The 72,089-nt window shown below is 35.6% G+C and overlaps 1 protein-coding gene across 3 annotated transcripts; it reads left to right on the top strand.

Annotated features, from left to right (window-relative positions):
• Positions 1-31,988: 31,988 nt before the first annotated feature.
• LOC145065976 (putative 3,4-dihydroxy-2-butanone kinase) lies at positions 31,989-38,604 on the top strand. 3 transcript variants are annotated; one of them, XM_079013110.1, is made up of 20 exons: positions 31,989-32,180; positions 33,868-33,941; positions 34,026-34,089; positions 34,162-34,274; positions 34,375-34,422; positions 34,490-34,561; positions 34,650-34,739; positions 34,875-35,048; positions 35,134-35,217; positions 35,524-35,579; positions 35,779-35,909; positions 35,981-36,073; positions 36,273-36,337; positions 36,496-36,639; positions 36,716-36,759; positions 36,849-36,932; positions 37,007-37,086; positions 37,160-37,272; positions 37,780-37,875; positions 38,206-38,604. In XM_079013110.1, exons 1-20 carry the CDS (start codon positions 32,141-32,143, stop codon positions 38,347-38,349), a joined length of 1,809 nt encoding a protein of 602 aa, XP_078869236.1. In that variant the 5' UTR covers positions 31,989-32,140; the 3' UTR covers positions 38,350-38,604. The 3 variants fall into 3 exon arrangements, with proteins under 3 accessions (XP_078869236.1, XP_078869235.1, XP_078869237.1); XM_079013109.1 differs by lacking the exon at positions 31,989-32,180 and adding an exon at positions 32,464-32,744; XM_079013111.1 differs by lacking the exons at positions 31,989-32,180; positions 33,868-33,941; positions 34,162-34,274 and having other exon boundaries at positions 34,048-34,089.
• Positions 38,605-72,089: the final 33,485 nt, after the last annotated feature.

Genomic DNA, 72,089 nt, shown 5'->3' with positions numbered 1-72,089 from the left:
ATACTATGATCTTACGAGATCTAGCCTAAGGAATCGATATGAACAACAAACTGACGAAGCTGCTTCGGAAATTCCCTGGAAACAAACGAGGATCAATAAATACTTCAAATTAGGGGAATGGAATAAGTTTCACCACGAACCTTCGTTCGTAAAAGAAAGAACCACAAGACAGTTAAGTCAGTGCTAGTTATCTAGATAACAATGCCTAAGCGTGGTCCGACTATCATGAGGTATTATACCCCCAGACTCTACCTATCCCAGCATCGAACTTTGCCTAGCAGTGGCCTGAATACATGAGGTATTTCACCCCCAGACGCACCCTATCCAACAATATAACACCAGACATACCTATCAGTCATCTATTACCGACACACTTTATTAGGCAGTCTACGAAGTTCCCTTAATTACTTCGTGAAAGAAAACGCTGACATATGAAGCTCGGTCGATCACCTCATAAAAGAAACGCTGACTCCAAAGCTCTCTCAAAATAAAAGTATGGGGGAAATACTACTAGAGTACTCCCGTACGCTCCCGTAACCGACACACAAAATTGTCAAAAAGACTTTGTACATGATAGTACTTCTGGCACATTATAGTACTCTGGTATGCGAAAGACTCGTACCTGAGAACATAATAGTACCCTGGCACAAGCAGCACCCAAGACACAGAGCTTTGAAAAATACTTCGTAAATAAATATACTTCTGTACGTAGGACGTACTCCATCGATCATCAATCTCACCCCACACGTACTCCTGGCACAAGCAGCACCCAAGACACAGAGCTTTGAAAAATACTTCGTAAATAAATGTACTTCTGTACGTAGGACGTACTCCATCGATCATCAATCTCACCCCACACGTACTCTTAATAAGAAACTACCCAAATTCCAATCTTAATTGAACTAAACATCCCATTTAAGTCTTAACCCATCACTAGGCAAACCTACAATGTTTATAATCAATTTTTTTGATACTATCTCTGTTTAGGAAACGCTAACTAGTGTATACTTAACACAAGGTTTTAAGTAATAGTATCATATATACACATCTTAACACATATTGAACCATATCTGATTCGCACGTTGTATATTATCAAATATATCTAACACGTATTTCTGACAATGACAAATACTTCACATACATATGTATATTTCATATTATAATCAATACTCGTATTAAAATCACGTTCCTAAAAGGGACTATACCCATGATACCTTATCGAATGAACACGTAGTTCTAAAATACATAATCCGTACTCTCGGATCTTAAATTTGCCTCATTACCTAATCCATATTCCCGGATCTAAAACTAACCTCTTGATTTGATCCATACCCTTGGATCTAAAACTAACCTCCTGCTCTGATCCATACTCTCAGATTAAAACAAGTTTATCTCTTTATCATTTTATCTCATGGTCCAACCCACCTTTTATCACCTACCAACAACCTCATATACTCATGTTCTACCCAACATATTTTTAGATACAAAATACATATATAGTTTAACTCATTCAAACTTATATAATTCATCCATTCCACAATCATCTCAAATAAACAACAATATAGTATACACATAGTACGTATTTCATAGAAAATATTTAATATTTATATGTTAGAAGAAAGTGACCACACACTCACTTGATTTAGAAGATGATCGAACAACACTACGACTTATAGAAGTAGTATTCTTCGGTAGATCTGGAAGATCTTCACAAAAAAATGGCTTCTCGCGGGCAGAGCTTCGGCTCGGGAATCTCACTTCTCGGGATCTTCGGGGCTTCGGGACTTGCTTCGGGGCTTCGAGACTTGCTTCGGGGCTCGGGAATGATACCAGGGATTCGCGATATTTCTTGCACGAAAAACGAGGTAAAAACGCGAGAGGAAGGAAGAATGGAGCAATAGAACTCGGCTGCACTTGACTTCCTTTTACAGGGGGGCTGAAACCCCGAATTACGCTGGGCATAATTCTATGTTACGCTGGGCGTAATGTGGATAAGGCTGGTGACTCCCCCCCTTGGATAATATCGGATTTTATAATTAAATTAAATACTTTAATTATTTAATAAACTTCAAAAATTCATATCTTCCTCATACGAACTCCTTTTTTGACGTTCTTTATATCCACGCGTAGGTGAGACTACGCTCTACAACTTCCGTTTAGACTCCGTCGGCTAATTTTGAATTCATTTTTATTATATTATTTTAGTAGGCCGGGACAGGAAAACTCCGTTATAAATTTATAACTCCTTCATCCGACGTCCGTTTTCGCCTATCTTTTTATCGTTTCACTACAATTAATGAGATCTTCGATTCTCATTTAGATTGTTTCAGATAAAAACCGCTCGGTCTCAAATCGAGTATTCGGGCTGCATACTGCTAAGTCGAAACTTTAGAAAATCATAACTTCCTCATACGAAGTCAGATTTGGACATTCTTTTTACGCACGCTCTCGGTTTAACGAAATCTATGACTTTTGTTTAGATCACTAAGGCTAAATATTGCTACAATGTAAATTCACTTTTTACGTCATTCAACGTCGTGTCGGTTCTGTCGCGAAACTTCGACAGGTAATAACTTCTTCGTTGTAACTCGGATTTCGGCGTTCTTTATATGTACGGAATCCTTGTAACATATACTATAACTTAGTTAAGATTATTCATCCTAAATAATCTTCTATCAAAAAATCATTTTTGACGCTTATCGTCTCTAAATTGACTAGCCCGGATCTACGGGCGTTACATTTGGTTTGTTGATGTTGAACATCATTCAAGGACATGTAAATTACACTAACATTAATACAGTAGACGATGGTAGCATGACACGGCAAATAATGAAGCCTGAGAATAAGTTTCGAATCCAAAATATCTTAGCAACGACATTAGCCACCCCACGGTATTCAACCTCAACACTAGAACGTGATGTGTTATTTTGATGCTTAGAAGACCAAGATAAAAGGTTGTATCCAAGAAAGACATAGAAGCCCGAAATAGGGTGCCTAGTGACTAGATAATCGTCGTAGTCGACATCCGAGTAGGCAATGAGGTTACGTGAATGAAAGCTAAAAATTTGTAACCTATGATGACTTGTGCCATGAACATATCTCAAAATGAGTTTTAGAGCAGTAAAATTGTAACACCCAAGTTCCAAGTATAATTACCTTTATGAATGTGGATATTTAAGGCTTAAACCTAAGACTATATGGCGGCCACGATGAGGTGAAAATAGCACCACGACATGGAGGCACCCTTAGTGAAACACACATTCTTTTTGTATACCATAGTGTGGCAGTCATCTACATGCAACCCCTATTTTTTTTTGCAATAAGCCCTATTTTGGGGATGCGATAGCTAGGGTTTACACACCCTCATCCGCCATCACCTTCCTTTCGACCTAAAAGCATCGATAGCCTCCATTGTTGAGTTTTTGAAGTTTTGTGGTGATTTTTGGTGAGAATAAGAAGAAGGCATCTATAGTGAGAAGAGCCAACAAACAAGCTCCTCCTTCATATTCTAGCACATATTTTAGACCATTGTGAGTCTTCAAAATCTAATCTTTATGTGCCACATTTCTAGATCTATACTTTTATGCAATGTTCTTCATGTTTGGGTTAGTTAGTGGGGCGGATCTCATAAAGTTGGCAACTTTATGGATCCTTGAGGTCATATGTTCTAAATCTAAAATATGATTGAGTTTTGATTCCTTGCATGAGGTTTTGACCTCATTTTCTCCATTTTTGACCTAGTTGGAGTTCAATACATGCAGTAGACATGCATGTCTATAAAGCACCAATTTTTATAACTTATCGGGTGAGAGAAAACCTTCTAGAAAGTATGGATGTGTAGCTTGAGGGATTAAGAGCTTAATGAATTAAGTTGGTCAGGACAGATCCCACGATGTGGCATTGGGTGATCTGCATGATTGTTTTGTCGTGAGGTTATCACGACGTGGAAAATGCTTGGCCACGGAGAGGCAACCGACTGATGGACTTTTGACCATTGACTTTTTGCGTAACGCCCGCAGATTCGGGCTAGTCAATTTAGAGACAATAAGCGTCAAAAATGACTTTTTGATGGAAGATTATTTAGCATAAATAATCTTAACCAAGTTATAGTATATTTCACAGGGGCTCCGTACATATAAAGAACGTGAAATCCGAGTTATAACGAAGAAGTTATGACCCGTCGAAGTTTTATGGCAAAACCGGCATAGAAACGCTTAACGTAAAAAGTGAATTTTTGATAAATTACTTTTTAACCTTAGCAATCTAAACGAAAGTCATAGTATACGTTAAACCGAGAACGTGGATAAAAAGAACGCCCAAATCTGACTTCGTATGAGGATGTTATGATTTTTCTAAGATTTAGCATAGCAGTGCATAGCCCGGAAATCGAATTTTAGATCGAGCAATTTTTAGCCGAAACAACCTAAATGAGGATTGAATATCTCATTAATATGAACTCAACGATAAAAAGGACAGTCGAAAACAGAGTCCGTATGTAGCAGTTCTGAATTTTACACGATCGTTAAACAGTATAATCTTCTCATACTGTTAAATTTAAAATTGGTCAATAATTGGCTATTGAAGTCAAAATGAGAGTTGTAGAACTTGCCAATACATATGCGTGGATATAAAGAACGTCGAAAACAAAGCTCGTATACGAAAGTTATGGAGTTTAGAACTCGTAAGTGTGCTGCTGCGAAGTGGGTGACATGGCACGATTTGAGTCGTTGCTTTCTCCCCACGCCTTGCCACCAGATGGTGACATATGGCACCAAATCGATGATTTGAAATTCTAGCCTATAAATATCGTGTGATAGTGCCTTCATTTTTCACACCAAAACTCGTTCACTTCTCTCTCTAACTTCTCTCTAAGCCTCCTTAAACCCTCCCAAAGCCTTAGTAACCTCAAGGTGCTAGAGGAAAGCCCCAGAGCGCCCGAAGGCTCCGAGAAAAAGATCTTTTCGGCTCAGAATTTTTGTCCCGTAGAGCCCGGTTCCTCGGTAAACCCCCTGTAAGTTGAGTTATGCTTACCGTACTTTAAATATAACTTATGTTTAAGCTCATTATCGTTATTATGAATCTAAACAAGATTTATCAGTGATTCCAAGTCTTTATACTAATTGATTTACTTACGGGGATGATGTCTAGTTGTGATTTAGTGATGTGTTTAAAGTGAGATTCCCAAATAGTATACTTCGTATACCAAACGAACCCTACCTCCGATATGATCCTACCTGGTTGTTCATTACTTATAGATCATGAAAGTAGACTTTGATTTAATGATGAATATAGACTAATAATTACAAAATTGTGAAGATTCATGACCTAAATGTCAAACCAAGGAAATGAACAGTTATATAGGTTTTGATGTTCATCAACCAAATGCATCCGATTTTTCTTCATAAAAACACCATTTTGAACAAATCAAGTTCATGCATGATCTTCAAACCATAATGCATGCGATGAACTCAAGCTTAAATGTTTCATGTTCAAAATTCATCGCTAAAAAGATTTTAAATATGTTCATAAAAGATTTTAATCCACAAAAAAAATGTAAAAATTAGACTCTATACAAACATGATTTATCCTAGAAACCCACTTATATAATAAGATGATCTAGAAAGTTTCATGTATTTATTCATTTTTCTTGATTTATTGTAATTTTTGCAAGAAAATGAGGCCATAAATCATCTAAAATAATTATTGAGGTTAATAAAACCTATAAAAATTTGTGAATGACGCATACAATTAATAAACATCTCTCACAGAGTTTCATACATTTTTCGTACTTTTTTCTATGATTTTTAACTTTCTTTATGATTAACTCAAATAAATCATAAAACCATGTTTTGAGATATTAAAAAAGCATTTAAGAATTTTCACTTCTTCTAGGTTATGTATCCTACTTAGAAAAATATTTTGGAAAATTTTCACGGATTATTCCTAATTTTCCATGATTTTTGTGTATTTAATGGACTAAAAGCGAAAAAAATAGTTTCTCATATCCAAAATTCATGAAAATGTACAGGGACATCTTATGTTATGGTAGGATGCCAAATAAAAAGTTTAGTGACTTTTCTCTAGTGTTTGCTATTTTCTTTCTATTTTCCTAAGATTAAACATTCATAAATCCAAAAACCAGACTCCACCGCTTACAAATGACTCTTGATATTTTTACCATATTATATACAACGTAAAACAATTTTACAAAATTTCTTAGGAATTATCTTAGTTGTTTAATACTTATTCTAATTTTTTTATTAAATACATATAAATTATGAAAATCGGACTTCTATTTATGAATATCACGTTTGGTATTTTTCCAAGATTATATATGTTTAATAAAAGTGGAACACCAAGTTTGAAAATTTTTGACAAATTGTTTTCTAATTATCTTCATTTTTGTTAGAAAATTTGGTAATTTTCATTTCCAGTTTATGTACACTGTATATGAATTTTACAAAAAATTTGGTAATTTTCATTTGTTGTTTAATAATTATTAAGAAATAATACTTATTTAAGTGAATAAAACAAAGAAAAATATTTAAACTTTTTAGAAACCAACTTTTATATTTTTCTCAGCTTTTATATCTCGAATAACACTAGTAAAAAAGTTTGGGGAATTTTCTTAACTGATTGCTATTTTTCATGAATTTGTATCGATTTTGAGAATTAAATATAAGGAAAATGGCTATACATATCTAAAATGCATGAAACATTTTCTGGAAATGTTTTACTGCAGTTGGAACACAAATAAAAAGTTGTGTATTTTTTGTTACGATTTGCTATTTAATTATAATTCCTTGATGTAAAACACAACTAAATTATGAAAGTTAGGTTTTATTATTCAAAAGCAGCATTTAATATTTTTCTCAGTTTAGGGATGCTTTGAAACAGTTACACAAAAAGTCTAAGAATTTTTCATGATCATTTATTATTTTTTCATGATTTTGTGACTATTCAAGAAATTAAAAATGTGAAAAATAGTTAGACATATCAAAAATTCAAGAAAATTTATCTTAAGGTCTTTGATTTCAGTTAAAATGAAAATAAAATGTTTGGAAATTTTTGGAGCTAAATTGATTTAGTTTTTGAATAATTAATCATTGAAACACCTCTTAAAATGTTAAATTTTAACATTTCAAAAAAGGGGATTTCCACTTGAATTTGTTATACAACAAATTGATTCATATAAATCGAAATTTCAAAAAAAATATTTGTAACTTAACAATATTAAATTTTGACACAATATTGACATAATTCTATTGTAGTAGTAAGTATACTAATATTATATTTCAATTAGAGACTCATTATTGTGTAACATCATTGTAGGAATCGATAGTGGTACGAGTGAAGCGTAGTTTAAGGCACCATTTGCATTATCTCAAAGCATTGTGAGTATTCACGTCCCCCAATTTTTGGGTTTTAAATGTTTTGAGGTGGAAAAGCATGTCCTAAACTATTTATGTTTGTTGTATTTATTTTGACTCGTATCAAACTTGGTTGCTATATTTTGCATGTATGTGTATGTTACTTTAATTCATGAGGCTTGTATTGCGGTTAAGTCCCTAGAAACATTTGACACAACTCATTAACTATTTTGAGCCCATGGTCATTATGGATAACGCTATTAGGAGGTAGACAACTCCTCACTCGCACGTTTCTCTTGAGTACATTTTACCATATTTCTCCGTATGTTAGCGATAGACATAGCATTCGAGAAGGAATTCGATCTTAGGCTTGGGTTGTGAACTCATGATTTGATCACTACGCACATATAACCTTTGTTTCTCTTGTTGATAACGAACTTTACTTCTCATGATAACATCAAACATTATTTCTTTTGATAACAATGAAGTTGTTTACTTATTATAGCAACAAACTTCTATTAGTGGAAACTGTAATACTCTTTTTAGCAACGAACTTCCGTTTTTGGAAACTTTTATCAATATTATGATTTTCATGTTTAGAACTATGTTATGTTATAAATCTGTGAACTCACCAACTATTTCGGTAGTTGACAGCTAATTTTACATGCTTTTGCAGGAATCATCTAGTAAGAGGCGCCTAAAGACACGTCGCTTTTAGAAGCATTCGCATGTTTTACATTTTTTTGTGTATTGTAACTTAATCAAACGTTGTTCAAACTTATTGTAAATTATAATGCTTTTAATACTATTTTTGGTGTTGTCTTTTAACTTTTTCTATGAGACCCATTCTACTGTCGCGTCTCGTGTTTCCGCTTTAGCGGGGCGTATGCACCTGATCCCACATTGGCTTGGAAGGAGAACAAAACATTTCCTTATAAGGGGTATTGTTGGGTCAAAATATGGTTTATACTTTGCTTTTCTAGGCAAATGTATTTTTCTGTAATATTTGTGGAGTTTACGGTCATGTTTACGGTTGAGTTTACGGTCATGTTTACGGTTGAGTTTACGGCCGTAAACCCATTTACGGCCCATGTTATCCGTCCCATGTTCTCCAAGTATAAATATAGGTGTTAGGGTGAGGAGTAGAGATGGATGAACACGAAGAGAGTTTACAGCCAGAGAGAATAAGGAGCGTATGTGTGTGAATCTTTTGTATCTGGAGCTTTAATTCATATCAATACATACAAGATTCATATTTTTCTTCTTCTCATTCTCTTCTATTTGATCTGACATCATCCGTTTGATTGGGATTCCGCACCATCAAACAGATCTGATTGATACACAGACAATTTAGGTACTTACAATTGGTATCAGAGCCAAGTTGTATCAGTCAATTTTGTCAGATTTGGGGCATTATTTGATCTTATTGTCGAAATATTTTTGCGTTTTTGGATATATCTCGCAAAAATAAGGGGGGTTTGTTCTTCGTGTTTTTCATAAAAAAAGGGTTTTTGATCGAGTTTTGGAGCTTCAAAGTCGAAAAATCGGTGTTTTTGGTCGGAGTTTGCGGCCGGCGGCTAGGGTTTCGGTGTTCGCAGCCGGAGTTTACGGTCGGAAACTGTTCACTGTCGCCGGAGGTTTGCTGCCGGAGTTTGCGGCCTCGGCTCGGCTCGGATCGCGGCTAAGGAAGCCGGCTAAGCAGCAACAGGGCTTTAATAAAAAAAAAGGAGCGTCATTTTGAGGGTGTTGGGTTTTGAACCCACGACCTCAAAGTCTTCAAGCCTGCGCCTTAACCAACTCAACTAGACGATTCTAGGTTCCTTTCCTCCGAAGTTTAAAATATAACCCGTCTTTTTCGCTTCAAGTTTCGCATTTTTTACACTTTTAGTCCAAAATTCAATTCCTTTTAATTTTAAATTCTTTTTAAAAAAAAATTAAAATTAATAATAATAATAATAATAATAATAATAATAATAATAATAATAATATAATAAAAAAATAAAAAAAAATTATTTTTGACTTTTATTTTTGATTTTTTATTTTGACTTTGACTTCCAAGTTTGACCTTTGACTTTAAACTTTGACTTTTTCATTTGACTTTTAAATTTTCAAGTTTAGCTTTTCGGTTTGACTTTTAAGTTTGACTTTTTTTAAGTTTGATTTTTTCAAATTTGACTTTTTAGGTTTATAATCAAAGGGTTTGACTTTTAAGTTTGATTTTGGCTTCTAGTTGTGTTTTTTAATTGCTTTTAAGGTCAACAAGGGAAATAAAGACATGAAAGAAAGTCGTCAGGAGATGTTAAGACAAAATTTCAACATGTTCGATTATATCCCTGGAGAAACTCTGGAAGCTCAGTTGCAGCGATTTACCACACTCAAAACTGAGATGAATATAGTTGGGATCTTCTTGACCAAATCTGAGATAAACAAAAAGTTGCTGAATGCACTTCCGAAATCGTGGGATATGGACGTGGCTGACATCAAGAAGACAAAAGATCTCAATCGTCTTAGTCTGACTGATATAATTGAAGAACTTAACGCTTTGAATTTTCGAAAAACAATGAGTTCCACAAACCTCCTGGTCAATGAAGTTTCATGTTCTTAATCATGTGAAGTTTCATGTACGCTATCTAGTGAAGATACGATTAAATTTCTTCGGGAACAAATTGATTTATTAAAAAGGGAAGTTGAGGACCTGAGATATAAAGGATATCAACTCAGGAAATGACAGAAACCCCTGAAGGCTGAGTTAGAAGCAAAACCCAAGGACTTTAGGAAACTTCAGGAAGAGTATAGCAACAAATGTGAAAATTATGATTATGTTAAGAGACAACTTGCTGCTGTAACTGAAGAACTTGACGCTTTAAAAATTAAGTGTGGAAAAATTGATGTCAGTTTCAAAAATTATATTGCGTCAAGTCAGACAGTCGAGTCCTTATATGAAACCCAATTAAAATTCAAAGAAAATAAAAACAAGGGTCTAGGGTATGATAGTGTTCCTTCACCTTTCAATCATAACTACACATCCATCCCTATGACTCAGGAAGAAATTGTCAGGGAAGCACATCTTAAATATGGCAAACGAGTTGGATTTGTGTCAGGAGGAGTTATTAATATTGAAGATACTAATGTTGCCACTTCATGTGCAGGTAAAGTAACAGAGGATGAGAACAAGGAGAGTTCTTCTGAACAAACAAACGACCCCTTGAACTCTGAATCTGTTGCTTCTAATCAACCTGTCGTTGGTAAATACAAGCCACCATTTCAAGCTAAACAGAGTGCCTGTTGCAACTGTGCATGTGGGAAAAGTAAGAGACAAGGCAAGGATACGCCACCAGGGGCAGGAGGAAATAACTTCACAGTGAAGAAAAAGACTTGTTTTCACTGTGGAACACCTGGACACATTGCCAGAAATTGTCCTAATCGCGCATACGTTCCCTACTATGCTCAAGGCCGACAGAACGCGCCAAGTGGGAGATACTTCAAAAGAAATCCTTCCAGTTCACGTTCAGACAATGTTGACTGGAATGCGCAGAAGGCAAAGAATCAAACACACAAGGCCAAGAATCCGAATGCCAAGGGCAAGAAGGGAGTGTCGGCCAAGAAGCCCAATCCAAGAGATGCTCCAGTGAAACAAAGACCGGCTAAGTCAATGTCATCTCGAAGATCGGCTTCAAGTTCCAAAGCAAGTGCCGAAGCACCCATCGGATCGAACAAGAAATGGGTTAAACCCGAATACAAATGGGTTCCGAAGGCTCAATCTCCCAAATCTTCTAACGATTCTAATATTTATATATCTTCTGTTTGTGATAAACAGGACCTGTCTTGGGAGAATGTATCTTGCGTTGATGACAAAGGTCGACCCAGTTTCAAAATTGTAACGCCTGTGTTTCCGGGCTTGCCATTTTTAGCAATGTAATAGTCTAGGTTAACCTTTGTAACCCATTTTGAAATAATAAGAATGTATTATTTGAGTATTATGTGTTTTGTGCTTAATTGCTTAATTATGTGGTTTGATTAGTTAAGAATAAAAATAAGCGTCAAAAATTTAAGTGTAAAATGAACTTAATATCTTTGGTTAATGTTGTAGTAGTTGAAACGAGGTTTCCGAATATATATAGAACGCCCAAATCTGACTTCGTATGAGGAAGTTATGATTTATCGAAGTTTCGACTTAGCGGTATGCAGCCTGAAATACTCGATTTGAGATCGAGCGGTTTTTAGCCGAAGCATTCTAAACGAGGATCGAAGGTCTCGTTGTTGGTATCGAAGCGATAAAAAGTTAGGCGAGAACGGACGTCAAACGGGGAAGTTATGAATTTATAACGAATTTTTTCTGTCGCGGCCTATTAAAAATAAATAATAAAAATAAATTCGAAATTAGCCGACGGAGTCTAAACGAAAGTTGTAGAGCGTAGTCTTACCTTCGCGTGGATATAAAGAACGTCGAAAACGGAGTTCGTATGAAGAAGATATGAATTTCCGAAGTTTATTAATTATTTTGGAATTAAATTAAATCATTAATTCGGAAGCTTTATCCGAAGAGTAGTCACCGATCTGATCCGAGGTACGCGCCGCGTACTCGTGTACGCCCTGCGTACTCCGAAGGTGTCGACATCGCAGCAAGTGGCTTCGGATACGTAAGCAGTGACGTTTCTCGGACCAGTACGCCCCGCGTACTCCGAGGCTCCAGCCCCCTATAAATAGGATCCGAAGGCAGCCGAGTATTTTGCCAATTTCTTCTCTTCTCTCTCCCGTTTTGCATCATTTTGCGTGCCATAAATACCCCGAAGCCCCGGTATTATACTCGAGCCCCGAGGCAAGTCCCGAGATCCCGAAGATCCCGAGAAGTGCGGTTCCCGAGCCGAAGCTCTGCCCGCGAGAAGTTCGATTTTTGTGGAGATCTTCCAGATCTGCTGAGGATTACTACTTCTGCAAGTCGTAGTGCTGTCTGATCGTCTTCTGATCAAGTGAGTGTATACTACCTTTCATAAACACGATAATAATACAAGTATGGTTCGAGTGTATTAAGTATATTGTTGTTTATATGTGTGAGTGTGTAGTTACTTTCTTCTAACGCATGATTATGGAGTATTTTATACGAAATACGTGTTATGTGTAGAATTTGTTGTTATGTGTGTGAATGTATGTTCACCCTCTTCCATCTCATAGATCTGAGTTGCTTTCTATGAAATACGTGTTATGTGGGTATGCCTCATCTGTTATGTGGAATATATATTGAATGAAAATGATATATAGGTTTCAAACTATGTATGAAAGTATATATTTTATCTACTAATATGTTGGGTAGAACATGGGTAGATAGTTGGTGTGTAATAAACAGATGAGAGGCCTCGATGTTGTTGTTGTTGTTGATCTAGTTATTCAGCGGAGTATGGATAACGACCACGGACTCTTTCTAGACAGTCCAGTGGAACGCTAGCAGGTTCATAACCTGTAGGTGTTGTGAACGATGTGTTCACCGGTGTACTCTATCCCCCTCATGGTTGCCTTTAGGATATCTATTGTTGAGGAAACCCCTTAGCAGTGATGTCTGTCCCGATGAAAATCCTAGATTAGGTCCCTTGAGATAGATGTTATTTTAGGGACGTAAAGTGAGGATAACAGGAATGGGTAATCAGGATAGTGATTGGTTGGTGAAATTAAATATAATTTATTTATTGTGGGTTGAAAACCCTATATGCTCACCAGGCTCCCAAGCCTGACCCACTCAGTTTTATTTGTATTACAGGTAGTGGCACGAGGGCATAAGATGGTTGAATCATCAAGTTGTTTTGTTTACAAGTCTGTATATGTATATATTTGTTGAATGACTTGTAATGTTATCGTTTATGCTTTATGGTCTATATCGGAACATGACATCCCGAGTTTTGATTATATAATGAAAATGCATCTCTTGATGAAATGCTTTGATAAATATTATTTTATCATGTTTTGTTTTGGGAACAAATTCCGCAACTCTTTCAAATCAAAAGGATTTACTCTGAAGTTATTTAAAAGCATAAATGAAAATCGGTCTTTTCTGGCCGAGATTTTGGGGATGTCACAAAAATGGACTGGGTTCCAAAGACCTACTGATCCCGCTCTGTGTCGGAGCAGCTATGGAGGCATATCATCAGACTTCAGTTTGTTGGTAGTGGCTATTCCAGGCACATGATAGGAGACATCTCTCATATGTACAACACTCAGAACATTATTTGAGAGTATGTGTCCTTTGCGGGAAAGGAAGAAAGGAAGATATCTCAAATGGGGTTAGTGCTTAATGACATGAAGAATTTTTGGATCTGTTCTGAGTTTACGCATGCTGTTCTCAGACCTTCTGGATGCAAATTCAATCGGTGACTTACGGTTTGCGTTTTCTTCTCTATACTCCTGAGTTTTTCTTAAGCTGATTCGCTTTAAAGACTAATTTTTGTTTTAAGATAGTTTAAATTTGCGCATCTACTTTCATTTCTCTCCTATGCACAAATTTTGGGGGAGAAATAAAAAAAACAAAAATTTTAAAATTTTAAAATATCCAAAAACATTAGAAAATTAGAAAATCAAAAAATATGTTGGTTATGAAATGTGCTTGAGGGAGATGTACTGGGAAGTGATATTATCAAGTGATAACAGGCAACCTGAGTCTGCGTAACGTACCCGAAGTTGAAGGGTCTATGCTCTGGTTTGATGCGTCGGTAGGCACAACAATCTTTAAATGGACATGACTAGGCAGAGTTGAACTTAGGAAATTTATAGACTTGACAAATCTTGACCTAGTTAGATCCATTCAGCCTGACAATACGACGCTCGGATAGGTTGAGCAGGGAGATATATATGGTAATCTACTCGTCACATTAAATGAACCCGTACTTGGAACCGTGGTTTAACTTTTCCTCGATGTGCGGATTCTGTCCTTAATTCTGGTTGGATGGGGCGACTGGTAAATTCCGATAGATTAGATCTATCGAATATCATTTTCTTTCTTTCCATCTGTTAGACATATGTTGTCTCCTTTGCGTGACTTCCAATCCGACCTGGTACACAACATATGCAACTCTATTTCTCTGCATGCTATATATATATGTGTGAAATACTTCTTATCTGTTAGCCATATGCTGTCTCCTTTGCGTGACTTCTAATTCGCCTGGTACACAGCATATGCAACCTTCTTCTTCTCAACCTCTCTGAAGTAATAAGTAATAGAATTCTGAATCTATCCTCTCTCTGAATGACTGTCTGCTCACCCGGTGTAAGGAGTACTCTGGAAGTTCTTGATGGTTGGGGCATATCACGAAGCGGGAAACACGTTCTAGTACAATTAAAATTGAACAAATACAGATTGTCTGTAGATATCGCCGCTCAATTTAGGTGGATAACAATATCCCTGGTCGTCGTCAGATGAATAGACCTTAAGATATAGTATCTAAGGAATTAGGATCAGATATAAATTTTAGGATTTTAATTTCACCCTGTCCTGTAACAAATAGTATGTCCTAAATCTGTCATAATTTTTCGTGTTTAAGTGGACCACAATACCGACGATCGACCAGACAAAGATGTGAATATGAAAGGTACCGACAAGTGGATAAAGGCTGTCTAAAAAACTTTGATCCCAAATCACTCTTAAAGTTAGATATCATTTTTATTTTTGTTAAATTTGTCATAGTTTCTTCTAATTTAAATATTAGAGGAGAATTAGAAATTAAAAACAATGAAAATAATAAAAAAACAGAAAAATTCAAAAATCAAAGAAAAATCAGAAAAATTAAAAATCCAAAAATAGTGTTATTTCTGTTTTATTTCTTGTTCAGAAAAATCAAAAATCCAAAAATATTTTTATTTCTATTTTAATTTGTGTGCTAAGTTTTCTTTTAGTTTTGTTTTGTCTTGAAAAGTGATTTCAGGTATAGATAAGACTCATGGAGTTTGTGTTGAAGATTTTTTGAGCCAAAGCCTCGTCCGTGAGCATCGAAGAATTCGCATTCGAAGGAACAAGAAATGAAGATTATTCTTTCGACATTCAATCCTTCAACCCCAGAAGAAAGGTCAAGCTGAATTGAAGAATATGTGACAGATTGCATTGAAGCCTCCTCAATCAGTCTGCTGCTATCTTTGTACCCGCTGAAGTGATCCAGAAGATTTGTTCTCTCTGAAGATTCTCAAGCTGAAAGCGCTACCTTTCAAGAATCAGTACGTCAAGCATCCTCGCCCAACGTGCGTTCAATGCCACATTCTGAAGAAAAGCTCAACCGCTCAAGATGAAGTCACTTGTTGAAGATTCATCAAGTTAATCTTGAAGTCGTGAAGAATCCGAAGATTAAAGCTGAAGCCAAAGCTCCCAATGAAGATTATCAAGAAAGTTAGCTACATTTTAGGGAGAGCTTGTTGGGTCATTTAATAAAAGAAAAGAAAGCTATAAACCAAGGGGGAGATTGTTGGGTCAAAATATGGTTTATACTTTGCTTTTCTAAGCAAATGTATTTTTCTGTAATATTTGTGGAGTTTACGGTCATGTTTACGGTTGAGTTTACGGCCGTAAACACCTTACGACCATAAACCCATTTATGGCCCATGTTATCCGGCCCATGTTCTCCAAGTATAAATATAGGTGTTAGGGTGAGGAGTAGAGATGGATGAACACGAAGAGAGTTTACGGCCAGAGAGAATAAGGAGCGTATGTGTGTGAATCTTTTGTATCTAGAGCTTTAATTCATATCAATACATACAAGATTCATATTTTCTTCTTCTCATTCTCTTCTATTTGATCTGACATCATCCGTTTGATTGGGATTCCGCACCATCAAACGGATCTGATTGATACACACGCAAATTAGGGACTTTACAGGTATAGATACCTTCCTTGTCATAAAGCATTTTAAAGCCATGAGGGCAACATATCCCATAAGAACTCTGTAGTTAAGTGTGCTTGGGCGGGAGTAGTATCGGGATGGGTGACCCTTGTAAAACCCGATCTTAAGAATCAATCGAAGTCACTAGAATTGGTGCGGAATCCCAATTCCAATGATTTATGCAAAACATTTATATCGAATTAAGAACACAGTTAACGAATCTCCAATGCACATTATATTGATAATAGTCTAGTACATAAGATTCTGAATTGCTCTCGATTCTCTCTTTCTCTCTTTCTCTCGATCTCAGCTTCTTAGAATGACCAACCTTTTTCATGGGTACCTATTTTTCTCTAAACCTTATGGGGAGCAACACGACCATGGTAAAAGCTTGCCAACAGAAAGCATACATGATTTCAATCAATTACGAGAAGAATTCGTAGGGCACTTCGTACAACAAAGGAGTTACACGACAGACGCATAAGCTATCCTGGTGTGCAGATAGTGGGATGATGAATCTATAAGTGCTTTCATACAACAATTTAACAAAGCCACACGCAACACCCCATAGAAATCAGATAGCATGGTAATCACTGCTTTCACATACGGTTTAAGACCACGTACCTTGTTTAAAAAATTAGTAGGGAAACAACCATCTTCCAGGAAAGAAATGATGGAAAGGGTTCACCGATACATGAAGCAAGAAGACGCATCATCTGAGAAGATAAAAACCGATCATGGATAAAGAGTACCCCGAGTACCCTATACTAGAGGAAACACATATGAGAATGAGAAACAACAAACCACAAGACAAACTCACTTCCACCATTTCCTATAGTCCAATCATAATATGCCAACAAACCGACATGGTCCTCAGAACAAAGTTGTTGCAGTAATTGAAAGCAAAAAAGGATAAAACAGGTAAAAATTGGGAAAAGACATAAACCAAAGATCAAGGGTGATATTGTGAATTCCACAAATCTACAGGGCATGACACTGTCGAATGTACTATGTTGCGACGGGAGCTGGAAAAAAGATGCAATCAGGACAACTTACCGACATGACCAAAGGCCTATGGTCTAAGAACCTAGAAAGCATTGCACTAGTAGAACCAAAAATACAAAATGCAATAAAAAGTGAAATCTTCATGTCGTAACATATTGACCGACAAGAGTTAATCACAAAGTTGGAAAATTGCACCTTCACATTCAATGAATGAGATTATAGTCACGACCACCACAGAGAAGACATACCAATCGTAATCAGCAACCTCATGGGAAGAAACCACGCAAGTTATATCTACGTCGACAATGGAAGTTCCACAGATGTCATGCACAAGAACTTTTTCAAGCATCTACCTGGACATGTGCGAGCAAAAGCAAGTCCGACGGAGAATCACCTAGTAAGTTTCGCTAGCCACAACATATGGCCAGAGGGGATAATTACATTACCACTAACCCTTATCAATTATCCTAATGGGAGGAATAATACTCAATTAATACATTTTTTCATCATCAACACACCTTCACCATACATCATCATCTTTGGACGAATAACGATGCATAAGTTTAAGGCCATCGCGTCAATAATCCATGGAGCTATCAAGTTCCAGACGAAGTCGGGTGTCGGAAGAATATACACCAAATGAATGTCGGGACAATGAAGAAAAACCAACGATGAGAATAATACGGACAACAACTCGAGTTGATTCGACATCCATATGGATAAACAAACAATGAAGGAAATAGGAGAAAAGAGTACCACCCCACAAATATCATGCAACAATCAAGAGACGTTAGACGAACAAGCAGAAGACAATGAACACCTTAAACAAGCATTACAACTATTAGCAAATAGAGAATCGTGGAACATCATCGAATGCAACACATCGGTAATTGTTAAACAACACAAATGTACAATAAGCATCATGTCAGCCACGACACCGAAAACTAAGCAGAGATCAACAAGGCAACAAGAAGAAGTAGAGGGAATTATAGACGAAACAAATAGAGGCACAAAAGCCATGGATAAAAAATTATAGGAGCAAACTCATGATGCGGTAGGAGGGAAAGAATGAGCCAGGAAAGGCAGGAATACTAGAAAGAAAGGGAGCTATCAAAAGCGCAAAGCGACAAAATGATTAACCGAGTTATATAATTTAAGTCGGAAAACAGAATTTTGATCCCTGATAGGAGCTAAATGAAGAAAGTGATCACTAATAGAGATACCAACGTGGGAAGTCAAGAAAGCTAGAACAATGTGAAAGGGAAGCAACAACGCCCATAATTAGCCACAGAAGAAAGTAGGAGGGCACGCGATGGACGCGCCCGATTGCAGTTAAATGGCATCAACTTACTAAAAGCATGTTATAAGAAACACGGCAAAAGTAACCCTTATTGTTTCATAATAAATGACAATAAAGGCAAACATGGTAGCCTAAGAATATCTTTATTCTTTATAAACTTTGTATCTCAGTTAGGCGACTACAACTTTCCAAAGGTCAAAGTCCAACACTTCGACCTAGTCTACCTACTTAACCCAAAAATATCTTTATTCTTTATAAACTTTGTAGCTTTGTCAGCCGACTATAACTTTCCAAAGGTCGAAGTTCAACACTCCGACCTAGGCTATCTTCTTAGCCCAAAAATATCTTTATTCTTTATAAACTTTATAGCTCGGTCAGCGGACTACAACTTTCCAAAGGTCGAAGTTCAACACTCCGACCTAGGCTACCTGCTTAGCCTAAGAATATCTTTATTCTTTATAAACTTTGTAGATTGGTTAGCCGACTACAACTTCCCAAAGGTCGAAGTCCAACACTCTAAACTAGGCTACTTGCTTAGCCCAAAAACATATTTATTCTTTATAAACTTTGTAGCCTGGTCAACCGACTATAACTTTCTAAAGGTCAAAGTTCAACACTCAGATCTAGGCTACCTGCTTAGACTAAGAATATATTTATTCTTTATGAACTTTGTAGCTCGATCAACCGACTACAATTTTCCAAAGGTTGAAGTTCAACACTCTGACCTAGGCTACCTGCTTAGCCCAATAATATCTTTATTATTTATAAACTTTGTAGCCCGGTCAGCCGACTACAACTTTCCAAAGGTTGAACTTCAACACTTCGACCCAGGGTACCTACTTAGCCCAAGAATATCTTTACTATTCATAAACTTTGTCGCTTAGACAGCCGATTACACCTTTCCAAAGGTCGTAGTTCAACACTCCAACCTAAGCTACCCACTTATCCCAAAAAAAAACCCTATTCTTCATAAACTATGCCCCTCCACGGCACGGTCACAACTTTTACAATAATCAAAACTTTGAAACCTTGAATTAGGATATATGTCCATTTTAAAGAACACCAGGGGAACCAAATAAACAGCGACAATGGGCAGAAAATACTTACGGCGACTTATAAAGAGACCACCATAAAACCACAAAAAGCAAGGAACAAACCACGATAGGAAAATTATAATCCTAGTAGACAAACAAATGGCTATCACATAGTCAACCACGACAAGATATTAGAAATTTAAATGGTGGCGCATGCAACCATATGATCCAACCACAACCATTCCATCACCCCAAGTGTCAACATAAATAATAAGTCATTACCAACAACATGCCCAATATAGAGCAATCAAATGACAAGAAAAAACTAGTTTCCAAGTTATAACAAGACCTAAACAACCCAGTATTAACCATCTGGAAAATGATCACAACTAAACCATCAAATTCATGCCACATATCATAAAAAAAACACAACACCATTCAATGTCCACCACTGCCGGCACCACCACCATGACCGCTTGTAGAGGCACCACCATCACTAGGACGACCTGCTAATGCACATAATTTCCCAACATCTGTTAAAGGGAAACCAAATTTAGACAATTAATTGATATGTGCATCTCTATACACATAATTATACAACATATCTTAATATTTTTATTACTTTTATGCCCTTATTAGAACAAAATATACTTAATTTGCTATGAATCATGTTGTAGGGACCAAAAGACAAGCTTGGAGCAAAAAGGAAGCTGGATGATGGAAGTTGGGAGTTTGAACCAAAGCTCTTAAATGAAGAAAATATACCCCAACACGCCGTGGTGAATTCCCCACAGCGTGGTAACTTGAATAATCCCGATCAACTTCGAAGACTTGTAGAACACGGGATAAACACGATTACCACGACATGGTGGACTTACCACGATGTGGTGCTATGATTTCGGGAAAAGTATAAATAGATCACCATAACCCCCGGATTGTAACTTTTGGCTCTGGAGAATCCAACACTTTTGAAGGTTAAACACTGGTTCTAAGGCTTGGAAGCAATAATTTCATTCACAAACCTTGGAAGAAGGAGCATTAAGGCAACTAAACTTTACACTTTGACTTTTTATTAGATTTTGCTATGTCAAATACTATGAATTTCGTTTTTGTGATTTTGTTTGCTAAAATCATGAGCTAAATACTCATGACATTCGTTTAGCCTAGGATGATTTGACTATTTGTGGTTGATTTCATGGATTGGATTTAGATATTTGGTTATTTGTTGATTTAGCTTATTAAAGAAACTCAAGTACTTTTGATAACTATTTTCTCTACTTATTGTTGAATTTGATTAAGTTAGTATGACCATCTTTTTTAATTAAATTTGAATCTTGTGATTTGCAAAGTTGTAGGACTAGAGTTTTGAATAAAACCTAGGGTTAAGTAAAAAAAATGTTGGATTAGTGTCTAAATCCGTAAATATATTTGGTATGTATTTGACTCGGTTGTGCATGGTCCTTTTAGGTTGCCTTCACCAAAGCAACTTGATTGGATGAATAATAGAGAAAGAGGTTATTATGGTTTATTAATATATTATAAGAATAATATATTAAAATATAAATCATATTTGTTTAATTAACATTGGTCAAAAATTAATTAAGAATTAATTTTGTGGTCAAAAGAAGTTAATTGAACTAAGGGGGCTTAATTGTAATTATGTGATAGTTACAAGGTTAGGAAAGGAAACCCTAGAATATATGGTGGACGAATTCTAAGGATAAGGCCTTAAGAATTCGTCCAAATGATGGATTCTAGAGTTATCTTAGGGGCTTCTTGGTGGCTAAGTAACCAGATAAGGATAATGACTGAAACCCTAATACCCACACCTATATAAGGACCCATTGGGCATGAGAATTCGGCTACACCTAATCCTAGAAGTCTTGGAGCTGAATGTTCCCTCTCCCATCTCTCTCTTGCTTCATCCAATTGCTTTTGGTGTTTGTGATTCATTAGAGGCACAACATTTGAGGTGCTAAGGTTCTCAAAGCTTCAAGATCTACAATCAACAATCAAGGTATTCGTCTAACTTGTTTATTTGATATTCAATTAGTTTTGTTGTATGCTACATTAGGGTTTTGAAAGTCTTGGACAATATGCATAAATCATTAGAAAAACTAGATCCAAGTATTAGGGTTTGCATGAACACCATAGGAATGCCGTTTTGCTCATGACCCAACAGAAAAGCGGGTAAAATGGTATAAGAGCTAATATATGACGACAACTCATGTATTAAATTGAATCAATAAACTAAATTGGTCAATAAATTATAAGTCTAATCAATTCGAACTGAACACTAGTGAACTTGTAAGTTTGTCCGCGTGATCACCGAATAAATAAGCTAGTTTGCTAAAGGATTAAATTAGTGAATACTAGTTTGGTCATCTTAGGAATCGGTAACTAAAGAAACTAAGTTCATTGCACTTCCATAAATCAACCATAATAACAAATTAATCCAAAGCTAAACGAAAGTCTCTTACTCGCCTTGGTTAATTCATACTTGTTAATTTGCTTTAGTTTAGTATTAGCTTAATTAAGTGAATTTTAGTTAGTTGATAATTTAAGTATCTAGTCTTGCAAAACTAGGAAAACAAATTTTTTTCTTATTTAATTAGTAATTAGTTAATAGTAGAATAAAGTAAATTAAAACACCGTTCCTTGAGTTCAACACTCGTTCTTACCATCAGTGTTGCAAAACTCAGCCTACTCGGTCGAGTACTCGGCCGATTACTCAGAATCGGCCCTCCACCGAGGTGAGTAATGTCAACTTGGCCAAAAAAAACTCGAATTTAGTCAAAATCGGCCAAAAATCGGTCAAAAATCGGACAAACTCGGGCCTACTCGGTCAAACTCGGCCAACTCGGTCAAAATCGGTCAAAGCATCAAAATTGTCATAAAAAGAGAAAAAAAATCAAGAATTTCAAGATTAATATGTATAATGCACTTAATGATTTATTATTTAACACAAGCATGTGATTATTACTACATATATATATCTTAAATTTTCAGTAATTATCCATATAGTGAGACAATTATGTGTATTTCAGTTTTTATGTATTCTCATGTATCTAATTTTCGTTATATATTTCAATCAAATTATGATTTTAACTTATGATTTTGGCATATATAATTTTTCAAAAAATATTTCTACATGAATTATCGAATCCGAGTACTCCCCGAGTACTCGCTACTCCCCAGTCGGCCGAGCAGGTACCGAGTAGCGAGTTTTACAACCTTGCTTATCATATCTATACTTTTGCACGATTAGGTACACTGCCTAGTGTGTTTAATAGTCTAGTGAAGGAAATAGCTTTTATAAATTTGAAACTCGAATAAAAATATGAACACATTCAATACACATCAAGTTTTTGGCACCGTTGTCGGGGAAACGGTTCCGTTTTAGTTACTTTAATTTGCTATCTTTATTTTAGGATTATTTGCTATTTATTTGTTTTTAACTAGGTGTGAGACCCGTGTATTACATGAGTTTATTTAAAAAAAATAAATATGAAATTTTAACAATTTGAAAATTTTGAATTTATAAGAAAAACTAGATTATTACCCGCGTAAAACGTGGGGAAACATATAAAAATACATAGAAAAGTATAAAACCCAACACAATAATTAAAATACATGAAAATATATAAAAATAGTGTATAATGTTTTTATATTGATGTTTGGATGGATCATTACGACATTAAATTAGAATCATGTGGTAGGTTTACAAAACTTATCATCTGATTATCGTAATGTCCTGAAAATTTTATAAAAAAATTGTGATGACATTATATCTAAGCAATGAAAAAAATGTTATACCGGATGAAGCCGACATTGAAACTTTGACAAAAGATGAGATGGATTTGTTAAAATCAAAATGCTTTGGCAATTTTACATCATTACTGGAATCAAAAGACTAAATATCATAATATAAAAGAAAAGGAATAATTTCATTCATATCCTTGGAAACTCTAAATATTACTTCTATATCCTTATAAAATTTAAAATTACATATATATCATTCTCAAACTATAAAACTCTCACATATATCCAAAGTGATAATTTAATTAGGATTAAATTAATCTAATATTATAAAACTTATCCAAAAATAAAAATTGCATGTGTTTTACTAAAATACCCTTCTCAAATTAATAGTTAGGAATAAACCATTTCTAGTAGGATAACAAGTTTTAATGATTCAATCGTATTTCTCCTCTTCTTCTCCATCATGTCGTTATTCTTCTCTTCTTTTGCAATCTTCATTAGTTCAACATTGAATGCAACTGTGAATGTTATTCAAGAGGAAAATCAATATTATTATTAAATTTTTTTACCATTATTTAGAACCCTTGAGACGAGAATGTAATTGCTATTAAACAAAATTGAATGTTCAAGATTCTTCCGTATACAAAGCTTTTTCCTTTCTATTACCTGGAAACTTTAATGCCACAATTTGAAACAATTCCTCAAACTTTAGTAGGAACTTTAATGCCATAATTTGAAACGATTCCTTAAATTTTAATGCCTTAATCTAAATGATAAGAGATATAGCCATGAAGAAAGAAGCACAATGTTTAGTCGACGATGTTTCGTCGACAGTTCCATAGTTGTGATAAGGAAGAATTAGCCTAATTAGGTTTACTCCTAATTAAAGTGGTTTAATGTTGCTAATCTTTTGTTTGGGAAGGGTATTTTAGTACAACATAAATGATTTTAATTTTTGGATAAGTTTTTTAATATTTTATTAATTTAAACCTACTTAAATTATCACTTTGGATATATGTGAGAGTTTTATAGTTTGAGAAGGATATATATGTAATTTTAAATTTTATAAGGATATAGAAGTAATATTTAGAGTTTCCAAGGATATGAATGAAATTATCCCAAAAGAAAATAGAAAATATTTGTAAATATAAGAACATTAGTTACCTAATTTACATCGGTCTTGACACTAAATGTTCATTTTTTTTTTTAAATTTAACGTGTTCACTAAAATATAGAAGGGATATCAGTAAAATAAAATTTTGTTTTAATTTGGATTGTATACGGTCAACAAAATTGTCGTGATTTTTATCATTTTCGAATTTTAAAAATTTCAAGTTATATTTGCTGAAATTTTTGAAAGTACTTGATGATTTCTTTCACTGTCGGTCTTTGAATTCTTTTCTAGAGAACGTATTTGGGCTATCATCTTCAAATATATTAGTCCCGCATATTTAATAGATAAGTTATAACCCATAAAATTATTATTTTCTTAAAATAATGAATAAACAGGAACAATTACCGGAGCAATGTGTTGAATCTTCGTTGAACCCATAAAAACTTTCAATTTCAAAATCTTGGTCCATAATTGTAATCGATGTCAATCGTGTGCAAAAGGTGTTTAATTTTATGTGTTTGAAATAGAATCTTTTGATTTCTTGCTTCTTATCTTTAATCGACATATGTGGAGATTGATCACAATTTGAAAAATAGACAAGGAACACTGGTATGCGATAGTGCCGACCAAGTAGATTTCAATAGGGTTACAAGTATAAGGTTAGTGCAAGAAATTGGGGGTATAGGGTCGTTGAGGAAATATAGTTGCATCAATGTATGTGTCTTCTCTATAGCCATTTCGTGTTTGTGCATGTGTGCATTTTGACAAAATGAATAAATAGGGATTTATATTATTATTATTATTTCTTTTATATATTTAGTTATTTTTTATAAATACATAAAATGAATAAATATTTTGTATAATGTCATTGGTTAATAATTTTTTTGTAATTGATTTAAGATGATCATTGATATTATTTTATTTTATTATGAGAAAATAATGTGGATGTTGACTTGTTTATTTGGTTCCCATTATCTATCTTATTAAGTTTACTAAACACTATAAAATATAACATTCTACACAAACAATCTAAAAATGAAATAACTAAAAAATATGGGATTTGCATTTACATTTACAAATTTATTATTATTTAATTAATATTATTTGCTTGTAGAGATTCTAACATATAATATTGATCATATTTCCGCAAAAGAGCGGGAAAAATTAAGAAAATTATATTTGGATAATAGAAAATCCAAAACTATATCTACAATATCAAACGGCCTCTCTTCGTTTACTACACAAGCTTTTAACATGAGCCAAAACAACAATTATACGATGAATTTTTATTTATTTTTTATCATTAATATCATTTTCATTAAAATTTCAAATATGTTTCATCTTCTTTTTTATAAATTATTTTTTTTATTAAATAAATTTATAATTATGTATATCAGTTGTGTTCGGTCCGCATCTACATTTAAACTCTTCAAATAAATCCACATATTGTTCAAATCAAAATGAAAATGCAAACTCAAATAAACTTTCCCGATATCAACATTCAAGCTTCCAATCTCCTTTCTGGAAGTCATATGTCTAACATCTTTGGCATATATATTATGTTATTATACACATAATAGTCATATTTACAATAACCATATGACATATAAGTTATATTTTGTTTTTTAGGACCCTATATAACAAATTCTAAAAGTCGAACACAATTTATCAAATAATAGAAAATATTCTGTATTTTCTAATGTCATACATTCAGCATGGTCAATTTTATGTTGACTTAACTACAGTTCAATGCATGATCAATTCAAATATATTTAATAATAGTACAATATATAGTCACAAAAATAGTCACAAATGAAGTGAATTGTAAATTTAAAGCCCAAACCAAAGTAAACAAATTTACAAGATGAAAATGTCATTTCTTTTACCAAAAATTGCAACAAACTATAATAGATTTGAGTCAATACCATAGGCCTGCAACATACTATATTGGTTTAAAGCAAGAAAATTAAAAACAAATTCAAAAGCATAAATAAAAAACTTCCACCAAATTGATTTAAATATGCATTAAGTAATGGAAACTAAGCAAACTTATTTAAATCTACTGCAACTTTTTTTTCCTGCTCGATTAGATCTTTAATGTTCTAAGATATCAAGTACGGTCTTTAACTTACCAAGAAATATGATGACCTATTTCATTGCAAGTTTTTCGCACTTGGTAAAGTCTTGCTTTTGAAAAGATAAAAGTCTCACTTTTTACTTATCTTTCTTTTCAGATTGAAAGCAGTTTGTAAGATGGGCAAATTGCACACATAGAAACATACTACAAGAATTTATTAATTTTGGTAACTTAACCTGGAAACCAACAATTGTTGAGAGAGCTGAATGGATTTGACAAATTATTTGAAAAGTACAATGACCAAATAAGAAACGTAAGACCTGATTATCGAAATATTTCAAAAACAAATAGCTTCTGAAACAACCAAATGACATACATCACGGCTATTTTCCTTAAATTCCTGAGCATAAGGAACGACTTCTTTGAAAAAACTTATTAAAATCAAAAGGCCATTATACGTGTGACAAAGGTAAATGATTTTCATGCCAAGAACTGGCTGGTTTCGGATCTCAAATTCATCACTATGAGCATCATTGCCACATATAACAACATAATCACCCATAAAATTCATTATGCCTGTTAATATTTTTCACCGGTTTTTCCTCTATGAACAGTGAGGGTAAAAAGGTCAATTCTTAACAGTGTATGATGCAGTGTTATTATAAAATTGTAGCATATGAATATCCTCCTTGTAAGACTGGCTACAAAATTAGAACTAACTATAAAAGCTTATCGATTAGCGATAAATTGTTATTTGTTAACTTACAAAAATATATAGTGTACCTCAAATATAGGATCATAAAGAGTTATTTTCCCTTAAGTGACCTGCACAATTTGAATGAACTATTGGAAAAGGGAAACATTTTCTCATGAACAAAGCATCAAGATGTTTGTACATTCTTGTACCTCGATCTTTACTCCCTCTTCTATCGATCTCTAAAATAAAATATCTCTCGACAGCGTTAGCCAATTTCCCCTACAAAAAGGGAAACTTAGCATCTACAAGTGTAACTACAATCTCTAATAAGTTGTGGGTAAATGATGATTCAAATATCAATTACCTTGTAAAGCATCGCCACTAAAAAATTTGGATTGGCGCCTAAAGTTACTGTGAAATATGAGAATATAATAGAAAGCTTTTGCGATAAATATGCCAGATGAAAGGCCAAAATACTACAAAAATACAAATAATGAGAAGTTTATTAAAATATTTATTATATTTTGGATATATGATTTGAAACACTTAGGTAAAGTGATAAGCATATATGATATGAAGAATAAGATACCTGGTTGTACAACACAAATCCTCTTGGTTGTCTTTCGGGGGTCAGTTAGACTAAGTGTTGCATTGATATTGATAGCTCGGGGAGCTAGTGGAGTAGGAGTTCAGAGAGTTGCCGGGCAACAGCTAGTGGGATCATCAGCATGTTCAGCCAGTGCAGGTGAGTTTCCCTTTTGTGTGAATGGGTCTACGACCACAATGTCGACCCATGTAGTTATGAGTATAAGACCCGGGTGTTAGCCCTAGGCACAGTATGCTAGTGTGATATTCAGGACGAGGTCCAATGATAGCGAGCGGGTGCCCAAGGAATGGTTTATGTGATAGTTTATACTTGTTGTCTGTGTGATACTTGTATGTGCCTGGTAGGGGGTGAGTGTGGGCGAGGTCCCGTATCTCACCAATAGCAGAGTGTGGATGGTGTTCCATATCACATTAGTAGCAGATAAGGGGCGAGGCCCAAGTTAGGGAAATAGTGAGTGTGGGTTGGGCCCGTATCTCACTATCAGTAGGAGCATGGACGAGGTTCCATGACTCATCAGTAGCAGGATAAGGGCGAGGCCCAGGATAGGCGAGGCCTTTGGACAGGATCCGTTAGTATGTGTTTAGATTATGTGTTGTGATATGTTTATGTGCTATTATATGTTAGCGGGCGAGGCCCTGTGACAGGCGAGGCATGAGTGAAACAGATCTGTATCCGAGCGGGGCTCGAAGTCATGCGGGGCCTGGAACGACGGGGCATTGTAAGGGGCGAGGCCCAGGATAGCGGGCGTGGCCGAGTATGTGCAGTATGTGGTTATGCATGGTATATGGTAGGGTGGCGAACTCACTAAGCTTCGTGCTTACGGTTTTCAGTTTTGGTTTCAGGTACTTCCGGTAGCGGAGGGAAGAGCTCGGGGTGATCGCATGGCACACACCATAGATTAGACAGCCTGTGAATGTTTTACTCTGATAACGAACATGTGTTTTGGAAACTAATACTCTGATTATGTTTTGAATCGATAATTTTGCTTTAAGTAATGTTTTATTAAAAGAAATTTTTAGTCTTGAATTTTGGGACGTTACAATTATTTTAAGGGTTTAGGTCATGTTTGGTCACTTAACTTTTGGTTTTATGCTCATTTGGTCACTTAACTATTTTTAAGTTTTAAAAGGTCATCAAACTTCTGACTTTGTGCTCATTTCGTCACTTAACTTTTGGTTTGGTCACTTAACTTTTAGATTTGTGCTCATTTAGTCACCTAACTTTTAAAATTGTGCTCATTTAGTCACTAAACTTTTGATAAAATTATAAAGTTTAGTGACTAAATGAGCACAATTTTAAAAGTTAGGTGACTAAATGTGACCAAACCAAAAGTTAAGTGACTAAACGAGCACAAAACCAAAAGTTTAATGACCTTTTAAAACTTAAAAAGAGTTAACTGACCAAATGAGCACAAAACCAAAAGTTAAGTGACAAAAATTACCTAAACCCTATAAAATACATTTTAAGCTAATATTCGGGTAAATGCAAAGATATTTGGTACTTATTGAGTTGAATTACATTTTGTAGCCAAATAGGACATTCTTGAAGCAAAAGGACCAAAACTGACAAATACTGTAACCTGAAAGGACTGGAGCTGAAGCTAGGAGCTTAAAAGGAAAAAAACCATGAAAATACAAGTCCCACGACTTGGCTTTAGAGTACCGTGGCGTGACGATTAGAAAATTCTCGATGATATACACAATAACTGAGCTCACGATGTGCGCATTATAATCTCACATTGTAAGGAGGATTCTTCTAGAAGATAATTACACAGAATGTAGTTTCCTTGCCATATAAGAATTGCACTTATCTCACAACGTGAAATAAAATTTTTAGAAACTATAAATATCCCTCTGTATATCGATTTAAAGAGGTTGGATTTGATATTCTAGAGAGAAAAAACGAATTCAGAAGCTAGTTAAGATCGAAAAACAACCCATTGGAAGAGAGAATGTTTGGCGATTAAAGATTTGAAGATTACACATCACATTCGGTTTGCATTAGATTAACTATGTCAAATTCTTATGTTTTTATGTGCTTATTTTCTGCCATGAGTAGCTAAATATTAGGCTTTCTTTTAGTGTAGATGAACCCTAATACTATATGTTAGTTTCTTGCTTATATTTAGATTTTATGAAGTTGGTTAATGCATGTATTAGATTATCATTACCTAGCATATTAAAGTCTACATCTTTGTTGCTTTGATTCAAGTTAAGTGTAGTTTAATGACCATTTGAATTGCATGAACTTGTTTACCTAGTAGTTTAGGACCATTAACTTGCTAGAGCTAGGATTAATCACAACTTATATTAAGTGATAAAGATAACAACTTTAGCTGTATTGGAGAACATAATTTGATCATAATTGTGTTTTGTAATTTGTCTTGATCATAGATAATTATCTTAGATACATCTTACATATCCCAATTTTCATTAATAATCAATTTCGTGTTTTGCTTATGTATGATCATTACATAGTAGTTCATGAATTATTGAAAATATTAGGATATCGGATCAAGACTGCTAATTACATTAAAATTGGTAACCAACTGAATAAATCCATACTTAGAAACTACACATAGGAAAAAAGGGGATTCGAAGCTAAACGGAAGTGTCTTCTCAATCTTGTTTACAATCATTTATTTTAGTTGAGTGTTGAGTTTTAAGTTAATCTAAATTTGCAAAATCAGATAAAACCCCTTCTTTACTTATTGTTTTTAGATTGTTATTAGTAATTGAGTCGAGATAGTTTTTTCTTTTTTACCCTTTTATCAAAAGTTCCACAATGGAGACATAATTTAGGTGAACAAATGCGCACTATTTTGGTTTTGAAGTGGACGAACCAATAATCTTTAGCTGAACGAGTAGGAAACAAAATCCAAATATGCTTTTTGCTAGATTGTCTAAGATAATATGTCCTTTAAAACAAAATCTTTCATTAATGAAGTATTTATATAAGGTTACAAAAATTACGATATACCATTTGAAATTGGTCTAACCTGGGTCGAATTATATATCATTTAGTCTAACCTAGGTCAAATTATATATCATTTAGTCAAAACGTTTAAAGTAGGCATAAACTTATGAACCATAATATCATACATGCTAGTAAATGTTGTTAATGAAAAGAAGGTTCTACATTGTTTTGATCATAATACAATCAACACTTACAAAACTTCCAACACTCATAACATTTAAGGTTTAAGTATAAAAAGTAATGCACTTTGATTTCCAATATATCTTGATTTTAAAACCGGAAAGTCTCCAACTTGTAACAAACTTTATTTATTCACACATATTATCAATTAAAGATCATGTTAGAGTGTGCCTTGGATTTTAGTGACCCGGATAGAACGAAGTAAGGAAAATCGAATGATGATTTCGAGAGGATAAGTGTTTGAAGTAGGTTGATGATCTTTAGATTCAAAACATGTTCAATTGTTTCAAATTTACTTGTATATGGGTTCATCCTATAGTTGTATGGGCTTACGGTTATAAGGATTCGTAGGTAGATATTATAATGTAATCACTTTGTAAACAGTAAAAGTATTAGAAGATTCTACAGTTCCTATCCGTAGATGTATGTTACATCGACCGAACCACAATAATTCTTTATGTTGTTTTATTGTTTTCTTATCTTGCTTGGGTAACATACTGATTTAAGTCCAATAATGTCATCTTACAAAACGTTCAAGTCCAAATATCTAACACTAAATCATGAGTATCACACCAACGTAACAGTTGTATACTAACGTTTAAACCAATTGAAGAAAAATATTTTTCTCCATATAAAATTGATTTGGCTCCTCCTTTTGTTTGTATGTTTATCAATAGTTCAAAGTTGACAAATAACTCGTTAAAATCATTGTTTATCGTTTCGACTCGTTGTTGGGAGCCAAACTTTGCAAACATTAGATTTTCAATAAATGTCTTGATTACTTCTTAACCATCACGTCTCCTAATTTGAGATTGAGGAACGCTACACAAATTTGATTATTCTCTCTTGGTGCATAAATCTTCATTGGTTTCCTAATAATTTAAGAATACAATGGCATGTATTTGGACCTTTCATAAGTATGGATCATTAGTGTAAAATGTACTTCTTTTCAAGGACTAAATTTTCCGGTTACCAATGTGTCTAGGGACTATTGTTGTAGTTGAATCCATACACAACAAATGAACAAGTTCACCACTCTCCACGCCTCTAAAAATAGAGAAAACAGCTGGGAGTCTTGGTTAGGGTTCTTCGATCGTGCAAAAATCTGTGCAGCGTAATGCACTACTGATTTTAAGGTGTTGAAATCCGAAGAAAATTGTCTGGCAATGGCTTTCGAGAGTAAAAAACTCATTAACAACCCTAATGGTAACTAAAATGACTCTTATCCTGTCAGTTTTATTTTGACTTTTGCTTCATTCCTGCAAGTGCTTATTTGTTTCTGGTTTTTTCTATCTTTAACTCCGATTCTATCGAACTACTTTTAGGACTGGTTAGATAAACTTTTGCGTTGATTTTTATGAAGAAATTTGATGCGTTCTGTTATATGTAGGCCACTTTACTTTTATGTGTGCACTTTTGAGTTTTTGTAAGCAGATCGATGATTTTCCTTTTCTTACATTTGATTGATGGGTATAGTTTTAAATTCTACTGCATAAAAGATCATCAGCCAAGGACACAGCATTCTGATATCTACTATCAACATCTTCTGCTTGTAACTGGTTTACTATCTTTGATAGTTTGATGGTTGTTCTGCTGATTTGCTTATGCAGTATTCTCCCTTTCCCAGAATAAAGCGATTCTGTATATATAAATTAGTATGTTTGACCATCTTTCGTCTATCTAGAATTCTAAATAACAACAAACAGATAAATCTAGCTGGAAGAAAGCATTGTTATCAATATTCTGCAATGATTGGTAAAGGGAAAAGAGGTAATCTTGCAGTAAAAACCTTGACTAAAAGAAAAGTTTTTTTTTTTTTTTTTAATCTAATTGTGCTCGTATGCTATGCTTAGTTTTAACTTTTAAGCAGACCAGCCCTTGTTAATGATACAAAATCGGGCTAACTTGAGACTTGAGACTTGAACAACAAGAGTAATGGCACCATGAAAATGTTGAACCTCTATTGACTCACTTAATGAAGTTGTAGCTGGTTGCTGTCAACCTGAGATCTTAATGTGGACCATCAGCATCCATGTTACTTCCTGTGATTAAAGCAATGAAACTAAAATATAAGACAATCCGTACTCTCTAGCAAGCAAGCTGAACAACATAACACTATCATATAACCTTTCTGACTGAGTGGATTCTTGTATTCCCATATATTGGTTCAATAAATGAAACAACAAGTTATCTTTAGGCCATGAACCTATCTATTTGTTAGGACCTATTTTGAACACAACACGAAAAGGCCAGAAAGCTAGATAGAGAAGTATGGTTACAGTTATTCATAAATATGTGAGCAAAAGAGAAAGGTTCTTAAATGCCAGCGTTGTTGTCAACTATCATATCCACAAAGTTACTTCAGCATCGAGAATGATATAGCTATACAAGCATAAGTGTATGCACAATGCACTTGATAGTTGATACTAATGTATGTTCTTTTTAGAAAGCGATTTGTCATTTGAAGACTACTGTTCCCTGCAATCTGGATAGTTAGTCATCCGTTTTCTTGGCTGAGGGATTATATGAATATTCCTCCCTAGTATTTAACTATCATTTATTATTTGATGCTCCATGATTGGATAACAAAAATACATTTCTTTAATAGCTTTCTTGAGGAGGTTGTTGAAATTCAGGGTCTGAGTCCAGGCCATATGGAGTGCCTACCCAATTATATGTGGATAAGGACAAATGACCACTATGGTAGTTATTTGTAATCTGTGCACTACAAAAAAAAAAAAAATTAAAAATGCATCAGAATCAGTCCACCTCTTTTCAGTTGCATATGTTATGTTACAATCTAGATATGTGTGGAATGTTTTATAATCTAATGATTCAAAATCTATGAGTGTTATGATTTCGGCCTTTATCTGGTTGATTTTTTTTGCTGCAGATGTGGTGACTGAGTTCATTGAGGGACTTGTAGAAACTTATCCTGGGTTGCAGTATTTGGATGGATTTCCAGAGGTGTGAAACTGTTTTAAAATTAAAGCATCATCTAGATTGTTGTACTACTACTAGTACTGATGTTCTTGTAAACAAATACAACAGGTAAAGGTTGTTTTACGTGGTGATGTTTCAGGTCCAACATATGAAAAAGTTGCTGTTATATCAGGTAATGTGTTTACATTGTGAGTTTTGGTTAACTACTGTTTGTGTTGTGACTTGTAATATGTTTGAACCACAGGAGGTGGGAGTGGGCATGAGCCTGCTCATGCTGGGTTTGTAGGGGATGGGATGCTCACAGCAGCTATCTGTGGCGACGTTTTTGCCTCCCCACCTGTTGCTTCAATTCTTGCTGTAGATAAATTAGAATTCTATTCAACCGCTTCTCCTTTTGACACTTGATACTTAATACTGTTATCATCTAATCCAATCCAATTGCATTTGCATTTTGCAGGGCATAAGAGCTGTGACTGGGCCAATGGGATGTCTCCTAATTGTCAAGGTGAGGAGGAGTTTTTGTTGAATGATGTCTTTGGATTAAATTGAACTGAAAGATATTTGATCTACAGAACTACACTGGCGACCGATTAAATTTTGGATTGGCAGCTGAGGAAGCAAAGTCTGAAGGTTACAAAGTAGAGGTGAGTGCGTATAGACATAATTGACATGCAGCTATGCTATGCCACTCTTACTTAGCAAATATAATAGTATTTGTTTGTACTTTTGTAGATGGTGATTGTTGGAGATGATTGCGCTTTGCCACCCCCACGGGGCATAGCTGGGCGAAGAGGCTTGGCTGGAACCATTCTTGTCCACAAGGTTTATCCTCTGTTATAATCTATTTGCAAATACATGATAGGAAAAAAAAAAAAACCATAACATGAATGCATACCAAGATACATGATCTCCACATCCCTTGCTATGAATTTATTTATATTCCTTTCGAATTTTCAGATTGCAGGAGCAGCAGCTGCTTCTGGTCTTCCTCTTTCTGATGTTGCTGCTGAAGCAAGGCATGCATGTGGAGTTGTTGGTACAATGGGTGTTGCACTCTCGGTTTGCACGCTTCCAGGTCAGCCGAAATCCGACCGTTTAGGCCCAGGAAAAATGGAGCTTGGTCTTGGAATTGTAAGTTTATCTGCTGCATCTTTTCTTTTTTCTTTTTTTTTTTTTTAAAAAAATAAATAAATAACTCAAGTTGCATTTGCTTCAGCATGGAGAACCTGGTGCTGTCGTGGCAGACATCCAACCTGTGGATTTGGTGGTATCCCATGTGCTGAATCGCATACTCTCATCAGTAAGTCACTTCAGACCGACTCATTGGTTTGGTTTGGTTTGGTTTTATCTTACACTACCCACAGTACGCACTGCCTTGCTTGATAGTTGATAGTTGATAGTTGATATGCCATCAAAAGTTGGATTATGTTGTCAACGTCTATCATGCTCTGGAAAGAATATCCAGGATAATACCCAAAAGTTATTTGATTGGTCTAGTCCTTTAAGTTCCTCTTCCTCAACCAGGGGAATGTTGTTTGACTTGGATATGTTTATTCTTTTATTTGTTTGTTTTCAACTTAATGGTAACTTGTTTCTGTCTTTTCAGGAGACTAACTATGTTCCAATTAAACGTGGGAGTCGTGTTGTACTTATGATTAACGGGTATGTAATGTTAATGTAATCTCTCTTGCTTAGTTGTTTATTGCCTTTTGATATGTGGTATCTTACCCTAGCCTGTGTTTAACATTTTAAGTGAAGTCAGAAGCTATCTATATGCATATTGTTTCATCTTTTTCAAAGTAAATAAGATTGCTAATTATGTACTTATTTCTTTTTGTCAAATTGGATTTGTAAATCTCAGATTAGGGGGGACACCTGTAATGGAACTGATGATTGCTGCTGGAAAGGCTGTTCCTATTTTACAGCTGGAACATGGAGTAGCAGTTGTTAGAGTGTATACAGGGTCATTCATGACTTCTCTTGATATGGCAGGTTTGTTAAGTTCATTTTGTTTTCTGATGCAAAAAAAGTGGTTAATATCTTTGTGTTGTGTTGTGGTGCAGGGTTTTCAATATCTATAATGAAGGCAGAGCAAGCAATTCTGCAACGCCTGGATGCTGCAACTAAGGCTCCGCATTGGCCTGTTGGTGTTGATGGTTGGTAATTCCATTTGATTTGATTATGATATAGTAATTAGTTAGTTTAAAATTACAATATAAATATATGGTTGGTGTGGTGGATATAAAAGACACAGATTGATTTCCAAAGTGACAGATGGTGGATGGAAGTTATATCTGTAACATATGATTTGAATGATAATGGAACTCAGTAGTTGTAGTTACTTGATACTTGTAGGTGAGCATCCGCCTGCCAAGATTCCTGTTCCAGTTCCGCCTTCTCGTTCCGCAAAGAATGATGAGGTTGTTGTTAAGAAGAAACTGTAGATTATAAAATTATAACTTTTGAGTGCTTCTGATCTGATTCTTATCGATAACCAAAACTGTTTTTTTTTTTTTATTTTTTTTTATTTTCTTGGTCTGTTATATCTTAATTCCCATAGAAATGCATGTCATGTCAGGTACTGAGTCGACCAGAGCAGCTGAATGAGCAAGGTCGTGCACTGGAGGTGGCTATAGAAGCAGCAGTCTCAGCAATTATTCATCTCAAGGACAGTTTAAATGAGTGGGACAGCAAAGTGGGAGATGGTGACTGTGGATCAACAGTAAGTCTAACTCCATATCCAGATTTTGGTATTATCATCTAAATCCTAACTTATATAAATATATTATAATTTACAGATGTCTAGAGGCGCAACAGCTATTCAACAAGACATGAAGAAGTAGTATGTTATGTTCTCCGACTACTATTCATTCAATTATTATTGTTATTATTATTATTATTATGTGCAATTACTATTTTTCTGTTTTGTAGCTACCCCCTGAATGATGCTGCAGAAACCATTAATGAGATAGGATCATCTATCCGAAGAGTCATGGGAGGAACAAGTGGAATCCTGTATGTATTGTATTATTACTCAACTTTCTTTCTACAAGGTTTTTTTTACAATCTGTTTTGATTTTTTGAAACAGATATGACATATTTTGCAAGGCAGCATATGCACGGTTGAAACTGAACAGCCAATCAGACGTTGCTATTACACCACTCCAATGTGATAACAATAACAATTTATTTCTTCTTTTGCATCCTTCACATGTCATTTACATATATCTGTGGCTGTGCAGGGGCTGATGCATTTGAAGGGGCCATCAATGCTGTTATGCTATATGGTGGGGCTGCTGCAGGCTATCGCACTATGCTGGATGCTCTTATTCCAGCTTCAACGCTTCTTAAACAGGTTAGGCTAGGTTAGAATTAAGTATATAGCATCCTACTTTCTTTTCTTCTTTTTACATACAGCAGTGTACTCTGAGCAGAGAGAAACTACACAATCATAGCATAGCAACGTCATTCTAATACATACCAAGCATAATTCAGTGCTATATTTTGATAGCTTTTTTCTTGTATAATATCTTAATTGAAACTAGGATATGCTATAAGTGGGTAGATTCTTGCCCTGATAAGATAAAAAAAAAACTCAAAAGTAGAAAGAAATGGAAATATGTATAAACAGATGAAATGAAAAAAAAAACATGGGTATTTCTTACATTTAGCCAGATTTTTATATAATATAATATGATGTTGGGGTTCCATAACAGTAAGAGCAGTTACGTATGTAATATATATATATATATATATATATATATATATATATATATATATATATATATATTGAAGTAAGTGATACGGGTAGTGAGTAGTGTATGGTGATTGACTAGTGAATGATGTATGGGTTTGAGTACAGAGGTTAAGTGGTGGTGATGATCCATTGGATGCATTTGTTAAGTCAGCTGATGCAGCAGTTGCTGGAGCAGAGTCTACTAAACAAATGGAACCTCTGGTAACAATAAATAAACCTTGTTTAATACTACTTACTGTTTGTTGAGTTGAGGTTTTTTTTTTTTTTTTAATTATTTTTTTTTATAATGCTTGGTTTGTTAACAAAAAACATACATGATACATGATACATGATAGTAGGAGTAGTGGTCCTTAGTACTACTACATATCATAATCAATCATGCATGATTATTGTTATTATAAACAGTTTATTGATGGTTATAAAAAGGTAAGCTATCTTGTTCGTATAATCTTATCTATGATGTCTTGTGTTTATACCAAAAATGGAAATTTTGATTTTGTTAATTAGGGTGATGATGATTTGTGAATGCAGGCTGGGAGATCAACATATGTGAGTGCAGATATGCTAACATCAGTTCCTGATCCAGGGGCCATGGCTGCAGCTTCATGGTACCGTGCGGCCACCCTTGCTTTAAACCACCACAACTCCAAACCACCACCGCCGCCGCCAGCATAGGCGGGGGTTGGGGCTGGGTGGTAGTACATTTTTTGTGGAGAATTTATGATTAATCATACCATACCAATACAATACAATACCAAATCAAACAGGAAGGATCAGGATCCGCTTATGCCATGTGTTGCATAAAGCTGAGAGACAGACAGACAGACAGGGCCATTCAAACATATATATTATATTAACATACAATTAATGTGACAGAAACTGGAAACGATTTCGTGATGATGATGATGATGTCCAGCATGGTGTTTGCTATCTTAACTCTTTCACTCTTAAGCTTTATCCTTCATCAATGATCCAACATATATCACAAACTCTATCCCTTCCTTCCTTCACCCATTTTCTATAATTTTTCCATTGCTTGCCTTCATTCCTTTCAACAGAATTTAAAAAAAAAATCATTTTCTAGTTTATAGTTTGGCTTGGGAATTGGGATGAGTTCTATTCCATGTTTGCATAATTGCATCACCATTCCAGCTTCTAAACTTAATCAGACCTATTATTTATTTACTTTAAAATGATTTCATTTCTTTTCTATATCATCTTCAACATGTCAAATTCAATGTATGGAAATGGAATCGATTAATGGACGTTGGGCCGACTTTATTATCAAACTCTTATCATCGATTAATGGTCGTTGGGACGACTTTTTTCTATATCATCTTGAAAGATGTCTTTTTAGTTTATAAGCTAGCTTTAAAAAAATACTTTTTATTTTTTTGTCAGTTATAACGATTGATGTGCTTTTCTTTTATTATTATTATTATTATTATTATTATTATTATTATTATTAGTATTATGGATGTGTTTACAAAACTGGTTGGTAACATGTAGCTGGTAACGTTTTGTTAAATGTTACGTGAGATAGTTTTTAGATTTGAAGCGTTTTGTTTAAACCATTAGCTAAAAACTTGTAGTGCCATTTTTTTGGTTTAAAACGAAGTGTTTTGTTAAAAACTAGAAACTATAAGCTCCCATTTGCTTCGTGCCAAACATAACTATATCATGTGATTATTAATCTATATGTTTTTTTAACAATAAATCTAATCTACTTATAAATTACCTTTTAATTTCATTTATGTCCATCAACCCTCAACCTTAAGGAAAAATGATAACACCTAGTACCTATGGGTGAGGTTAGAAGCCCTTTGGTGTTAACTTATATGTGCTGGTTATGTCTTTAATATGACATTTTATCCTAAAGTTCACAAATATAAAAATGTAATGCTTATATTAGGGCAAACTAAATATATAATGAGGATTGACTAAACATTTTTTATTTTGTGCATTTTAGACTCATCACTGTTATTATTATTATTATTATTATTTTTATTATTATTATTATTATTATTATTTTGCATAAAACGAAAAGTAATTGAAAAATAAGAAACTTCTATACTTTCAAATGTTTTTCCAATGGTTGCTATCAAAATTATTTTTGTTAACAAAATGAGTGTTCATTTAATATAATAGTGTGAACTGAGGGTATATTTGGAAACATTTTTTTAAATGCTTCAAAAACTTATTTAAATGTTAGTCTGAGAAGCTTTAAAAAAAACCCTTAATATAAGTTGGTTTTTTGTTTGCCTAATTTGGTAATCTAAAAAAACTCAAAAAATAAGTTAACTGTGATATGTCAAAGATAGGCTAATTCGGTTTGTTTTTTTTTTCTACGGGTAACCAAATGTAATTTTTTTTAACTAAAACACAATACCATCAACTATCAAGCCGCATACCTAAACGATGAACAAAACACATTGATTCGACTTTTTTTTAATTAAAACCAAATAGATTTTTTTAGATTTTAGAAATGGCTCTATTTGTTCCATTTCTTCTGAAATCAGAAAATATTGATTTGCTTTTAATTAAAAGAAAATTGAATCAAAATGTTTTGTTACTAAATTACCATGTCGTATTACGACGAAGTCGATTAGGCCCGTCTTCCGTCGTTGCTTGTCATGGCTTGTCAATGTCAGTGACAAGTGAATTGTTCCTATGGGCCAAAGGCTATGGCCCGTGAAACCTACAAGCCTTCCTATGGTGGGCTTGAGATTTTCCTTCCATCTATCCGGGAGGAGCCGGAAGCAGTGTTCGTAGATGATGTTCACTGAGCTGCCTGTGTCGATGTACACCCTATGGATTGTCACGTTCCTGATGGACCCTTGGATTATGAGTGGGTTATCTCCTGTCCAGCCTTTGGGTCGAGGGTCTTTCATCGAAAACGTAAGCCCCTGGATTGTTCTGATGAGCCTTTCTAGGTCATCTTGCTCGTCCTTCCTCTCCCGCTTGCCTCGTAGCATTAGGATTTCCCTGGGTTGAGCGTGCTCTTTTGTTGCGTCTTTTGCATTTTCGGCCTCAAATTTGGCGTGAAGACTTCGCACTATCTCGTTGAGGTTTCCTTTTAGCTGTTTTTCTTCCATTTCCTTCTTCAACACGAAACAGTTAGTGGCGTCGTGCGTTTTGCTCTTATGATATTCACAAAATCGCCCCTTTGCTGCTTTCGTTGGTTGCTGTTTGTTTGTGACTACGTAAACGTTTGGCCGCCGGCCTCGGCTGTCATCCCTGGCTAATGGTCTGAAACGCCCCTGCAGGCGTTTTCCTCACCCGAAATGCTTATTCCCGCTGTGCGTTTCTGCGTGAGGTGGGTTGTGACGCTTCATGGGGGTGGTCATGACGTTTAGGTATGCCTGCTTTGTTGCCTCCCCCTCCTCTTGTGTCAAGTATCGCTCCACTTTCTCTTTTAGCTCGACCCTTGTCTTCGGTTTCTTGCCCATGAGTATTTGGGATAGAGTACCTGGTAGGAGCCCCCACATGAAGGCTCCTGCTATTAGTCCCTCGTCGTGCCCTGGGACGTCCAGTCTGGCGTTTGTGAATCTTGTGAAGTATTCCCTTACTGTTTCCCCTTCCTTTTGTTGCAGCCGATGATGGAGTGTGAGTCGCCCTTATACTTCCGTAATTGCATGAAATTTGTAAGGAATAGGTATTTCAACTGTCTAAAGTTGTATATGCTTCCTGGACGGAGTGTTTTGAACCATGTGTCGGCGTTGCCATCTAGGGTCGTCAGGAAGTATGTACACCAGAATCATCCGTCCAGCTTGAGTGACGTTATCGTCTATTCGTATGTGTCGATATGGCTGTCCAGGTATGTAGTTCCGTTGTATGTCACACTACGCGACAGGCGGTCTTGGTTAGGTATAGGCAACATGCCTTGTTGATTGTACAACTGGGCAGCTGCATGTGGTTGCATGGTTGAGCTGTTGTAGGGCGCATAGTAAGCAGGGCTTGGGTTGTAAAATGTTTGTGGTGGGAATGGTAATGTGAGCGGGTGGTTGGATGGTACCGGAAGGTTATGGGTGTGTAAGTTATTCGATATAGCTTTTTGGTAGTAGGAATTTAGGGGAAGGAATGGTGTGTTCATTGGAAACGGTGATGTCAGGAAAACTGGCATTTCAGTTGTCATCACTTAGGCTAGCGGTGACATTAGGGGAGTCGCTTGTGCTTCCAGTGGTGTTTGAGTTATCGACAGTGTGTGGAATGTTGATTGTGTGCTGGTCGTCGGAGGTAATGGTGACATCGTTTGAAGGGTTACCTGTTGCTCTCTCGCCATTGGGTTAAACAGTGGTGGCATCTGGGAAATTATTGGTTGCGTCGTCGCCATTTGACCCATCAGTGGTGTTTTAAAAAATGGTGGCGGGTGCATTGTCAATTGGACTGGTACCGGTTGTAGAGGTGGGATCGGTGGTTTTGCTGTTGGTGGCGTAGCCGATGGTTGTAGTGTCTGCGCCAGAATGACTGTAGTTTGGACAACGACGGAGGGGAAGTGTTCCTTGCCGACCGTTTGCTGTTGTCTTCCCGGTGGTTCGACGGTTACCACCAAATCACCTTTATCTGGCATCTCTCTTGCGACTACTATGGGTGGTGGCGTTTCCTCTAACGCCGCCATTGGCTGAATGGGACTAGCCGGTGTTCCACTGGAACTTCCATTGTCGCCTGATGTCATTTCTTTCTTGTGGATATTGTGCTTTTGGTTGTGTTTTTCTTCATACAACGGATGGTGCCAAATGATGTGACCTTTGACAGGGGTACATTGAGCTACAACACCAAATGTTGGGTTGTTCCTGCAAGATTACAATGAAAAGAAGGTCGTCAACCGTTTTCCCGGGAGGAGCTCCTGGAAAAACAATCCGACGGTCAAGTCAGTTGGGTGGACTTAGGGTTTTTAGGAGTGTAACTCGGAGGAGGCTACTTACCTACCGGGGCTATGTTCGTAGCCTTTTATAGTAGGCACTCCTGACCGTCAGTACGGGACAGGATCGCCAGAGGCGACAAGATTAGGGGCGCTGATTGGAGGATCGTGCTCCTATATCTGTCAGAATGCTGCTATTGGCTCTGGTAAAAGTGCCCTGATCGTCTGTTTTGTCGCTTGACCGTACTATTTGTCTTGGAGTGGAAAGCGTCCTTAGCGGACCCGAGCCTTTCTGGAGGAGCGCCTTGCGCTTAGAAGTGTCAGTGGGCTCAAGCTTTTATGAAGGAGCGCCTTGCGCTTAGAAGTGCCAGCGGGCTCAAGCTTTTCTGAAGGAGCGCCTTACGCTTAGAGGCGCTGGCGAGCTCGAGGTTTTGCTAGGTCCGCTCCGCCGTGTGTGCTGAGCTTCTGGGCATCCTGGCGTAGGCGGCGTGGTTCTTTACGTGCTTGCTAGGGCACATTATCATATTTCATATATACATTTTGTCGAATCATGACGAAGTTTGTAGTGCGGTTCCGCAATTTACTTGTGTATGCAGATTAAGTTCGTTGTTTGGATTATAGATACAAATAATCCAACTCTTCTCCTCTATTATCATATTATGTAAAATTAGCACATCATACATTACTCTCCTTAGCTTTTTTGGGTCCCATAATCGTGTCGGGTATTTAAGTATGTGTTATTTCTCCTTTATTACTCCAAAAGCCCGTTCCACGTCTTTCCTTTTTCTTGTGTTGTTTCGAACAAGTTTCTTTTTATCTTGTGGATATGGATACAATTTGACAAATTTAGTGTACTCCAGATATATTCCATCACCAAGATAATAACAAACTTTTATTAATTTCATTGAATATCGACGATGCGCCAAGAACATTCAAGTCGTTATTAGACCCGAACATATCAAAGTATGCATACCAAAACCATAGATCTTGTAACACCACTGCCTCTAACATCATCGTAGAATATCCATGATCATTATGTGTGTATTGACATTGCCAAACATTTGAACAATTTATCCATTTCCAATGCGTACAATGAATGCTTCCAATCATTCGTAGGATACTGTGTGTATTCCTATGAGCCGCATATAATTGCTCAATATCACTTCTTATCGGATGTCGTAAATATATGTAACCATAAAACTCTATCACTTATTCAAAAAATAAATATGTATATTCTCGTACTGATCTCTCCAACATCTTCACATATTTGTCTACTGCGTCTGCCATGATGTCGTACGCCAAAGTGTCGAAGTGTCGCCACACACTTGTCTCATAGGACACCCTTGTACACCTCTAGCATCGCATCTCAATTGAGATCTCGTAACTATTTCAAATCGTTAGTTATATGCATAATTAAATTTCTACTCAAATGAGAATAGCATTTGAATGCATCGTTATTGTACAAACAATCATTGACAAAGTAGTCATGTAAAAGATGTTCGTTTGCAGCTTCACGACCCTTATTTAGATATTTTCTATTTCTCTTGGAGGCATTCAAAGTTGTACCTAGTGAATCAAACATCATAGCGGTTACTTGAAGGAAAGTGTTGAAAAACACATTGTCCTCATTTGGAGATGATGATGAATAATTTTCCATAATTGAATTGTGTTTGTGTAAAATATTGAGTAAAATTAGGGAACTTTGTGAAAGTGGTAGATGATATTTATAGTATTTGTAAAGTTTTTTTTGGTAAATTACACGAATGGTTCCTGTAGTTCGGGGTAATTTGCACATTTGGTCCTTAAGTAATTTTTTTTTTTAACTCGGACCATCCCTATTGTTTGACTTTGTTTCGTGTTTAGTCCCTAGCTGACTTAAAATGTCCAACTTACCCTTAATTTAATTTTTTCTTGTATTTTATTAGAAAATAAATTGTAAAAAATATATGGTCCCACTATCTTCACTCTTCCCCCATTTCACCATTAGCCCTAACCTATCCTAACCAGTCACCATTCCTGTTTTCTCTCTTTTCCACCTCCATCGCCATCCTACCTCTCACCAGAAAAATCCATCGTCGTATATCGCCATCGTCGGAAAACAACATCTCCATCCCACCCTATCTTATATCCTCACCTTATTTCTTTTTTCTATCAAATCGTAAGGTTTCTCCACCTGTCTGCCAAGTCCGATTTCACCATAGTTGCACGAAACCACCACAGACGCTGGAAACCATCACATCCTTCGATAACTTGCATTTTCGATTGCCTCTCATCCACCGTCGTCCAATATATCCTTCCCTTTCTCGTTTTTCCTCCCCTATAAATAAACCTATTGTCTTCACCATCATGTTCTTCCTCTGTAGATCAAAATTTGAAGGTACTCTTGTCGTGGATTTTCACATGCATCCTTGTTATCAAAATGCATAAACCCAAAGAAAAAAAACATACAAACAAAACCAAGAATCAAACAAACAAATGATTTCAAAAAAAATCCCAGATCGATAATAATAAAACAAATATGGGGAGACTTCCAGATGGGTAATCTGTAAAATCCTAGATCGATCATCAGAAAATAGAGACGTGGAATACTCCTGGATCAAAAATGGGGATGACCAAGAATCAAACATAAAAAAAATTGCAAATCGGTAATTTGTTTTCGTGTAGAAGGACACGGATGACGTTGTAGGTCATCAGAGTGGCTTGTGGTTATCGTCGGTGGTTATTTCTTTTTGTTGCCATGGGAGGTGTAATGAACTAAAGAGAAGTGGAATGGGAGATGCATTTTATAACACTTCTGTAGGTGTAGGGCAAGAAAGGGGTTGATGCAAGATTCCGGTGAGTAGAAAGGATGGGGGAGGAATAAGGGGTGGTGGTGGTGGTGTCATATGAGTGCAGGGACAAATGAAAGGTTCCCATGTCTTTCTTTGGGAATAAGGGGAAGAAGGATCAAGGGTCCACATTTTTTTAATAAATTAATATATAGAAAAATGTTTTAAAAATCATAAGGTAAATTTGTCTTTTTACATCGATTAGGGACCAACTATGAAACAAAACAAAATCATAGGGATGGTCTGAGTTAAAAAAAGAAGTTATGGACCAAGTACACAAACTACCCCAAACTGTGGGGACCAACCGTGTAATTTACCTAAGTTTTTTAAAAAATAAAAATAAAAATAAATCTTAAACAGTCAAATATCAAATGAGCGATGCCTTCGTCTTCAACTATGGTTTGAATGACCATCAATTACGATGAATTTGGGTTGTGTTCATATCGATGACGTTGGATAACGCTTGAACCACACCCCTACTCTGGAACTGTAACGCCCGCAGATTCGAGCTGGTTAATTTAGAGACAATAAGCGTCAAAAATGACTTTTGATAGAAGATTATTTAGAATAAATAATCTTAACTAAGTTATATTATATGTCACAAGGGTTCCGTACTTATAAAGAACGCTGAAATCCAAGTATAAAGAAGAAGTTATGACATGTCGAAGTTTTACGGCAAAACCGACATGACACCGGGAATCGAAAAAAGTGAGTTTGCAATAAAATACTTTTTAGCCTTACAAAATCTAAAAAAAAATTCGTAGTATATGTTAAACCGAGAACGTGCATAAAAAGAACGTTCAAATCTGACTTCGTATGAGGAAGTTATGATTTTTCTAAGATTTAGCATAATAGTGCACAGCCTGGAATTCAAATTTTAGATCGATCAATTTTTAGCCGACACAAATCTAAACGAGAATTGAAGATCCCATTAATAAGAATTCAAACGATATAAAGACAGACAAAAACGGACGTCAGATGACAAAGTTATGAAATTTTAACGGACTTTATCTGTCCCGGCCTATTAAAATATAACTTTAAAAATAAAGTGAAAATTAGCCGATGGAGTATAAACGAAAGTTGTAGATTACGTCGTCACCTACACGTGGATTTAAAGAACGTCAAAAATAGAGCTTGTATGCGAAAGTTACAGATTTTAGAAGATAATTACTTTTTGGAGTAATCTGCGAGTGACACTTGGCACAATCCTGACCATTGCTTCATCCCCACGCGCTTGCCACCAGATGGTGACACTTGACACTCAACTCGACGAGTTGGAGGCTCAGAACTCGCCGAGTTGGGCCATTTCCCAACCTATAAATAGAGGTGCAAATCTTCCATTTCCTTCACACCTCTCCCATTCTTTCTCTCTCAAACATCTCTCTAAACCCCTCCCAAGCCTTAGTACTTCCCAAGTGCTAAGAAGTGAGTCCCGGAGCGCCAGAAGGCTCCAAGAAGAAGAGCTTTCGGCTCGGAAGTTCTGCCCCCGCAGAGCCCGGTTCCTAATCAAACCTCCTAGTAAGTGAGTTATGCTTACCCTACTTTAAGTATAACTTATGTTTAAGTTCAATATCGTTATAATGAACTTATAAACTATATATATATATATATATATATATATATATATATATATATATATATATATTATAAAATATAATATACAAAGTGTTATTATAATATCTTTTAACTACTCACGGTACGGGGAATCTGGTTTGAAGGGCCGCATAGTGTTGTTGGATTTCAGAAGTGCTATAATGCCAAAATGGTACTGCCCTCCGGTGTTTCATGTCTGGCTCCAGTCTGTATATATTGGTCGAAAAGTATTATCTAACACTTATAAAACAATATCTCTCGTAAATAGTTGCAATAAATATTAGACTAAAATCTAGCGGTAATGATACTAGGTTTCGCCGAATGAAAATAGAATTGTTAGAAGCGAAGCGCTGCCCGAGTTTGGAATTATCAATTTAACAAGCGAGTGCATAGTTGCTTTCATCTTACACATAGATATGAGGTATTTAATATAAAGTACGTGCTATTTGTGCATATTATTTGTGTTCTTGATATCTATGCTGGATGAACAAAATATACATGTTTTATTTGATTTAAACTATATATGTATTTTATACCTATAAAAATATTGGGTAAAGATGGGTAGATGAATGATGAGAGATGAAAGATGATATAGATGAACATTGGAAGCTATGGACTTAGTGTCTGATAGATAAACCTTGGTTGCTATGGACTTAGTGCCAAATAGATAAACCCCGACAACTATGAACTTACTGCCTTACAAATGAACATTGGTAGCTATGGACTTTGTACCTTACAAATGAACGTTGGCAACTATGGATTTAGTGCCTTATAAATGGATACTAGCAACTATAGACTTAGTGCCTAACATATATCATCGGCTGCTACAAACTTAGCGCTTGTTGGAGGAACCCTGGCAGCGATAGACTTCGTGCCTATTCCTTAGGAATGAATGATGAATATACGATTCTTATGGTAGATCCTTAAGAATAAAGAAGATAATGGGGATGAGAAGTTGGGTTAATTGTTTGACGATTAAACATAATAATTATATTATTGTGGGTTGAAAACCCTATGTACTCACTGGGTTTCCCAACCTGACCTACTCAGTTTATTTGTATCACATGTATCATTATGAGGACGCTTTACACATGAGAAATTAAAGGAGATATAAATCACTAGTGTAAATGAATGTAAGGTTTGTTTATGCTTATGTTTCTGTATTGACGATGACATCCCAAAGTTTTAATATAAACAAAATACATTTCTTCGGAACTGCTTTGATAAAATATTTATCATGTTTTCTGGGAGAAAATTCCGTAATATTATGAATATTCTGATTTTCATATAAGCATAAATAAAATTTTTAAAATGACTGTGAATTTGGGGATGCCACAGGAACGCCAAACAATACGTCAATATACAACCTTCTCTAAACATGGAATACACATAAATTACCTTAACTTAAAGTATAATGTTACAATTGGGTATATATTTCAATATAAAATATCTTGATAAGGGAAAAATGGAAGTACAAGGTTTTAATAAATATAAATGAAAGTAGAAAACTATATTTTTTAAAGTTCAACAAATTGTGGGAATTAAATAACATATTTGTATAAAAAATTGAATATGGATGTGAGAATCTAAAAAACTTTATAGAGTTGGTTGCATTATATATATTAGATATATAAAATAAAATAAAAATAGTTTAAAAATATTAAATTGTTTAAATGGATTTTAAGTGGTTGAATATATATTTGTAGTGTATACAATATATTCTAATTCTTTTAATTCATCAATATAAATAAATAATATTTGAAATATTTGAGGTCAAAATATTATCAAAGTTCATTTTTTCTTATTTGGTAAAAAAATGGTTCTCATATTCCATACGCCTTATTGCAAGTTTTTAACAACTCCATTAGGATACATTACTTTAGCTGAGAAATGTGAGAAGGAGAGAGAATGAAATTAAAATAAATGTATTACAGGATTTTTCTCTTGTTTATATATTATATTATATTATATTTATATAATATAAAGATAGTAAAGAAAGAAAAGAGTTTGGTTGCTACATAAACATGTATCCATCCCTACAACAATCTAACTTAACAAAATAAAGATCAATTTGATACATGTGATTTTCTCTTTTATTTTGACGCTTGTCATTTTTCGAATTTGTTGAATTATTTAATATCCACTTGTCATTTTTGTGTTTTTCTTTTTTATTCAAATACCATCTATTAATATTATTAATATCTTACTTAATGTATATAATAACCTTCTATTTATTAATTATTATATTTATACATTATGGCAATCAATCTAATGAATGATTTACATATAATTTTTATAATTATTTTTTCTAAACGACACTTTACATACATAAAATTATATATGTAAGTATTTATTATGTATATGTAAGTTACTATAAATTTTTTAGAATCAATTGCCCTTTCTCATTGATCAGAATCAGTATAAATACAGAAGATATTGGAAATCAGAAACAAATGATCAAAACCTGCATAGGCTTACACAAGGATGATAATGTACGCAAGAAAATGTTTACTGAATCTTCTTATTTTTCTCATCAAGCAAGTTACACAAGTTTGCAATTTATAGACTCTACTACATTTAAAACTAAAATAAAGTGCTTTAACAACGACCAAAACCATAATTGAAACTTTATTACTAGGTTAATCATAATATGATAACCGTTTATTCCTTTATTGCATTAAACTCAAGATTAAATAAGAATTAATTCCAACACTCTCCCCCTTAATCCTGATTTGTGTCGTGAAAATCCTTAACTCCCAACATGTTTCACATTTTGACAAATTTCACTCGTGGGAGTGCTTTAGTCAAAATATCTGCCTTTTGTTCTTTTCCACTTATGTGCCAACACAGATTAGGCCTTTTTCAACACATTCTCTAATGAAATGGTACCGGGTGTAGATATGTTTACTTCTGCCATGGAACACAAGATTTTTCATTAGTTCAATTATAGACTTGTTGTCCACCAGTAACTTGACTTTTCCTGCTTCCTTGATGGTTAAATCCTTCAACAAACTTTTCAACCATAGTGCTTGGCAGGCCGCTGCAGTTGCAACCATAAATTCAAATTCATAAGAGGATAGAGCTATTGTACGTTGTTTCTGGGAACACCATGTGACCAAGTTACCGGAGAAGTAAAATGATGTTCCTATAGTACCTTTCCCATCATCCTAGTCCATGTTGTGACTGTTATCGTTGTACCCAATCAACTTTCCATCTCCAGCTTTGAGATGACTGACTCTTGGTGTTTCCATATATCTGTTGACCACTCCAACTGAATACGCAAGATCTGGTCTCGTATGTATTAGATATCGTAAGCTTCCAATAAGACGCCGATATTCAGTAGTGTTTGCCAATTCCCCTCCTTCATCTTTTGTTAAGGATAAATTTGGTTCCATGGGGTACTTTGATTCATTGCAACCATCCATCCCGAAGAGTTTTAAAATTTTCTTTGCATACCCAACTTGACCAATTGCAATCCCATATTTACTTTGTTGCACTTCGATGCCTAGGTAATAAGAAAGCTCCCCTAGATCGCTCATATCGAACATCTTCCGCATCCTGTTCTTGAAATCACTTATCTTTTCTTCACTTAAGTCTGTAACAATTAAATCATCAACATATATTCCGACTATAAGCATGAACTCTGACTTTTGAAGCTTGTACATTGCTTGTCTTGAGGACATCTTTGGAATACCAAATCTTTGAGTGCCCGGTCAAGCCAGATGTTCCATGCCCATGGTGCCCGTCGCATCCAATAAAGGGCTTTGTTTAGACGATAGACTAAGTGTTCCTTCCCTTTAATCACAAAGCCGTCCGGTTGGGACACATATACTTCTTCTTGTAACTCGCCGTTCAAGAAAGCTGATTTTACATCTAAGTGATGAACTCTCCATCCCTCCTTAGCTGCTAAATCTAGTAACAGTCGGATGGTTTCCAAACGTGCCCCTTTCTGCTGTACATAGCCCTTTGCGACTAATCGGGTCTTACATTTTATAATATTCACATCTGCATCCCTTTTTAGTTTAAATACCCACTTTAATCCTATTGGTTTTTGCCCTTTTGGAAGATAGGCTAGTCTACAGGTTCGATTATTATTAACTGAATCAAGTTCCATCTTCATCTCTTCTAGCCAAGCCTGATTAATTGATGCTTCTGTATAAGTGGTTGGTTCTTCACCAACAAGTAGTAATTCTTCTGGTTCAAATTTGATTGGCTCTGTTTCATCATAGAGTTCAGATAAGTTTCGAAAACCTCGAGTGGGTGTGTGATCATATGTCAAAGAGTCAACATCAACATCTTCATTTGTGACAACCCGAAATTTATTCTGTCGCTGTAACCCATTTCCGTTAATAGAATATCTTTTATTTTCATTATTATTATTAAGATTTCCGTTAACATTTGGGTTAGACAAACCAATTAATGTTTTATTTTATTTTAGTGTCGATATGAAATAAATAAAAACACGTGTACAACCCTCAAAAGGATTTGAGAAAATTTTTAGTTTACGACTAAGCCGGGTCACGACCATTTAATCGGGTAAAATTTTAAATTCCGTTTAATGTCAGTATGGGGTGGACCCCCACCTGGCCGCCAACTCATACCCTATATAAGGGTTGAGTGGCCTTCATTTGAGGCTTTCCCCACTCCTAAAGCTTTCTCTCTCTACACTCTCTCTCTCTCTCTAGAAGTTGGGTTTGGTGAAGAATCACCTCATTCAAGCTCCAAAATCGTAAGTAATCCTCCCTAGCTTGTTGTTTAGCTTTGTATTCATACAAACCCGGGATTTAATCACCCAAACACCTTAAAAAATCGAGTTTACGGTTTGGGAACACCTCCCAAAACCGTAAACTCCCAAAAGGGGGTTTTGAAGCCCCAAAATCCCTCCAAAACCCTTCTAATGCTCATCTTTGACTTAGAAACTTACATGCATGAAGTTAGAAACCCAAAAATCGTGCCTTTAGGAGTGTAAACATGAGCTTACGTTCCATGAACATTCATGAACCATAAACACCAAAACCGTAAACACCATAAAGGGTGTTTTGGTGTCCCTAACTCCTTCCTTAGCATGTTTGATGGACTAGAAACTTGTATGATTGAGCTTAGGACCACGAAACATGAAGGGAATAGTGTGCCAAAGGGTTTACGACCATAAACTCCCAAGGAGTGGTCCAAGGACCGCAAACTCCAAGGGAGTGCCCCTTTTGAACCCTAACCACTTCCCAAGGCATGGATTTAACCTTAGAACCCTTCTTAGTGACGCAAGAGACCTTAAAGCACACAAATACACTCCTCCCATGAGTTTACGGCCGTAAACTCATGGGGGAATTGGTCCCTCAACCGTAAACTCACCTAGGGTGAGTATTTGAGGAGTAAACTCCATAGTGAGGCCTTACACTCCTTCCTTGCAACTTAATAGCCTCCTAACACTTGAACAAAGCATTTTCTTCGTATTAGGATGTCTATACGTGTTTAATTAGTGTTTAGTCACTAATTATATGGAAAAATATGTCTTCATATGTTTCTAGGGTCATAGAGTGTGTTCAAGTCTTCACTTGACACCTAGCACCCTACCCGACATTCCATCCACTCCACTCGCTGCAGGTGAGTTCATACCCCTTAATTAACCTTTCAAATGATTTTAAATGCTTTTATTGGGGGGGGGGGGGGGAATTCAAGTTGAATCCAACAATTTATAGTATCAATCACATGTGATTTGTAACTTACAATCAAAAAGGGATTTCCATACTTTTAACCGTTTTGCCTTCATAAACTATTTTCAATGTTTATCAAACTCATTTTTATGTAAATTGTTATAAAAACTATTTTCAAACTCTTTTAAACTTCTTATGTTTCTAAAATATATCCACAACAATATATTTATATAAGTAACACTTGAAGGACTTAGGACTGATAGCTCGCCTTATTACATGTTCTTGTTTGATTGGGGTCTTGGGGTATATTGTTATCTGTCCGACTGTCATTGAATTCTTAGTTATATATTGTATGTATTTGTGTTGGATATGAATACCTTCGTTTATTTCAATATTTATGAGTATCCAAGAACGACTGCAACATGCCAGTTAACTATAATGGGTATAGTTAAGTTTTACCACTCCTCGCTACTATTACCATGATACTTACCACAGTTAGTGATATTATGAGTCGTTACATGTTAAGTACTATACAGGAAGAATACTATATGCTAAAACAGAAGAATGCTAAATACATTATACCGAGAAGCACATTATACACTAATGTAGAATGTGATACACTATTTCTACATACGGCACGTTACTGCGCCTTCACTGTGTAACCTTAGTCTCCTGGAGGGAGAGCGGGCTCTAAGTGTATAGATCTATACAGGGTGGACACTTACACATCCCGACTGCTAGCTACAGTCCGAGCCGACTAGGCCCAGGGATGATAACATGCTACCATACTACATATGACTTGGAGGGTCATGACACATTCAATCGCCTATCCGCTAGTTACATACGTATTCACATTCGGAACCCTAAACTAACAAATTACGAATCGTAGGTAAAGTAGACTCCCCGAGGTGTACTAAATACATATCGCTACCTAGAGTCTACGGTTAATTACCATCCAATCGGCAGTAACACTGCTAGAATAATACATTATCTTCCCATTTACTTTGTTCAAATGAAGTTCAAATTATATTTTTATAATTGTGAGTCTAATTGAAAAAACTTTTACACACTCAAAGGATCAAACTTACAAGTAACCAAGTCTTGGCAAAAGACTACTTTTATTAGAAAATATAGGATTTTCTAGAGATCCACACTATTTTCAAACTTAATAACAACTTTCATGTTATACGATTGTAAACATTTTTATACGAGCAAAGACACTAAATTCTTATGAACTCACCAGCTTTATGTTGATACTCGTTTTCAAAATAACTTGTATTCTCAGGTCGGCAATAGATAGGTACAGATGCAGTTTTTGAGAAGACGGAGCGCATACAAGACTCGTCTTTATTTTTTATTATACTTTTGGTGTCTAACAAACTGTACAGAACACGCTTGTATTACAATTACTATATTAATGCAATGGATGTTGTTGCTTGTTTTTACTATTATGCATTGTTATGATACTGTACATGACGTCCTCCACCTCAGAACATACTCCGCCGTTCTCGGTTTTGGGGTGTGACATCATCTATCATTGGATTTTATGTGTTCGATGGTTGAGTATCTAGGCTCGACGAGGCATCTGATCTGAGGCTAGTTATCGGTGAAGTGGAATTAGAAGGGTGTGAATTGTATGTGTCGAACAGGGGAGTAGGGCTTCCAGCTATTTCGTGGATTGGACATTGTATTTACGCTCCCCCTTCAGTGCTTGTATTAAAAAATGTTTCAAACCAAGCCTGGTTTGATGTGGGCTCCTTCTCTTGGTTTGCAGTCCAATCCTATTTTCGATTTTCTTCAAAAATAACATCATGTGATACCACCACTGTGTTCTCTTTAGGGTTATACATCCAATACGCCTTGCTACATGGTTCCACCCCTAGGTACACCATCGACACGCTTCTATACCTTAGTTTCATGGTTTGAATTTTCGGTTCTTTCATGTGTCTGACACAGCCAAACACCTTTAGGTGCTGAAGTGTGGGTTTCTTTCCTTTCCAACCTTCGCATAGGGTCATGTCCTTCACCCTCTTCGTTAGAGCCCTATTAATTATGTGGAAAACATTTTGAACTGCCTCCCCCCAAAACATATCTAGTACACACATACTTTTCAACAAAGATCTTGTAGCTTCAAGAATAGTGCGATTGCGTCGTTCAGCCACCCCGTTCTGTTGAGGGCAATAAAGACCTATTAATTTTCGCTCGATCCCTTCTTGTTTACAAAAATTGAAAAATTGGTAGGAGGTAAATTCCCCTCCTCGATCAGTGCATATAGCCTTAAGCTTAAAGTGACTCTTGACAAATTTGACTCTAAGAGACTTGAGTCTAAGCGTTGCATCATACGATGAGAGGTCATTAGAACATGACCCATCGGTCTGTTACAATAAATGAAGGGAAGTACTTATTATAAGAAGAAGAAGGAGTCCTCAACAAGGATTTATTTTGTAACTCAAAGGTTAAGATTGAAAGTCCAACATAGTACGAGGAGCAGGTGCAAGATTGAGAATAGAAGTACGATTATTACCTAGGATGAAAATATTATGTATGGAATCATTATACCAGACCTATTTCGTTGATGATTCTGGGACGTAATCATCCTAAGGGGGAGATAATTGTAATGCCCGTAGATCCGGCTAGTCAATTTAGAGACGATAAGCATCAAAAATGACTTTTTGATAGAAGAGTGTTTAGAATAAATAATCTTAACCAAGTTTTAGTATATGTTACAAGGTTTCCGTACATATAAAGAATGCTGAAATCCGAGTTATAACGAAGAAGTTATGATCTGTCGAAGTTTCGCGACAGATTCGGCACGACGCTATAGGACGTAAATAGTGAATTTACGATAGAGCAATTTTTAGCCTTATCAATCTAAATGAAAGTTTTAGAATACGTTAAACCGAGAGCGTGCATAAAAGGAATGTCCAAATCCGACTTAGTATGGGGAAGTTATGATTTTTCTAAGTTTCAGCTTAGAAGTATGCAACCCAAAACTCGATATTGAGATCGGGTGGTTTCTAGTCGGAACACTCTAAACAAGAATCGAAGGTCTCGTTGACAGTAGTTCAACGGTAAAAAGACAGACTAAAACCGACGTCATATAAAGAAGTTATGAATTTCTAACGAAGTTTTCCTGTCCCAGCCTACTAAAAATACTATAATAAAACTAAAGTCAAAATTAGCCGACGGAGTTAAACAAGAGTTGTAGAGCATAATCTCACCCATGTGTGCATATAAAGAACGTCGAAAACGGAGCTCGTATGTGAAATATATGAATTTCTGAACTTCGGGGCACGAACCCCGACACCGTGTTAGAGTTCACGACGTGAACTCAGTAATAACGTCTCCTGGAGCCTGTCAGACCCAACTTGCGATGATGCACCTGATGATGACTGAACTCACGACGTGAATATTTGAGATTCGCGACGTGAATCCATAAAAGTGGCCCTATAAATAGAAATCAAAGGCCAGCCGATTTTGGTTGCTAATTCCTTCACTCTCTCACTCCCGATACCCTCTCTATCCCTCTTGCAACACCCCCAAAGCCCCGGTATCATCCTGACGCTCCGAAGATCCTGAGGAGAAAAGAGTTTTCAAGCCGAAGCTCTGCCTGCAAGGAGCCCGGTTCGTGAAGATAGCCCGGTTTCATCAAAGAATACTACTTTAAGAGCCGTAGTGCTATCCGATAATCGTCTTATCAACTGAGTGCATAGTCCCCTTCATGAACATGATTTTAATACAAGTATTGTTTGAATGTATTAAATATAAGTTTTGTGTGAGTTATTTGATGATGTCTGAATTATGTGTTAAAGAACATACCTGATTGTTTATGATAACTTATGTTAAAGAGTAAACCTAAGGTTTGTTATAATGGTTATGGGGTAGTATCTCTTTATGAGTACGAGCGAGATATATACGGAGAATAGAACTTTAAAATATGTCATTAATCTGGAAGCATGGATTAGACGTAGTTATTCGTCCCTACTCCGAGAGTATGGTTTGGACTTAGTTAATTGTCATTAATCCGGTTGTATGGATTAAGACTTAGTCAGTTGTCATTAATCCGGGAGTATGGATTAAGATATAGTCAGTTGTCCTTAGTCCGGGAGTATGGATTTAGACATAGACCAATTTTCCTTTTCTAGGAGTATGGAATGGGAACAATCATGGACTCGAGAATATGGATTAGATCCGGGAGTAAGAGTTAAAATTTAAGGTCCAAGGGTATGTACAGTCTCGTTGAGAGGATTGGCGGGGTAGGGTAAGAGTTGGTTATATATATATATATATATATATATATATATATATATATATATATATATATATATATATATATATATATATATATATATATATATATAGCGAAAATGTTATATTGTGTGAATTCTAAATTATATATATGTTATAACATTGTAGGATTGAAATCCTTATGTACTCACCAGGTTTTCCAAACCTGAACCACTCAATATTTTTGTATCACAGGTATCAATACAAAGACACATTACACTGAGAGTTTAAAGAGATGTATGCCATTAGTGCAGATGAATGTAAGTTCGGTTTATGCTTATGTGTCTGTATTGACCAGGACATCCCAAATGTTTTAAAATGAATAAAATACATCTCTTCGGAGATGCTTGGATAAAGTATCTATCATGTTTTCTTGGAACAAATTCCGAAACAGTTTTCTTTAAAAGATTACTCTGATTTTAAAATAAAGCATTAACAAATCGGTCTTTTCTGGCCATAAAATTTGGGGATGTCACAGTTGGTATCAGAGCATTAGTTTAAGCGAACTAGGAATTTGTAGGATTTCTAGACTTAAACTTAGAATGCTAAGCTATGATTGAGAGGAGTGTGTCTAATAAATTTAGGTAATGCACCTGAATAGACACGAGCACTAGTATATTTTAGGAAAGATGCCTAAAATGCGTTTATGTGCTAAATGTTATATGTTTGCCATATATGATATTATTTGTTCGGATCTATGGTCTGTTTCCGACCAGATCTGGAAACCTTATGTGCTTAAGATTCTAAGCGTATGACTACGATATTAGAACTAGCATGTAAACGTTTCGGAGTAATAAGGAGATTTATACGTCTATCGTAAATAAAACTTTCCTTTCTTGAAATTCTCGCCTAAGTACATCCAGCGTCTGCTTGGGTGTACAAAATGTTATGGTGAAGGCTCGTAGTGAATTGAGTAAATCGAGGAAATGAAAGGCTTATGATAGTGAATGCCACCTATCGGAAGATATCGTAAGAGTGGTATCTTACCTTTAGAATATGTCTGATAAAATAATGGAACGTTTAGAGGAGTACGGTACGTCTGAAGTACACCTTCGATTGGCAGGATGATGAAACGATTGGTGTAATTCTTGAAGTTGTCCCATCGTCTTGAATTTCCATCACCAACCGAGTTGAAGTAGAATTGATGATTGAAGATACGCATGGAAGGAGTCCTAATAAAGTCTAGGAAATTTTTTATGATTAATTGGACACATTCCTATGTGTTAAATTGTTTTGTGATTTTAGGACTTGGGAATTGTGAGACAATACTTGGGAAGAGTATGAGTAGGTGTGAATGGTAGTAGAGGTCTATACTACCAGAAGCACAGAACTCGCACTTGGATCGAGGAAAGTCACAAGGTTACCAAGAAAATAGTAATTGATTCCGTTTTGTTCAGGTATGTCATTACCATTGTTTTGGTAATGACTGAAAAGATGATTAATATTCCGACCCTAGTGGTCATACCAAATTGAGTCCGACTACGATGAGTTTGTTACATGGTTCAGAGAACCAAGTTCGATGTAACATCTAACTTAAGTCAGAAGATTGAAATCAAATCCATCAATAGTATCGCGCTTGTTGTTAAAGAAATTAGTAGCCAGAAATGCTACATGCTAAAAATGTGATTATATCACATTAGAATATGAAGGAAGGTATATTCCATTCGAGAATTTGACTCTAAGAGACTTGATTCTAAGCGTTTCATCATACGATGAGAGGTCATTAGAACATGAACCATCGGTCTGTTACAATAAATGAAGGAAAGTACTTATTATAAGAAGAAGAAGGAGTCCTCAACAAGGATTTATTTTGTAACTCGAAGGTTACGATTGAAAGTCCAACATAATACGAGGAGCAGGTGCAAGATTGAGCATCGCCTGCGGCCAAGAAGTCCAAGAGTTAGATACTCATTCGAAGAAACATAGAAGTACGATTATTACCTAGGATGAAAAGATTACGTATGGAATCATTATACCAGACCTATTTTGTTGATGATTCTGGGACGTAATCATCCTAAGGGGGAGATAATTGTAACGCCCGTAGATCCGGGCTAGTCAATTTAGAGACGATAAGCGTTAAAAATGAATTTTTGATAAAAGAGTGTTTAGAATAAATAATCTTAACCAAGTTGTAATATATTTCACAAGGTTTCCGTACATATAAAGAACGCTGAAATCCGAGTTATAATTAAGAAGTTATGACATGTCGAAGTTTCACGACAGATTCGGCACGACGCTGTAGGACGTAAATAGTGAATTTACGATAGAACAATTTTTAGCCTTATCGATCTAAATGACATTTGAGAATACGTTAAACCGAGAGCGTGCATAAAAGGAACGTCCAAATCTGACTTAATATGGGGAAGTTATAATTTTTCTAAGTTTCAGCTTAGAAGTATGCAACCCAAAACTCGATATTGAGATCGAGTGGTTTCTAGCCGGAACAATCTAAACAAGAATCAAAGGTCTCGTCAACAGTAGTTCAACGGTAAAAAGACAGACTAAAACGGACGTCATATAAAGAAGTTATGAATTTCTAATGAAGTTTTTCTGTCCCGACCTACTAAAAATAATATAATAAAAATAAAGTCAAAATTAGCCGACGGAGTTAAACGAGAGTTGTAGAGCATAATCTCACCTATGTGTGCATATAAAGAACGTCGAAAACGAAGCTCGTATGTGAAAGATATGAATTTCTGAAGATTGGGGCACGAACCCCAACACCGTGTTAGAGTTCACAACTTGAACACTGGGTTCACGACGTGAACTCAGTAATAACGTCTCTTGGAGCCTGTCAGACCCAAGTTGCGATGACGCACCTGATGATGACATAACTCACGACGTGAATATTTGAGATTCACAACGTGAATCCAGAAAATGGCCCTATAAATAGAAATCGAAGGGTAGCCGATTTTGGTTGCTAATTCCTTCACTCTCTCACTCCCGATACACTCTCTAGCCCTCTTGAAGCACCCCCGCAGCCCCGGTATCATCCCGACACCCGAATCAAGTCCCGACGCTCCAAATATCCCGAGAAGAAAAGAGTTTTTGAGCCGAAGCTTTGCCCGCGAGAAGCCCGGTTCGTGAAGATATCCCGGTTTCATCAAAGAATACTACTTTAAGAGCCGTAGTGCTATCCGATAATCGTCTTATCAAGTGAGTGCATAGTCCCCTTCATGAAAATGATTTTAATACAAGTATTGTTTGAATGTATTAAATATAAGTTTTGTGTGAGTTATTTGATGATGTCTGAATTACGTGTTAAAGAACATACTTGATTGTTTATGATAACTTAGGTTAAAGAGTAAACCTAAGTTTCTTTATAATGGTTATGGGGTAGTATCTCTTTATGAGTACGAACGAGATATATACGGAGAATAAAACTTTAAAATATGTCATTGATCCGGAAGCATGGATTAGACATAGTTATTCGTCCCTAGTCCGAGAGTATGGATTGGACTTAGTTAATTGTCATTAATCCGAGAGTATGGATTAAGACTTAGTTAATTGTCATTAATCCGGGAGTATGGATTAAGACTTAGTCACTTGTCCTTAGTCCGAGAGTATGGACAGGACATATAATATGTCATTAGTTTGGGAGTATGGATTTATACATAGACCAATTGTCCCTTATCTGGGAGTATGGAATGGGAACAATCATGGAGTCGAGAATATGGATTAGATCCGGGAGTAAGAGTTAAAATTTAAGGTCCAAGGGTATGGATAGTCTCGTTGAGAGGATTAACGGGGTAGGGTAAGAGTTGGTTATATATATATATATATATATATATATATATATATATATATATATATATATATATATATATAGGTTCAGGTGTTTAAAGTATTGTGTTATTGTATGCATAAATGTGGGCCAATAAAAATTTAAAATAAAAATAAATAATTAAATAAATAAATAAGGTTAATTAGGTAATTTTATAAAAAACTTCCCCAAATACTTTCCTATAATTACGCTGGTTGCTTTTAACCTAATTTATCCCCTTTTAATTACCACCGACGTCACTTTGAAAACCCCCCTAAGGATTCGATCGAAAGCTTTCAGCCACCACGATCCAAAGTTTGGATCATGTCTAAACATTAGCTATTATTCCCTTCATTTCTTTGCCATCTTCAAAACAATACCAATCCATTATCGCCTCTGCATCTTCTTCTGCAATTCTGATTTAAGAGTAACGATACACACACACCCACACATAGTTAGGGATCGAATGAAGAAAGAAGGGCAAAGAAAGTCCGATTTCTTGATTTCTGATTTCATGGGCGTTGACACATGTATTTGTACATTGATGAAGGTGAGAAGGAAAGCACGAAGCGGCTACAAGGTCCAATGGATGTCGATCAATTACAGGCTAAGGAAGCGTCTCCGGGGAAAGGTTCTGCAAGGTCCAATTGATATCACTCTATCCAGTTGATCCGAAGATTGATTATTATTTCCCCGAAGGCGACAACAGATCAACCAGGTTAGGGTTTATTTCATGACTTGTTGCTTTTGGACTTCAGTTATGTAATTGAAATATGCTCTAGTACTATGAATTAGACCTCCAAGTAGCTTGGAAATCCTTAATAATGAATATTAATAGATTTTGTTATGGTTTTTAAGCTAATTTTAAGGTTATTGTTGGTGTCTTACTATTTGTTTTTCTCATTGGTTTTTAATCATTTATTTGGACTCAATTTAGATGAGTGCTTTTAGAGCAATAATCATGGGAAGTTTTAAGTTTCCACGGATAAATGGATCGATTTACACTATGGAACATCATTCTATTTCAACATAACTTCATTTTTGGAGTGCTGTGTTTCTTTCAGGTCAATTTAAAGAAGATGAAGTTGTCGATAAAAACATAATGCCTTATTGCAGCTTAGATAAACAACATAAGAAGACAATAGGAGAAATGGAACAAGAATTTCTCCAAGCATTACAAGTAAACCATGTTTTTTATTTTTCACTTTTCCATCTTGCTTAATTTGCACACAAGTTTCTCCATCTTCCTTTCACTAATTCTTCTTTCTATTATCCTCCATAGTCATTCTATTATGAAGGAAAAGCTATCATGTCAAATGAGGAATTCGATAACCTCAAGGAAGAACTAATGTGGGAAGGAAGCAGTGTTGTAGTGCTAAGTATGTACACCTTGTAAATTGTAATCATTTTCCAACATTTCCCCATTGTTCTTTACTTCTAATGGCTTTTTAGGTTACACACATTTCAGGCTCTGCTGAAAAGAAGTTTCTAGAGGCTTTAATGGCTTATGTATCTGGTAACCCCATAATGACTGATAAAGAGTATGACCAATTAAAGATACAATTAAAGGTACATTCTTTAGATAGTTGGCAATAATCCCTATTCTTTCTTTATACTTTATTTCTTAAATCATATTCTTTCAGAAAGATGAGTGAACATGAAATTGGGGCTGTTGGAATGGAATCTAGGGTGGTGGCAGTCGGCATTTCCGTATTTTTGAGGTTTGTTCCTGTTTTTTTTTTTTGCTTGTTTTAGACAGAAATCAATAGAGGGAAAAGATGGGTGTTTGGGTTTGTTGTTTTTACAAGGAAGAGAACATGAAATTGGGGCTGTTGGAATAGAATCATGAATTCCAATTCTGTTGGAATCTAAACTAAAATTTGGTTTTGTTTTGACAGAAGTTGATGCTTGAAGAACGGACCGCAAATTTCAATGTGATTCTAAGCATTCTCAGAGAATATTATTCTTACATGATTTGATTCATGGCAGTTATTTTCGTTAAATGTCTAATTTCATTGATTGTCAAGGAAAGAGCTATTCTTCTGATAGAATAGTCTACAATAGAATGATAGGAGTATATGTAATAATATATTATGCTAGAATATTCAGGTCGAATAATATACATATTTTTATTTGTTATTAGTGAGTATTTCATTGTCATAGAATATTATATAAAGTTTTTACTTTTTTACGAATGTAATGAAAAATTTGAAGTTGTATCCAAAAATGTGTTATTAGTCGGTGTTGGCATTCTTATAGAATATCATTCTAATAGAAATATGTATCCTCAAATTCTTAGAGAATATGATTCTAACAGAATAAAATTGGGTTTAATTATAAAAATTACGTTATAATTAAAATTTAACGTAATTAAAAAAAATTAGAATTTTAAAATCAAGAGAGTTAATTATCCCAAAAAGTATGGAATTTTCCTTTATTAAATGTATCTCAATTGTCTAAAATACCCTTAGAATGAAATTAGCTGGTATTTTTCAATTATCTTTAATTTAATAATATATATATTAATCACTTTCTTAAATTAAGGAAAATGATTGGTCCACATTTATGCATACAATAACACAATAATTAGTTTAAATAGAATAACTTAAGCCTATATATATATATATATATATATATATATATATATATATATAGATAGATAGATAGATAGATAGATAGATAGATATATATATATATATATATATATATATATATATATATATATATAGAGAGAGAGAGAGAGAGAGAGAAAATTTATATTGTGTGAATTCTAAATTATATATATGTTATAACATTGTGGGATTGAAATCCCTATGTACTCACCAGGTTTTCCAAACCTGACCCAGTCAATATTTTTGTATCACAGATATCGATACAAAGATACATTACACTGAGAGATTAAAGAGATATATGTCATTAGTGTAGATGAATGTAAGTTCGGTTTATGATTATGTGTCTGTATTGACCAGGACATCCCAAATGTTTTAAAACGAATAAAATACATCTCTTCAGAGATGCTTGGATAAAGTATTTATCATGTTTTCTGGGAACAAATTCCGAAATAGTTTTCTTTAAAAGAATACTCTGATTTTAAAATAAACCATAAACAAATCGGTCTTTTCTGGTCGTGAAATTTGGGGATGTTACAACAACCAAGTTGTGTCTTCAAGGCTTGCTAAGAGGTTCACGGGTTGAGAGGCATGAAATGCTATTTTATACAACCAGGTCTTGGATCTTTGCACTTTGATCATCAATCGACCGCCTTCATCATGTATTCTCAAGTACTCATTCAACATTTCAAATTTGTACCCGATTTCAGTCCCTTGTCCCAAACTTAAGATGTTACTTTGTAGTGATAGGATAAAATACACATTAGTAATGAGTTGTTCCTCACCATTTTTGCACTCCAACAAAATTGAACCAATACCAGCGATTTGAACACGAGACCCATCACCAAACTGCACCTGTCCGGTAATGTTTTCGTCAAGTTCGGCAAAGAAATTTTGTACCTCGGTCATATGGTTGCTTTCCCCGTTATATAGATACCATATATCTTCACCATTCTCATTCTTTGCCTCGTTCTATTTTGGAAAAACCTTCTCTTCATTTATTAGTACCATGTTAGTTGCATTCTCGCCACATACAGTTAGAAGCAACACAGGTTCCTCCTCCTGTGTTAAGTTTGCTTCATTGCCATTCTTCTTAGGATCCTTGCACTTAGACGCAGAATTGCCATACTCATCACAGTTAAAGCATCTTATGTCGCTTATCTCTTCCCTGTTGGTGATTATTATCAGAGTATCGAGATAGGGTGAAATTCCCACGCCCGCCTCTACCTCATCCGGATCCTCTACATCGACCACCATTACGCCCACCTCTATCGTGATGGTATGATCCACGTCCTCTTCCACCCGATGAGGAACCTCTTCCTGTTGCTTTCTGACTTGACGACTGATCATCTATTTTAGCGAGCAATAAGCTCCCCTCAGTGCTCGCATTCCCGCTACGAAGTTTCAACCGATCTCATAAGCTTTGAGTCGGCCGATGGCCTCTTCGAATGCAATGGTATCTGTATTAGAATATTGTTCAATAGATGCCACCAACTGAAGAAAATTATTCGGAACTGAGTCGAGAAGTTTTCGAACATGTGTGCTCTCTTCAAGTGTGGAGCCTATACTGTTGTACTTTGCACTATATAACTCAATTTTCCAGCAAATTCATCTATTGTTTCCCCATATTTCATTCGTAAAGCTTCGAATTCACTCTTCAATGTGTGAAATATCGCCTTTTGTAGCCGATCGGCTTCACAGTACCTCACTTTTAATGCTTCCCAGATCTCCCTTGTAGTCTTTTTCTTTGCTACTTGAAGTAGTACATCTTCTAGTACCACTTGGAAGATGAAGATACATGCTGACTTGTTTTTATTTTCATCCACCTCCACTCAGGTTGGTGGTTCGATAGATTCCTAAATTCCCTAGGCATCCATAATTGCCTCCATCTTTATACTCCATGTTGCATAGTTCGTAGACATAAACATCGGGATTTGAAATGGCACTCCACCATTCTCTCTTTGACTAGGTAACGACATGGTTTCGTAGCGGATATATTTAGGCATGAACTGTGTAGCTCTGATACCAAGTATTGGAAATCAGAAACAGATGATCAAAACCTGCATAGAATTACACAGGGGTGCTAATGTATGCAAGAAAATGTTACTGAATCTTCTTATTTTTCTCATTAAACAAGTTACAAAAGTTTGCAATTTATAGACTCTACTACATTTAAAACTAAAATAAAGTACTTTAACAACTACCAAAACTATAACTATAACTTTATTACCAAGTTAATCATAATAAGATAACCGTTTATTCCTTTATTGCATTAAACTCAAGATCAAATCAGAATTAATTCCAACATAAGATACATCCGGAAAAGAAGGAAACTCTAAACTAAATATGGAACATATAATCACAATAAAATACATTCGATATATAACAGAGAATCAGAAATATATAAGGTATAGATTTCGGTTAACACTCCCCCGCAGTTGAAGCTGTAGTTGCGGATAGTGAGATGGAGCGGAAGCGGGTGAAAAGTTGATGTGGCAACCCCTTCGTAAAAATATCGACATATTGGTAGTCAGTGGGAACACATAGCACGCATAAAGATCCCAAATTCACTTTTCCGCGAGCAAAGTTAATGTCAATTTCAACATATTTTGTGCATTGGTGTTGAATTGGGTTTTTGGCAAGGTAAACGACTGAAACATTATCACAATAGATGATAGGGGCACTATGTAAGAGAAGATGTAGCTCAAGAAGAAGGTTGTATAGCCACATCGTTTCAGTTGTGGCATTTGCGACCGCCTTTGTTCACGACTACAACGCTTGATCGAGAAATGGCAGGTTGTTGTTTGGACGACCATGAGACAAGATTATCACCGAGAAATACCCAATAACCTGATGTAGAGCGCCTAGAATCGAGGCACCCCCGATCCGTATTGGAGTAAGCAATGATATTAGTAGATTTTGAGGGCGAAATGTGGCATCCGTGTGTAATGGTGCCCTTAAGATATCGAAAAATGAATTTACGAAAATCGAAATGTGGTTCACGCGGGGCATGCATAGATAGACAAACTTGTTGAACATCATAAGAAATAATGGGGAGAGTGAATGTCAAGTATTGAAGTGCCCCTGCTAGACTGCTATAAAGAGAAGGATATGTCAGTGGGTTGCCTGCGGTGGCATTGATTTTGGAGTTGGTATCAACAGGCATAGTGGATGGTTTGCAGTCTTTCATTTTAGCACGATTTAGGATGTCATAAACATATTGCTCTTGATATAAAAGTAATCCTCCATATTTGTGTTAAACTTGAATTCCAAGGAAATGGTGAAGAGGGCCAAGATTAGACATGGCAAACTCTTGTGACATTAAATCAATAAAGTATCAGAGAGTGGAAGTGTCTAAGGCTGTCAAAATGATGCCGTCCACATAAAAAAAGTATATAAGTTGTTTTCTGGCCATGTTGGAACACGAAGAGAAAAGTGTCACTGTTGTTGCTTTTGAAACCGTGGTTCTAGATATAGGTGGCAAACTGATGATACCAATGCCCCCTCCCCCGGGGAGGGGGGTTGCTTGTGCCCAGATAAAGATTTGCGTAAATGACATACATGTTTGGGATTTCCCGAGTCCACGAATCCTGGTGTTTGAAACATATAAACAGTTTCATCAAGATCACTAAGCAAGAAAGAGTTCTTTACATCTAGTTGATGTATTGGCTATGATCGTGACACGGCTAGACTGAGAACAATACGGATGGTGGTGGGTTTCGCAACGGGAATGAAAGTTTCATTGCAATCAACTCCGACTTGTTGACATTTACCATTAATTACCAGTCTTGCTTTGTAACGTGAAAGGGTCTCGTTTGCATGAAATTTATGTCGAAAAATCCACATACATCGTATAACATGAGCATCAAGTGGACGTGGCACAAGTTCCTATGTATTGTTGTCCATTAATGCTTTGTATTCATCAGTCATAGACAGGACCGGTTTGGATCAGCCAAGACATGGTTATGAGATTTAGGAAGAGGGAACATGGTTGGAGTTAGGTTGTTGTTGGTGGTGTGTAGATTAAAAGGTGTCTTGGGTTTGTAAATTCCAGTTCGCAAGCGAGTGGTCATATGGTGGAATGAAGTTGGTGGCAGAGGGGTGGGGTTTGGTTGACGAGGTCGACGAGAGTAGGTGAAAGGATTAGAAATTGGAGCGAAAATGGTTGGTGGTGATTGGGGTGAGGTGGTATCAGGAAATGAGGTAACAATGGGGGTGATGGGTGATGGTGGGGGTGTTAATGGGTGAGGTCGTGGTTGGTTGGGGTTGGGAAATTATAGGGTTTGGGTCCGAATCATGGAACGGGTATATAGGGGGATTTTGGTTGATGATGGTATAAGGTAATGTGGATTCGTTGAAAGTGACATGTCAAGAAAGAATGACCTTGCCCATAGAGAGGTCAAGGTACCTATGGCCACAGTATTGGGGTGGGTAACCATGGAAGTAGGGGTGCGATTTTGAAGTAATTTTGTGGGTAAAATGTTATGAAGGTAGGTAGCGGTATGGAGGGCGTTAACCAGAAGGAGGGTGGTAAGGATGCATGAGTAAGGAGAGATAACATGAGTTCGTTTAGGCGACGAATCATGCATTCGGAAGTGCCGTTTTGCTGAGAACAATGTGGGCATGAAAAGCGGATATGAAGACCGGTAGTGGGTTGGCACAAAGGTATGAAATTGATGGTTGTCGAATTCACCACCTTTGTCGCATTGAAAGGTTTTGATGGTGGTGTTGAACTGTGTTTGAATAAATTTGTGAAAGATTTTATTTTGTCAAATGTTTCAGATTTAAATTTGAGGGGAAAAACCAATGTATAGTGAGTAAACTCATTGACTATGATGAGGTAATATTTAAAACCGGTTTTGCTCAGGATGGGAGAAGTCCACAAGTCGGCATGAACAAGATCAAATGCTTTTAGAGTGGTGGATTTTGAGTGTTTCAATGGAAAGTGTTTGTATTTGGTAATTTGACAAGATTGGCATACAAAAGATTTATCAACTTTATTGCAAGAAATGTGTTTATTAAAACGAAGAAAATCCATTAATTACATGGTGTCATGGATGTCCTAGTCTAAAGTGCCAAATAGGCAAAGTAGAAGAAACAATTTTAAGATAAAGTTGGAGCGTGTGCTTGGTTGGTGAAGGGGTAGAGATCCACAGAGCTATTGTGCCTTATCGTGAGCTTCCCAGTCTTGATATCCTTAACAGAAAAACAAATGGGTCAAATTCGACTGAAACAGAATTGTCACGACAAAACTTACGTACATCATAAGGTTTTTGACGACATTAGGTGTGTAAAGGATATTTTTGAGGTGAAAGAGTTGGTAGGGTGGGGTAATATTGTATGTCTTGATCCAAGAACTGGTATCTGATTACCATTTCCAACAAACACAATGTTAATAGACGAAATACAAGGGGTAGATATTTTACCTGTGTCCTCAGTAAGATGGGTGGTGACACCCGAGTCCATGTACCACTAGTCATCATTATGATTGAGAGTCATAGTGGAAAAAGCAGCCTCAAGTTTGGAAGGTTCCAATGGGTTGACTTCTGCCAGATATGCTTGTGGTTGGCGGTTGAATTGCTGAGACAGACCAACATCAGGAGACAAACCAACGACAAGTGTTCCCCAAGGGTCAGACCAGCCGGTTTGAGTCGGATATGGACAGTGGGTGGAGAAGCCCACCAGGGAGCATCCTAGAACGGTGATGGATAAGCAGACCAGGCTGGTTGTTGTTGGCCAGAGGATGGGCTGTGGCGGCTATTTGGTTGCAAGTTGGTCAATCGGCCAGGCTGCTAGTTAGTGGACCTATTTTGAGGTGCAGATAGAGTAAATTTGCAATTAGGATTACACTGTTGGGTTTAGCGACCACAATTTTCAGTCCCGTCGCGACGTGGTGGTGGATTGGGAGGCGGTTCATGTTCGATGGTGGCTGCAACCAAGATTGGTGACTAGTGTCGTGAGCACGCTGGCATTGGTACTCCAATTGAAGCATAAAACACACTGTGTCCCATGTAGGTAGGGTTTGATTAATGTAATATGTAATGGGATCATACTCGGAAGGTAGTCCACGCACAAGCTATAAAACAAGGCGCTTTGTTGTGACGAGACATTCCATGTCTTTAAGTTGGCTTGCAAGATCTTTGAGACACTGGCAGTACGCTTCAAGAGAGGATATGACACGAAGAGTTAGGTTGTTGAATTCGTGTTCCAAGGCAACAACGAGTACCTTTGTTGTTGAGGAATAATTCCTTGACTTTGTTCCATGCTTGAGAGGCGATGGATTCTGGATTGAGGACTCGAGCAAGGAGATCATCAGATAGTGTTCCGTAAATCCACTAAAGAATAATAGCATCGATTTCTGACCAACCTTCATAGTCCGGATCAGTAGGATATGGAGGTGTTGTACCATTAATGTGGGCGAGGACTTTGTATCGTACCTAAGACGAGTATGTAACCTTGGTGTCATCAAGGATTCACTCCTTGTTCGAATGTTTGTTACTGTGTAGACATGATGGATTGTTTTGGTAGGGTTAGGATCTGACTTGTCGCCCATGATGATTTAGAGAGACAAGGAAGAAGAATTACACAACTATGGCTGTGGAGGAAGAAGGAAAAACGGTATTGAGCCTGGGCTCTGATACCATGCAAATATTTGAGAATCAATTGCCCTTTTCTCATTGATCAGAATCGGTATACATACAGAAGATACATCCGGAAAAGAAGGAAACTCTAAACTAAATATGGAACATATAATCACAATTAAATACATTAAATATACAACAACCGAGAATCCAAAATATACAAGACATAGATTTCGACTAATAGTTATTTATTATGTTCATTATCATCATCTAAACTAACAGACGCTAACAATATATCAATCATCTCTAATAAATGAAGGTTTTTTTTTGCCACTTGTCAAATTCTTAAGAGTTTTGCCACTTGTAATTTTGTGGGAGTTTTAGAATTATTGTTTTCCACTTGTCATTTTTAAGAATTTCCATTTTTTTAAAATAAAATTTCATATAAGGGAAGAGAATTATTCTATTAATTTGATAATAAAATCTAATAAATGCTCTAAAGAATATTTGATTTCTTTTATAAATGTTCCAAAATATTACATTATATTATGTAAAAGTATTATTTTATAAAATATTTAATGTTTAAATATTGATATTAAATTTTTATTTTTAATAAACCCGTGTAATACACGGGTCTCACACCTAGTATATTATAAACGATTAAATGAGTATCGACTTAATTAACATTACTATATTGAAGTTTTAAAGGATAAACAAATTTTCTTAAAATATATACAGAACAACGCATCTAATATCCAATAATTAATTTAGAAGAAATTTAGAAATATAATAGCCGATTTATGAAAAATATAAGATGGCATAATCATCGGAATCAGAGGATGTGTATGCATTATTATTATTATTATTATTATTATTATTATTTATTGGCAGTAAGGATGGTGGTTGACCAACATAGCATAACTACTCTTTCTTTGCAAATACTTAACGTTTCATTTATTTATATTTTAATTAAAAAGGTTACATATTATTATTTTAAAATAGTATTCAACGACGTAATGTATTTTTTTTCCAATGAATAATCCAAAAGATTTACTAATTAACAACATTAACAAGTAACTAATTAACGTCACTAACAAGCAACTCAATGCGTGGAAGAAAAGTAAGTATTAGAAAAAAAAAATTGATCTTTTTAACGACATAAAACAAAAACTAATAAATTTATTGTCTTATTACTTTTCAGCGTCTTTTTAGGTAATATGGAAATTTTTGGTTTTTTTATATTATAGCTCATTAATAGAACACTTTTTTGCCATTAAACATGGTGGATTCGATTTTTTTCAAACATGAACCATTTTTCAGCCTCTTTAATTTTTATTAAACATGGTCGTTTCAAACAAGTACCATTGTTGTCCATTTGTATGCCATATTATAGAAATGTATTTGGACACTACTGTTTTGGTTTATGTGTGATAATAGCTGCAACAACCATATTATAGCAATGTACTTTCAAAGTACATTGCTATTTTAAGGTAAAACTTAATTGAATGATATAAAGCAACAATGTAGATGATAATGGTGATGCAGTTGATGAAATAAAAACTACTATGATTGTAGATATGTGTTTGCATGTGAAGCCTCATGGCAGATATTTGGATTTGACGTTCATCCGATCCAAATGTGAAATCATTTTAAATGTTGCTTTAAGTGGTATTGCTTCATTGTTATTGACAGGAGGTATGACAGCATACTCTCGCTTTATAATTCATCTAAATCTTACTAAAGATTCTTTTTGTTCTATAACGTTGGGTAGTGATGTTGCCGAACTATTAGAAAAAACACCATTAATTATATGGGATGAGGCGCCTATGATTCATAAGCATGCATTCGAAGCGTTGGATCGATCTTTAAAGGATATATTGAGTTGTGATTTTTGTACCAACTCTAAATATTTGGAGGAAAATCAATTGTTTTTGGAGGCAACTTTAGAATGATTCTACATGTTGTTCCTAACAAAAGTAGACAAGACATTCTGAATGCTTCATTAAGTTCCTCCTACATGTGGTCAAATTGCAAAGTCTTAAGATTAACAAAAAAACATTGGGTTAAGTGTTCGAACATTTGATACTGAAGAAATAATGACATTTGCAAATTGACTTTTGGATATAGGATAAGGAAATGTTAATGGTTTAAATGATGGTGATATAATTATTGATCATATCTTGGATGGTCTTCTCATTATTGATTCATTTTATCCTATTGGTTCATGATTTGAATTTTTCTA

This window comes from Lactuca serriola, chromosome 8, assembly GCF_051521515.1.
Source record: "Lactuca serriola cultivar US96UC23 chromosome 8, Lser_US96UC23_V15, whole genome shotgun sequence".
In the NCBI taxonomy this organism is placed as follows: Eukaryota; Viridiplantae; Streptophyta; class Magnoliopsida; order Asterales; family Asteraceae; genus Lactuca; species Lactuca serriola.
The sequence above is the reverse complement of the archived record's forward strand: the minus strand, read 5'-3'. Positions and strand labels throughout refer to the sequence as shown.

Coding starts and splice junctions, on each gene's coding strand:
- LOC145065976 (XM_079013109.1), top strand. CDS start 32,579: ATGCAGTATTCTCCCTTTCCCAGAATAAAGCGATTCTGTATATATAAA. Junction 34,090..34,161: donor AAAAGTTGCTGTTATATCAG/GTAATGTGTTTA, acceptor TTTGAACCACAG/GAGGTGGGAGTGGGCATGAG. Junction 36,760..36,848: donor CAACAAGACATGAAGAAGTA/GTATGTTATGTT, acceptor TCTGTTTTGTAG/CTACCCCCTGAATGATGCTG.